The sequence below is a fragment of the Takifugu flavidus genome, chromosome 11, assembly GCF_003711565.1.
Source record: "Takifugu flavidus isolate HTHZ2018 chromosome 11, ASM371156v2, whole genome shotgun sequence".
Taxonomy (NCBI): Eukaryota; Metazoa; Chordata; class Actinopteri; order Tetraodontiformes; family Tetraodontidae; genus Takifugu; species Takifugu flavidus.
Genome location: NC_079530.1, coordinates 599,360 through 669,861, shown reverse-complemented (window position 1 = coordinate 669,861; position 70,502 = coordinate 599,360). Strand labels below are relative to the sequence as shown.

Sequence of the window (70,502 nt, the reverse complement as noted above, 5' to 3'; positions counted from 1 at the left end):
TGACATATTGTCCCTCCCCCCTATGATGCCTGACCTGTCTCCATGTGTTGCTGCTGTAGTAAAAGCTAATGTTAATTTTCGCTAATGCTAATGTTGACATATTGTCCCTCCCCTCTATGATGCCTGACCTGTCTCCATGTGTTGCTGCTGTAGTAAAAGCTAATGTTAATTTTCGCTAATGCTAATGTTGCCATATTGTCCCTCCCCTCTATGATGCCTGACCTGTCTCCATGTGTTGCTGCTGTAGTAAAAGCTGCCAGAGCCTTTGTGGAGCCTCTGGTTCAGGAGGAGACGCTAATGAGGGCTGCATCAGCGCTGTCATGTTCTCCTCACATGCTTGACTGGCCTTGTGTTGTCCTCTGTCAGGAGAAAGGTGACTAAGAAGCAGTAATGGGATTCAATTAGAGCATATGTGAGCGCCATCTCAAACAGGAAATCCTGCCTCGCTGCTGAGGGGCTCTGATTCCTGAAGGTTGACCCACAGCAGCAGAGCCGCAGGTACCAAACCTCCACCGACAGGAAATAGGAAACATGCTCCAAAGCAAGCTGAGTTAGGGGGCGTCAGAGTGGACGAGGAGGACAGATGCCTGAAGGTCTGTCAACTCAAGTGAGGGAGGCCGCGTCTCTGTAGCCGTCTCCACGGTAACGGCAGACACAAACATGCCTTCTGGTGCTCCGGAACATGGACCTTCTGAGCACCAGTGTGACAATAAACTGTTCAAAAAAAGGGAAGAATGACCGAGTCCTTCAGTATGTTCCCTCTCAAAGCAGCACACACACACACACACACACACACACACACACCACACACACACACACCACACACACACACACACACACACACACACAACCAGCAAAAAAACCAGCAAGCGATCTCACGGAAAAAGGTCAAACCTCGCTGGCTGGACCCTCCAGGCCTGCTGAAGACCATCCAGACCCAGCCATGAAGCTTCAGCACCACCTCCCAGAGCTCCCAGAGCTCCCAGTTACATCTGGGGTCGGGGGGGGGGGGGGCGCCTCAGACGCTCCGGTGGCGCCCCAGCTGACCGCTGAGCTCAGCGTCGACAGGAACCAACCGGGCTGAGCAGGTGCCATGTGGTCTTTGGTCTCCCTGTCAGAGACCCAGACTGTTCTGGGCCAGCGCCACAGCTGCAGCGGGTATTTTTAGCTTCTTTAGCTAACGTTGGCGTGCTGCACCACCTACAGTGGGCAGCTCCAGCTGTGTGGACACAGCCTGACTGGCAGCTGGGAGCGTTCATCACGTCTCTCCTCAACTCCTCATTATGTTCTCCCAGTCCAGCAGCTCCAGAGGGTCTATCAACCCTCTCCAAGCTGAGGCCAGCAGAGCTCCTGATCCCCCAACAAACAGGCTTCTATACGAACACACGTTCATAAAGGAGGACAGGTCCCCCCTCACGTCTTCATCTGTGTGTGTGTTCTTGTACATCATCAGATTCTACTAGCAAAGTGAGGACTTTCTGGCTGGCCCCCAGGGTTCAGACCTGGTCGAGGTTAGAACTGGGTTTAGGTCAGGGTTAGGGGTCAGGACATAGGTGGGATGGGTGGAGTTAGGAGCTGAGTAATGCATTACGTCTACGAAAGTCCTCACAAAGATACAAGTACGTATACAAGAAGAGCTGGAAGGTCCGTCTGTGGTTGGGTTTAGCATCTGATATTCCAGGAGTGTGTTGTGGACACAGGCAGCCCCCACTGCTGCAGAGCATCACAGCAGGGAAACAGGTGACCTGTCAACATGTCTTCCAGAAGGACATCTGCAAGGGGGAGCTTTAGGAGGAGGTGTGAGGAGGTGTGAGGAGGTGTGCAGGAGGTGTGAGGAGGTGTGCAGGAGGTGTGAGGAGGTGTGCAGGAGTGTGAGGAGGTGTGAGGAGGTGTGAGGAGATGTGAGGAGGTGTAAGGAGATGTGCAGGAGGTGTGAGGAGGTGTGCAGGAGGTGTGCAGGAGGTGTCAGGAGATGTGAGGAGGTGTGCAGGAGGTGTGAGGAGGTGTGCAGGAGGTGTGAGGAGGTGTGAGGAGGTGTGCAGGAGGTGTCAGAGATGTGAGGAGGTGTGCAGGAGGTGTGAGGAGGTGTGAGGAGGTGTGCAGGAGGTGTGAGGAGGTGTGAGGAGGTGTGCAAGAGGTGTGAGGAGGTGTGCAGGAGGTGTGAGGAGGTGTAAGGAGGTTTGCAAGAGGTGTGAGGAGGTGTGAGGAGGTGTGAGGAGATGTGCAGGAGGTGTGCAGGAGGTGTGAGGAGGTGTGAGGAGGTGTGCAAGAGGTCTCAGGAGGTTTGAGGAGGTGTGAGGAGGTGTGAGGAGGTGTGCAGGAGGTGTAGGAGGTGTGAGGAGGAGTGCAGGAGGTGTGCAAGAGGTGTGAGGAGGTGTGAGGAGGTGCGGGATGTGTGAGGAGGTGTGAGGAGGTGTGCAGGAGGTGTGAGGAGGTGTGAGGAGGTGTGCAGGAGGTGCAGGAGGTGTGAGGAGGTGCAGGAGGTGCAGGAGGTGTGAGGAGGTGTGCAGGAGGTGCAGGAGGTGTGAGGAGGTGTGCAAGAGGTATGCAGGAGGTGTGAGGAGGTGTGAGGAGGTGTGAGGAGGTGTACAGGAGGTGTGAGGAGGTGTGAGGAGGTGTGAGGAGGTGTGCAGGAGGTGTGCAGGAGGTGTGAGGAGGAGTGCAGGAGGTGTGCAAGAGGTGTGAGGAGCTGTGAGGAGCTGTGAGGAGGTGTGAGGAGCTGTGAGGAGGTGCAGTACCTGTTCGTGAGCGGCCCGATGAAGGGGTTGGTGATGAGCTGCACGGTGGCCTTGGAGGCAAACATCATCCCCACTTTAACGTTCTCGTTGGTCAGCATGCTGGTGGATTCCGGGCAGGTGGCGTTCCCAGGAAGCTCCGTCCCAGGGAGGCGTGCTGGGACCAGCTCCGTAGGCCTGCTGGTGGCGTTGGAGCCCACGGTCTTCACAGTGTGGTCGTATAAGGACACGATGGTTTGGAAGGCTCCAGATGAAGCCTCCTGGGACTCTGTGCTGTTCTTCAAGACCAAGACTTTGGATTGGTCCAGACTGTACAGGTAGCTTGGAATGATGGGAACTGCGGGTCGGAAAATCACATTACAAATATAAATATAGTGTTTGCATATATGTAGAGATATATAGATATATATGTTTAGGCTTCTACAGGGGCTTCTTCAGGTCAGGTCATTAGTGGGATTCACCAAGGAGCCAGTGAATGTTTATGATGGTGTTTGTTCCAGTGAACAAACCTGTTTGTTAAATATATTCAGGAATATGAAGGGGCTCATTAAGTGATCTCCATGGTTCCTCCTCTACCTCCTGCTAAACCTAATTAGGTGGAGACGTCTGGAGGTAGGAATGAACAGGAAGCAACGCTGACCGACAACATTGACCTGCGATCGAGTCCTGATCTAAAGCATAAACCACGTTCAGAGAAAACAACCTGAAGGTGCTGAATATGTTAAATAATATTAAAATAAAAACAGAAAACACTCAACGAGTGCCTCAAATCCATGACTAGATCAATATTCCAGGCCAGGAAGGCTCGTCTGCACGGTTGGAAGGTGTAGCTGCATGTGCACCAGGGCCACCAGAGACCAGGGCCACCAGAGACCAGGGCCACCAGAGACGGGCCACCAGAGACCAGGGCCACCAGAGACGGGGCCACCAGAGACCAGGGCCACCAGAGACCAGGGCCACCAGAGAGACGGCCAACCAGAGACCAGGGCCACCAGAGACGGGGCCACCAGAGACCAGGGCCACCAGAGACGGGGCCACCAGAGACGGGGCCACCAGAGACCAGGGCCACCAGAGACCAGGCCACCAGAGACCAGGGCCACCAGAGACGGGGCACCAGAGACGGGCCACCACCACCAGAACCAGGGCCACCAGAGACGGGGCCACCAGAGACCAGGGCCACCAGAGACCAGGCCACCAGAGATGGGGCCACCAGAGACCAGGCCACCAGAGACTAGGGCCACCAGAGAGCAGGCCACCAGAGAGCAGGGCCACCAGAGACCAGGGCCACCAGAGACGGGGCCACCAGAGACCAGGGCCACCAGAGACCAGGGCCACCAGAGACGGGGCCACCAGAGACCAGGGCCACCAGAGACGGGGCCACCAGAGACCAGGCCACCAGAGACGGGGCCACCAGAGACGGGGCCACCAGAGACCAGGGCCACCAGAGACCAGGGCCACCAGAGACCAGGGCCACCAGAGACGGGGCCACCAGAGACAGGGCCACCAGAGACCAGGGCCACCAGAGACGGGGCCACCAGAGACCAGGGCCACCAGAGACCAGGGCCACCAGAGATGGGGCCACCAGAGACCAGGGCCACCAGAGACTAGGGCCACCAGAGAGCAGGGCCACCAGAGAGCAGGGCCACCAGAGACCAGGGCCACCAGAGACGGGGCCACCAGAGACGGGGCCACCAGAGACCAGGGCCCCCAGAGACGGGGCCACCAGAGACCAGGGCCACCAGACCAGGGCCACCAGAGACGGGGCACCAGAGACCAGGCCACCAGAGACGGGGCCACCAGAGACCAGGGCCCCACTGAGGGCCCAGGAGATTAAAGTCGCCCAAACAGGTTATTGTCCAACAGGTGGACGACAACAGGTGGACAACCAGCAACACGGTTCCATGTGTTTGCTTCTACATGTCTGACTTACTACACTGCGCACACACACACACGGATGATGGAAGGACAGACAGACAGCAGACAGATAGACAGGCAGGCAGGCAGACAGACAGACAGACATACAGACAGACAGACTAAAAGTTGGCAGGCAGGCAGATAGACAGACAGGCAGGCAGGCAGGCAGGCAGGCAGGCAGCAGACAGACAGACAGACAGGCAGACAGGCAGATAGACAGACAGGCAGGCAGGCAGGCAGGCAGGCAGGCAGGCAGACAGACAGACAGACAGGCAGACGGCAGGCAGGCAGACAGACAGGCAGGCAGGCAGACAGGCAGGCAGATAGACAGGCAGGCAGATAGACAGACAGGCAGGCAGATAGACGACAGGCAGGCAGGCAGGCAGACAGACAGACAGGCAGACAGACATAAAAGTTGGCAGGCAGACCCAGCGTGGTCTACGCCAGCAGTGAACCGACGGTAGAGCGGAAGCGGCACCCACCGACCCACCCACCCACCGACCGGGCACCCCCGACCCACCGACCGGGCACCCACCGACCCACCGCCCACCGGCCAGGCACCCACCGACCCACCGACCGGGCACCCACCGACCCACCGACCCACCTACCGCCAGGCACCCACCGACCCACCGACCGGCACCCACCTCCCACCGACCGGGCACCCACCGACCCACCGGCCGGGCACCCACCGACCCACCGACCGTGTCACCCACCGACCCCCCAGACCGGGCACCCACCGACCCACCGACCGGGCACCCACCGACCCCACCACCGTGTCACCCACCGACAACAGTCAGCAACATGTTGTCCAGCAGCAGCGCCACGAAGACGATGAAGAGGATGAGTTTCCGCGACTGTCGCTCCTCGCGCAGCCACCTCAGCAGGCTCAGCTGCCACAGCGCGTCCAGCTTCCCCATCGAAACACGCAAGAGTGACCAGTGGACCTGCGGGGAGATGCGGGGAGAGGGTCCTCCTCCTGCAGCTGCCAAGTTGTCCAGAAAGTGCGGGGCTGTGACGGCGGCGGCGGCGGAGGAGAGGAGGAGCAGGAGGAGGAGGTGTAACCCCAGCAGAGCCTGTCCTCCTGAGGGGAGCCGCTGCTGACGTCTGATCGTCACACAAAACACATAAAACACCTCCTCGGGAAACACGTGTCACACGCACGACGCACGAGCGCGTGTTGGTGAACACACCTGAACCTGAGAACATTAAATTCCACCTGTGGCAGCAGCAGGAGCACACAGGAGCATCACGTCTCCATCGCGCTTCATGACATTATTCGACTTTTCCAGCGGGATTCCTCGGAAGATCCGCCCGGCGTGTCTGAGGCAGCAGCGCCGCCTGCTGGTCAAGATCGTGTGTGACTGATCGGTCCAACATATCGGATAGAAGATAAAGTTGAGATAAAATATCTGATTTGCAGCGTCAGGCCTGGTCGAGACCCGCCCTCTGGCTCTTACGTTCACGTTCAAGTCTGTGTTTGCGTTTGTTAATGTGCGTGTTCAACACGGTTTCTTCATCAAGCGCGCACGTGAGATAAGATAAGATAAAACTTTATTGATCCCGCATCGGGGAGATTCACGCATGTACGCGGGATGAAAACATCTCAACGTTTCCCAGTAAAATGTAGTAAATATTGTAAATATTGGTGTCAGGAAAACAGGGCAGCTGATGCCGAACCACGTGACCAGGCGTCAGGAGCGCCGCTTCAAACCCACTGACGCCCAGCAGGAGCATCAACCGACCGAACCTCCTGAGCAGCAGGTGGACTGTCAAGTTTGGGTCAGCACCCTTCTGGGGGGAGTGTGGGTCAGCACCCTCTGGGGGGAGTGTGGGTCGCACCCTTCCGGGGGGAGTTTGGGTCAGCACCCTTCTGGGGGGAGTGTGGGTCAGCACCCTTCCGGGGGGAGTTTGGGTCAGCACCCTTCTGAGGGGAGTTTGGGTCAGCACCCTTCCGGGGGGAGTTTGGGTCAGCACCCTTCCGGGGGGAGTGTGGTCAGCACCCTTCCGAGGGAGTTTGGGTCAGCACCCTTCCGGGGGAGTGTGGGTCAGCACCCTTCCGGGGGGAGTTTGGGTCAGCACCCTTCTGGGGGGAGTTGGGTCAGCACCCTTCTCCCCTGGATCAACGCATCCACCTCTCTGTTCTGACTGACACCCGCGTGGAAGAACGGAACACAAACTGGAACTGAAGAGACTATTGAGGAAGGAAAGGAAGGACAGGAAAGGAAAGGAAAGGAAGGAAAGGAAAGGAAAGGAAAAGAAAGGAAAGGAAAAAGAAAGGAAAGGAAAGAAAATGAAGGGAAGGAAGGGAAGGAAACCCGCTATTCTCTCCCCCCCCCCGAGCTGAGAGCGTTCTCGTTTGAGAGTCTTTCAACCCTTTGAGCTGGTTAAGCTGGTTTTCTTGGTATTAACTTGTTGGTATAGTTTAATTGTCACAGCCCCATTCCCCCAGTTCCCTCCTGTCCCGGTACTTTCACTGCCCTGCTCACACCGCACCCTCTGATCACACACCTGCCCTCAGTCACTGATCACACACCTGCCCTCAGTCACTGATCACACACCTGCCCTCACTCATCAATCAGCTCACCTACCAGTGTATATATTCTCCAGCCTCACACTCCCTCAGTGCCAGATTGTTCTTCTGCTTTCATGCGAGACTTTCCAGCGTTACCGACCCTGCCTGTCTTCGTTCTGCCTGCCTTGCCTGTTCCCTGGACAACCTACCTGCTTTCTGCCCCTGACTACGACTTCTGCCTCAGCGTCTCTGGTTCCTGTCTGCTCACCTGGTTTAGACTTCGCTGCTGCTCGCCCACTCCACTCCCCGAGCCTGCAACCCATAGACTTTGTGCAGGCCAGAGCCGGAGGAACGGACTATTTCCTGAGTTCCTGTTTGCCCGTGGGTTAATAAAAGGCATTACTACGGTCCAGCTGTCCAGAGTGCTGCATTTGGGTCCAAACTGCACCCGTAACACTCCCTGCCCCTGCTCCACGCTACCTGCCCCTGCTCCACTCTCCCTGCCCCTGCTCCACTCCACCTGCCCCTGCTCCACTCTCCTCCCTGCCCCTGCTCCACTCTCCCTGCCCCTGCTCCACTCTCCCTGCCCGTGCTCCACTCTCCTGCCCGTGCTCCACTCTCCCTGCCCGTGCTCCACTCTCCCTGCCCCTGCTCCACTCTCCCTGCCCGTGCTCCACTCTCCCTGCCCCTGCTCCACTCTCCCTGCCCGTGCTCCACTCTCCCTGCCCGTGCTCCACTCCACTCCACCTGCCCCTGCTCCACTCCCCCTGCCCTGCTCCACTCTCCTGCCCCTGCTCCCCTCCGCCTGCCCCTGCTCCACTCTCCCTGCCCTGCTCCACTCTCCCTGCCCCTGCTCCACTCTACCTGCCCCTGCTCCGCTCTACCTGCCCCTGCTCCGCTCTCCCTGCCCCTGCCCCTGCTCCACTCCACCTGCCCCGCTCCACTCCACCTGCCCCTGCCCCTGCTCCACTCCACCTGCCCCTGCCCCTGCCTCCACTCCACCTGCCTCTGCTCCACTCCACCTGCTGCTCCACTCCACCTGCCCCTGCTCCACTCCACCTGCCCCTGCTCACTCTCCACCTGCCCCTGCTCCACTCTACCTGCCCCTGCTCCACTCCACCTGCCCCTGCTCCACTCTCCCTGCTCTCTGCTCCACTCTCCCTGCCCCTGCTCCACTCCACCTGCCCCTGCTCCACTCCACCTGCCCCTGCTCCACTCCACCTGCCCCTGCTCCACTCCACCTGCCCCTGCTCCACTCTACCTGCCCCTGCTCCACTCCACCTGCCCCTGCTCCACTCTCCCTGCCCCTGCGCCACTCTCCCTGCCCCTGCTCCACTCTCCCTGCCCCTGCTCCACTCTCCCTGCCCTGCTCCACTCCACCTGCCCCTGCTCCACTCTCCCTGCCCTGCGCCACTCTCCCTGCCCCTGCTCCACTCTCCCTGCCCCTGCTCCACTCCACCTGCCCCTGCTCCACTCTCCCTGCCCCTGCGCCACTCTCCCTGCCCCTGCTCCACTCTCCCTGCCCCTGCTCCACTCCACCTGCCCCTGCTCCACTCTCCCTGCCCCTGCTCCACTCTCCCTGCCCCTGCTCCACTCCACCTCACCCCCCTGCTCCACTCTCCCTGCCCCTGCGCCACTCTCCCTGCCCCTGCGCCACTCTCCCTGGCCCTGCGCCACTCTCCCTGCCCCTGCTCCACTCTCCCTGCCCCTGCTCCACTCTCCCTGCCCCTGCTCCACTCCACCTGCCCCTGCTCCACTCTCCCTGCCCCTGCTCCACTCTCCCTGCCCCTGCGCCACTCTCCCTGCCCCTGCTCCGCTCCACCTGCCCCTGCTCCACTCCACCTGCCCCTGCTCCACTCTCCCTGCCCCTGCTCCACTCTCCCTGCCCCACTCCACCTGCCCCACTCCACCTGCCCCCTGCTCCACTCCACCTGCCCCTGCTCCACTCCCCCTGCCCCTGCTCCACTCCCTGCCCCTGCTCCACTCCACTCCACACCTGCCCCTGCTCCACTCCACCTGCCCCTGCTCCACTCTCCCTGCCCCTGCTCCACTCTCCCTGCCCCACTCCCCTACCTGCCCCACTCCACCTGCCCCTGCTCCACTCCCCCTGCCCCTGCTCCACTCCCCTGCCCCCCTGCTCCACTCCACTCCACTGCCCCTGCTCCACTCCACTCCACCTGCCCCTGCTCCACTCCACTCCACCTGCTCCACTCTCCCTGCCCCACTCTCCCTGCCCTGCTCCACTCCACCTGCCCCTGCTCCACTCCACTCCACCTGCCCCTGCTCCACTCTCCCTGCCCCTGCTCCACTCCACCTGCCCCTGCTCCACTCCACTCCACCTGCCCCTGCTCCACTCTCCCTGCCCCTGCTCCACTCTCCCTGCCCCTGCTCCACTCCCTCCCTGCCCCACTCTCCCTCCCCTGCTCCACTCTCCCTGCCCCTGCTCCACTCCAACTGCCCCTGCTCCACTCCACCTGCCCCTGCTCACTCTCCCTGCCCCACTCCACCTGCCCCTGCCACTCCACCTGCCCCTGCTCCCTCTCCCTGCCCTGCTCCACTCCACCTGCCCCTGCCCCACTCTCCCTGCCCCTGCTCCACTCTCCCTCCCTGCCCCTCCACCTGCCCCACTCCACCTGCCCCTGCTCCACTCCCCCTGCCCCTGCTACACTCCCCCTGCCCCTGCTACACTCCACTCCACCTGCCCCTGCTCCACTCCACTCCACCTGCCCCTGCTCCACTCCACCTGCCCCTGCTCCACTCCACCTGCCCCTGCTCCACTCTCCCTGCCCCACTCCACCTGCCCCACTCCACCTGCCCCTGCTCCACTCCCCCTGCCCCTGCTCCACTCCACCCCCCTGCCCCTGCTCCACTCCACTCCACCTGCCCCTGCTCCACTCCACTCCACCTGCCCCTGCTCCACTCCACTCCACCTGCCCCTGCTCCACTCTCCCTGCCCCTGCCCCGCTCCACTCTCCTGCCCCACTCTCCCTGCCCCTGCTCCACTCCACCTGCCCCTGCTCCACTCCACTCCACCTGCCCCTGCTCCACTCTCCCTGCCCCTGCTCCACTCTTCCCTGCCTGCTCCACTCCACCTGCCCCTGCTCCACTCCACTCCACCTGCCCCTGCTCCACTCTCCCTGCCCCTGCTCCACTCTCCCTGCCTCTGCTCCACTCTCCCTGCCCCACTCTCCCTGCCCCTGCTCCACTCTCCCTGCCCCTGCTCCACTCCACCTGCCCCTGCTCCACTCCACCTGCCCCTGCTCCACTCTCCCCGCCCCTGCTCCACTCTACCCGCCCCTGCTCCACTCTCCCTGCCCCTGCTCCACTCTCCCTGCCCCTGCTCCACCTACTACCCGCCCCTGCTCCACTGGCGTTAAGGTGGGGGCCAGGTCTCTGTCCACCGTGGGGAGGTGGCCCTGGCTGTGGGGGGGCGATCGGACATGGGTCCGTGATGAACGGGGCCGTGGTGTTGTTCGTGGAGAAGGTGGAGCAGGTGAACCGGCGGTGGCCGGTATCAGTGTGGTGGGAGGTTCGGGCGATGGCCTCGGTGGGGGGAGCACAGGTGAGGGTGAACAGGTGAGGGTGAACAGGTGGGGGAGAAAGGGGAAGTCAGTGTACAGGATGGTGAGACTGGTGGGAGAGACAGGTGGAGCATGTGTACGGGGGGGGGCAGATAGGTGAGACGGGTGGTGCCATTGAGCAGGGGGAAGCTGGGCTTCAGGTAGGTGAGGGAGGAGAAGAAGAGGAGCTGGGCTTCAGGCAGGTGAGGGAGGAGAAGAGGAGCTGGGCTTCAGGTAGGTGAGGGAGGAGAAGAAGAGGAGCTGGGCTTCAGGTAGGAGAGGGAGGAGAAGAAGAGGAGCTGGTCTTCAGGTAGGTGAGGGAGGAGGAGAAGAAAGGAGCTGGGCTTCAGGTAGGTGAGGAGAGGAGAAGAAGAGGAGCTGGGCTTCAGGTAGGTGAGGGGGGAGAAGAAGAGGAGCTGGGCTTCAGGTAGGTGAGGGAGGAGAGAGAAGAAGGAGCTGGGCTTCAGGTAGGTGAGGAGGAGAAGAAGAGGAGCTGGGCTTCAGGTAGGTGAGGTCAGTACTATACTGTACTGTACACCACAGGCTACTTCTGTAACACACAGGCCGTAGGTTATGACCAGGTCCAGGGCGCCCCCTGCTGTGGGTCGGCTGCGTGACATGTTGTTTAAAATCCAAACTGTGAAGGAGGTTTAAACATTCTCTGGACACTGGGTCCGAGGCGTTGTTGATGTGGGATTAAAATCACCAGTTATTAAAATCCTGTTGTATTTAGCATAAATGATTGATAAAAATTCCGAGAATTGGCTGATAAAAGAGGTGGAGTATTGGGGAGGTCTGTAAACTGTTATGCCTAAAATAGGAGGGCTGCTAAAAACAAAGGCATGATGCTCAAATGATGGAAACGTATTAAAAGAGACTCTCACGTGAAGACATTTGGGTCCTTGTTATTGAAGCGGTTCCACCTCCTTTCCTGCCCCCCCCCCCCCCCCCCCCCCCCCAGCCTCTGTGAGAACAGCATTGCATCAGTGCCATGTCTCAGTGAGGAGAATACCATCGAGGTTTCTGTCTAAAATTAAGTCGTTTACTATAACAGATGTGTTTAGAAGAGAGCGCACGTTCAGCACAGCATCTTTATGTCCGTGCTGAACGTGCGCTCATCCTGTCTTTTCATGGGAACAATAAAAGCACTGTTGCATCTGGGAACAGTCCTGGGATTCTGTCCGTATGAAATGATGGTGTCAATGGAGTGAATGACCTGAGATGTTGATGGCAGACATGGGAGTAGTGGTGGAGGGGCATGTATGGTGCAGCGTGGGGGGGTGAGCGTAGATGTGAGTGTGAGTGGGGGGCAGAGTGGTGGCGTGCATGTGCTTTAACCAATAGTCAGGAGGTGGATGTAGTGCAGGAACGGACAGTCAGGTCAGTGTTCACAGATAGAAGCCGGGACCCCTCATGGTTTGGGTGGAGGCCGTCCCGTTTAAAAAGATGGGGTCTATTTAAAAAGGCAGCAAACTTGTCAACGAAGGGGCTACTGTTGCCCAAGCAGCACCCCTTCAGCCACAGTGGGCGGCTGGTGATGACGTCACCGTAGCGAGGTGGGGAAGCGGGCCCGAGATAATGAGCGCTTCCCCGTGTCCAGCAGACGGTCCACCAGGGAGATGAAGTCCTGCTTCAGAACCTCCGACTGCTGGAATTTGAGGTCGTTGATGCCGGCCTCCAGACCACAGCGTGGAGGCCGAGGGGTGCTGTGCACTCAGCTGCAGGGCCGAGGATGGAACCTCCGCAACACGGGGGGCACCGGGGTGACAGAAGGTCCGGCCGTCGTGCACCGCCACGTGCCTGACCCCTACAGTGATGGCCGCCTATGTCTCAGAAAGGAGTTGACTAGAGGAGTGTGGGTCTCCTTTTGTCCTACAATATTGCACTGGTGCTGAGTGACAGGCAGCTGTAGAGTATTTTAGTTTCTCACACATACTGGAGGCCAGATGCACCGCAGGTGATCAAATACACACCATTACTAATGTGGGCCACCCCGTAGTTTCTCCCTCAAAAACCTTATTGACCTGGCTCCGTATCCACTCTGTCTGTAGAAATCCCTGCAGCTTCTGGGCCTTGCAGCACAGAGAGGCTTGACCAGCAGGTCTTGTAACATTTGATATTTTTCTGTAGGCCGCAATGATTCGACAGTCAGAGAAGCTGGAGTGGATGCTCAAGGCTTTTAGACCCTTTAATAATGTCGCTGGACGGAAGTATGTGGTCACCAGGGGAATCATGGAGGAGAAACAGATAGTCCCGGTCTCAAGGAGCTCCTTAAGGGCCTTTCTCCAGAAGGAGCATGAGTCTCCTCTAGTGGAGAGGGCCCAGAAAAATGTCCTGTGGTGGCCTCCATGAAGTCTCCCTGGTGAATGCAGATTCTGTGAAATCTTGATAACGGTGACTTCAGCAGACCTTTAAAAACATGTTGGGGGGGGGGGTTAGGGTTAGGGGAATGAGAGCTGTACTCCCAGTCTCTCACTACACAGACCACCGTCAGTGTAGCTTTGTATGAGAGATGAGGCGAGAGCACCAAGGCACCGGCCGACGCATGTTAGTCCCCAGTCCCCCTCCCACTTGCTAACATGATCCATATCAGAAAGGAGAGGAGGACAGGGTAGAAGGGCAGATAGGTAGGGGGGGAGGGGTAAGGGGTGGGGGGTGTGGGGGGGGGGGGGGGGGGGGGGGGGCTTCAGCACACAACGATTCCAGGTGTATGATGCAATGATGAGCTGCCAGTTCAGCGTAACGTTTCCTCCTGCATCTTCTCCCGTATCTTGGCCACCAGTCCACTCCTGTGTCACACATGGCAGCTGCTCCGTCTGTTGTCCAACCCACCAGTTTTTCCCGAGGCAGCTCCATCTCATTTCCACATCTTGACACCTCTTCATACAAATCCTGTCCTGTGGTTGTGCGTGCACAGGACGTAACGCCAGGAACTCCTCTGTCACGTTGAGGCTGGAGTCCCCTCTAATGTCGCTGCTCTCATCCACAGCCAGGGAAGATGCCATGAAATCTTTCCCCTTTTTCTCCAGCTGCTCTTTTAGATTGAGGGACAACAATGGTGTTTCTGCTCAGGCTCCCGTTTCAAAAGAGTTGCCTTTTGTCTGGGCAAACTTGCTCACAAACTTTAAGCATGCAGTGTTTGATGAAATCCCCCTCTGGAAATGGCCGGGCTGATTGAGCGATCTCTTCTGCCAGAATCAAACTGGCCTTGACAGCAGCCTCGCTTTGAGATTTGGCTTTTCTGAACAGAGCCTGTCCAGATTTGAGGCCTGGTTTTAATTCCTCAACCTTCTGTAGCTTTTGTTCCATGTCCATATTCTTGTCTTTGTCCGCGTGTTTAGCTTCATGATGCCGTCTCAGATGATATTCTTTCATTACCGCCACCCTTTCTCCCACTCAGAAGACACCCAGGTTTCCCAGCTGCCTCCGTGAACATGTGCTCCCACTCCCACCTTGTTTGAACCCCCGGTTCTCAGTGTCCACTTCCCTTTTGCCATTTTATGGGAATCTGAAAGTTAACTTTTGCTGTTATGCTAATGACTACTGATAAATAATGAAATGAAGCCACCTCCCGCTCAGACGGTCACCGTTGCATTGTGGGAAATGTAGTATTGGCCTGTGTAAAACATCTGCGGCCTGTGGGCCGTTCTAATAATAAATCAATATCATCCCGGGGCCATAGAAAACCCTCGACCTTGACTCTGACATATGAGCTTTAATGATTTCTTTTGACTCCCATTTATTTGTTGTTTGGATATCATCTTTGCTAGTGTGTGTGTGCGTGCACGCTCTATGGAACTGGCATAAAGGATGTTAAAATTAGTCTAAATTAGTCTAAATTAGATAAAAATTCATCCATTCATCATTCTGAACAGGCGGTGTTTGATTAGAAACTCTTTCTGAACTCTGGTGCTCTGAAACATCTCCGCTTCCATTTTCAGCTGTTTTTATTCTCAATAACATCAAATCATCCATCCATCCAAGTCGTGGTCCTGTTGGACCACCAAGGACAAACACTTTCCATTTAGCACGGACAAAAAAACCCAAATCCTGTTTAGCAATGAAGCTGTGGGGAGAGTTTGAGGAGCGTTTCTGAGGAACACGCTGCCATATTGGGTCCAAGCTGCTGGGGTTTTTGTTGTTTCCAGGTGAATCGGTGGGCAGCGGCGTTACCGCCTGTCTCTGCCCCCCCCCTCTCTCCCCGTGGTCGTGGTCACGCCGGGCATCTTTACTGGTCCCGTTTTAAACAGGTTCTGTTGGGAACAGGTGTTCTCCAGAACTGTATTCCAGCTGCTGTGCTGAAGGGCTGTTTTCAGTAGCAATAGAGCCAGAGTGTGCCTGCTCCATATGAACCCCCCCAGGCCGTGCTTTCCTCCTGGCTGAGCCATAATCAGCTCTGGATGGACTGGTTCACGCTTGGACTGAGTCAATTTGATAGCTTGACTGATTCTTACAGTTTTGGATCAAACCCCCATCTGCTGATTCCAGGAGATCTTTAAAGGATCTCAGAGCTTCAGATTTATGAAGCCTGCTCAGCCCGCCGCGCGCTGATGAAACCATTTCATTCCTTCAAAAAAGCAGAACATGAAGCTCCAGAAAAGGTTTTTGGATCAAGTTTCCAGCAGAACGAGGACAAGTGGGTAAAAGCGCCACTTTAAAGCCTCCAGGCCTCAGAAAACATCCACCTTTAGGATGCCTGACTTTAGAGGATCGTCGGTTCGCTCCGAGCACAAGAACAAACATGTTTAACCTCAGTCCAAGAACATCTGACCTGAAATGATCAAAAAGCTTCAGCGTAAAAAGATGGTGGAGAGAAAGCTGCTGGGAGGTTCTCAGAAGAGAAGTGGCATTAAAGCCAGCTGGAAGAGTCCAGCCTGCTTCCTGCTCCTCCAAACAGGCGTCTCCACACCAACACTGAGGAACACGGGCTTCTGTTCTTCCCTTCTTCTCTTCTGACTATTGTGTGTTTGATGAATGCAGCATCCACTCACTGCCCCCCCCCCCCCCCCCCCCCCCACTGCCCCCCCCCTCATTTACACTGCTCCTGGTTTCACAATGCTCCTCAGACAGATGCAACCAGAGACACTGATGCCGTCAGACAATAAACCGGAGTGTTTTTGTGTCCGGTTATTAACATGTTCCATGCTTTTCCTTCTGCAACTTTTTAGTATTTTTTAGATCCTCCTGTAATAAAGAACTAAAGGCTGACTGTTGTCACGTGACCCGTCTCCATCTGTGTCCGATGATGGAACCTGCCTGGAACATCTGTCCACAGAAAAAGCAAAACATCACAGAACTGGTCCAGTTTAGACGACCCAAAATGACAATAAATAATGAAAATGTGTGACGCAGTAGAAAAATGGACGAACTTTCTATTGGTCATTGACAGTTTCACTCATCGTCATCAGAATTCATCAAAAATATTCAAACCAACAAACTACACATCGAACCGCAAGTTTAGAGCTTAAAGGGAGCGACAGGTGAAGATTTAAAGCTCAACGCAGCTGAAGAAGTTCCAAAAGGAGAAATATCATGTGGTGCTTTACCGCCACCCGGTGGACAGGCGTGGAACTACAGACAATAGTTAAACGCGCTCCGACACATTCTGACCTCTGCTGCTCCTCCTGGACTCCAGGCTGCAGAAATGCTGCTGCTTTTACAAGTCTTTCAAATCTGTGAGGCATCATAAATCTTATTTATTTAGCTTGGTTGAATAATGGCGGAGAATGGTGTCCGAGAAGCGTCTTTATTTTAAAGTGAACAAGAACAGTTCGGTCCGCGTTCACAGAGGCGGAGAGACCTCGAGAGAGTCCAAAACAAGGAAAACTCTCAAAAGTAGTCAAGCCACAGAAGTCAGGGTTTGCGATGAGGACGAAAACACTCGGGAGTTCTGTCCTTAAATCTAACGGGAGATTGAAGAGAGACCGCAGGTGCGTGTGTCTGCGGGGCCACTGTGGCTGATGAGCGGCTCCTCCACGCCCCCTGCAGGTAGACACCAGCAACAACGGTCCCAGAAACTGGGAACCCAACAAACCAGTTTTTCAAAGTATTCCTTTCAGACTAAGCAGGAAGACTGAAGACCGACAAGGTGAGTGGAAACGAAGAGTATTGAATTGAAAAGAATTGACATTTTGTGTTTGGAGATAAAATCAAGATTTGATTCAACTAGACTTCATATTTAGTTTTATCACAAAACATCATTATACATTATAAATGAATGGGTCTTATTTAACTTTCTTATAGTCTGGCTTTAGTTATAGTTGAATAGTCTTTTTAAGTGAAGTTTAGTTTATATTTTCTGCTCTTTGCTACTGATCCTAAAAGAACTTTAAACCCTCCCAGAACGCTTTAATGGTAGTAATATATATACCATGAAGCTGTTGATTAGGTTTTAAAAGTTAAAGTGAAAGTATTCTGTTCAGACGAAGCAGGAAGAGCGACAAGGTGAGTGTAAGGTGAGTATTATGCTGTTAACCTTGTAGAGAGTCTTAACAGGTATTAACAACATTTTAAAAACTTTTTTGTGACAGGTGAAAAGCTCTTAGAGTTATTAGAGCTGTTCAACAGTCCAGGTCACAGCTGGATATTTTGGTATTACCTGTCAAACAACATCTAATCGTTGGCAAGTAGCATCTCTCAGCCGGACCAATTTAAGACAATAAACTAAATCACTAAATCCACACAGGATCACAGGACACCAACAGGATTTTGGGTTCTGTTGCACGTTTTCTCACAGTGGTTTATTGTTCTATGTTGTGGAACCACTGTGAAATAATTGAAGAGGGGAACAAAGGAGGGAAGTTAAAAAGTCCTGACTAGTATGTTTATGTAGCACCAGATAATTTAGTGGCTGAGCTGAAGACAGTCCTTTCACCATGTTGGCCTGTGGAAAACCAGTGTTGTCGGCCCGATGGACCAGCGTCCCCGTCGTTGCCGGACCACCGTTGGCCACCAGTTGGGTTTTGGGATCAAAGTGGGGGCGTTTCCTGTATCCGGTTCTCCTCACGGATCCATGACTACAACATGTTGCTGCAAGTGCAGAGACGTTTGCTCTGGAAAGAACTTTAGAGCACATTCAGTGCTGCAGGATGAGGGGCTGGAAAAGGTGCCAGTTCTTTTCTCACTGCAGGGAACAGTTAAAAAAAGCAGCTTAAACTCTGAAAACATGAAAATGATACAGAGACATCATTGATTTATTGATTCAGTTGTTATCCAGAATGGATTAGAAATGTTCCTGTTTGATAAAAATGCAGTGAATTGGGATTATTGAACTACAACCTCTACAGATTATTTACCTTCATCACAGTCTCATCACTATTTCTGATGTTTCCTCAGGATGGACGAGGACAGAGCAGAGTCCACAGTGCCCAGCTGGGTGTCCCTGAAGAGTGACCAGTCCAAAGGTGTTATAGTAACCTTCAGAAGTTCAGAGGAAATGTAAGAAAACTAAAGCGTGATGATGTGTTTGTGTGGCAGCTGTTAGTCACATTAACAGCAGCAGGTTGTGAGTTTATTATTGGAGATGTTTAACACTTAAACCTCAGACAGTCATATAGTTACAGACTTAATGTGAATATTGTTGATTAGAAACAAGAATCATGTTTAAACTGAAAGATGAATTCAGACATAAATGCTGGAACAATATTGAGTCTTGATCAGGTTCTTTCATCCTATAAATCAAAGGACTAATAGAGATGTGTTTCATAGTGAGAGGGGGGAGCACATCCTATCAAACTGGGACCAGGCAGCTCCACCAGGAGAGTCCTCTTGTTCACAATCTGGAAGCAGATCTGGAGATGCTGAAATGAAGCCCAAACAAAGTAAAACTGTTCAATATGAGATTTAATTTGTGATGTCATGAATTTGTAGTTGTGTTGATGATTTATTATAGATGGAAATCATTGGTTTACTTATGTTCAGGAAGTGATCTGCAGGAGGTGATAGAAGGTCATAAGATGAGTCTGAAGAGAAGATGTGAACATGTGACTGAAGGAACTCATGAAGCAGGAAGTGGAACCCTGCTGAACAAGATCTACACTGAGCTCTACATCACTGAGGGACAAAGTGAGGAGGTGGACACACAACATGAGGTGAGACAGCTTGAGAGAACCTCCAAGAAGAACATCCAGGACACTCCAATCAAGTGCCAGGACATCTTCAAAGTCTTATCTGAGCAACAGAGACACATCAGAGTGGTTCTGACCAACGGTGTCGCCGGCGTTGGAAAAACCTTCTCAGTGCAGAAGTTCAGTCTGGACTGGGCAGAAGGTTTGGAGAACCAAGACATCAGTCTGGTGCTTCCGCTCTCATGCAGGGAGCTGAACTTGATCAGAGATGAGCAGCACAGTCTTCTCTCACTGCTTCATGTTTTCCATCCAACATTACAGAAGATCAGAGCAGAAGATCTGACTGTCTGGAAACTTCTGTTCATCTTTGATGGCCTGGATGAAAGCAGATTTTCACTGGGTTTCAACAAGCATCAGGTCATCTCTGATGTCACACAAGTATCGTCCGTTGGCGTGCTCCTGGTGAACCTCATCCAGGGGAACCTGCTTCCCTCAGCTCTCATCTGGATCACCTCCAGACCTGCAGCAGCCCATCAGATTCCTCCCTCGTGTGTTGACAGGATCACAGAAGTACGAGGCTTCACTGACTCCCAGAAGGAGGAGTACTTCAGGAGGAGGTTCAGTGATGAAGATCTGTCCAAGAGAATCATCTCACACATCAAGGCCTCCAGGAGCCTCCACATCATGTGTCTGATCCCAGTTTTCTGCTGGATCACTGCTATAGTTCTGGAGGACATGATGACCAGAGACCAGAGAGGAGAGCTGCCCAAAACCCTGACTGACCTCTACTCACACTTCCTGAGGGTTCAGATGAAGAGGAAGAAGCAGAAGTATGGAGGAAAGCAGAGACCAGAGGAACTGACTGAGGCTGATAAAGAACTCCTTCTGAAGTTGGGTCGGCTGGCGTTTGAACATCTGGAGAAAGGAAACATCATGTTCTACTCAGAAGACCTGGAGCAATGTGGACTGGACGTCTCCGAGGTGTCGGTGTACTCAGGAGTTTGTACAGAGATCTTCAAGAGAGAGAGTGTGATCTTCCAGAAATCAGTCTACTGCTTTGTTCATCTGAGCGTTCAGGAGTTTCTGGCTGCCGTCTACATGTTCCACCGTTACACCAGGAAAGACAGAGCGGTTATAAATCAGTTCCTAAAATATTCTGAACCAGTCACATCTCTTGATGACTTCCTCAGGAGAGCACTAATGAAATCTCTCAAAAGTGAAAATGGCCACCTGGACTTGTTTGTTCGCTTCCTTCATGGTCTCTCTCTGGAGTCCAATCAGAGGATCTTGGGTGGACTGTTGGATCAGAGGAACAGCCACCCAGAAACCATCCAGAAGGTCCTCAACAACCTGAAGGAGATGAACAGTTATAAAGTCTCCCCAGACAGAAGCATCAACATCTTCCACTGTCTGATGGAGATGAAGGATCAGTCAGTCCATCAGGAGATCCAAGAGTTCCTGAAGTCAGAGAAGAAATCAAAGAGGAGACTGTCAGAGATCCACTGTTCAGCTCTGGCCTACCTGCTGCAGATGTCAGAGGAGGTTCTGGATGAGCTGAACCTGCGGCAGTACAACACCTCAAGGAGGGACGACGTCGCCTGATTCCAGCTGTGAGGAACTGCAGGAAGGCCGAGTAAGTAAAGATTTTTGGGGCCGGACATCGGCGTTTAAATCAAGCGAGTGGATCATGTCAGGTAGCAATACCCCCTCCAGTGGTCATTCCTTCAATTCTTTATCTCCATTGCAGCGTCCATAAATTAAAAACAACAACAATTCATCCAGAAATGTTCAACACTGGCTGGATATAAGTTCAAAGGTCAATCCAGACAAACCAACATACGGCAGGAATAATAGGAGCCACAAGTTAACTGACTATCATGAAATTACTGTCATGTCATTAAATAACTTTTGTTTGTTTGTATACATCGTATTCAAACGACAGAAAAACACATTTTAACTAATGACACGTGACTATTTTGCTTCACTTGTTCAACGTAAAAACAGCCGCCTCGTTGGTTTAAATGGGTGTTTTAGGTCTTTGTGGCGGTTCCGTTTGGAGCCTTTATGTGACCCACAAAGTTGTTTGAGCCTTTCCACACCCGTTAGGTGGCAACTTCATCACTAGCAACAAAAGGTGCAGTGAAAATGATTTGAAGGGAAACAGGCAGATATAACAGAAGCTGAGGGCAATCGATGCAACCAGAGACTCTGATGTCATCGATCGGATCGCTGAATTAAGACTTGACGCACCATCGTACAAATTGGATGAAATGCAAAATATCCAAAGAGCCGATAGACAGATAAAAAGATGCACGTTTCTTTAAACCATTTGCTACAATCATTTTAAATATTGAGTAATTATGAGCTGTTCTAAAATAAGACAAATGTTAAGGATAATTCAGTTGCATTTCAGATCTGATGGTCGTTCAAACTGTTGCTCTACGGTGTTGAATTTAGCTTTTCCAGGAAATGAGCTACATTTGTGTTGAGGTAGATTCTCAGATAAGTTGATGAGAAATCCCAAAGTTTGACTCACTATTTTTGTTTCATGCACAACAGACTGCCTGGTCGTTTTCTTTCAACGAGTCATTGGGAAGTTGTGGCCTCAGCAATGACGTCAAACCCTTCTCATCTACGGGAGCTGAGCTTAAGCTGGAACAAAAGCCTGACAGATGCTGGAGTAAAGTTACTGTCTTCTGCAATGATGCATCCAAACTGCAGACTGGAGACGCTCAGGTCAGGAGGCCTCTGTTGGTCTTTTCTAAATTTCTTTACATTTTCTGCTTTTCTCTTCATTTTCAGATTTAGAAATGTGTTTTTATTTGCCCCATTTATTCCTTTTCCAGGCTGTGGTGCTGCAGTTTATCAGAGATCAGCTGTGGCTCTCTGGCCTCGGCGCTGAGGTCCAATCCCTCCCATCTGAGGGTTCTGGACCTGAGTCAGAACCAGCTGGAGGATTCAGCAGTGAAGCTGCTCTGTGGTGCTCTCCAGGATCCTCTCTGTGAGCTGGAGACTCTCAGGTCAGTCAGAGATGATCCAGTACTTTCCCAGGTGTAACTAGTTAGACAATAACTGTTTACATGTTTGATCTTTGTTATAAACGTAGTGTTACAGTTCTCAGAAAAAAGACCACACAGGACAGATTTGCAGTATTAAATTGGTTGTGGAAATCTGTCCCATGTGAGGATGGTCATCAATGACTAGAAAGGAAGTATCAGTTGTAGATTTGTCTTGTTTTATTTTAGGCTGGCCACAAAACCGCCCAAACATTCAGACCAATCAAAAATGGTTCTTCCTGTCTTTTAAAGATCAGAAGGAAAACTAGCAAACCCCAAAAAGAAAGCTGCTGCAGTGTGCCATGCCCCTTCTCTCCTGAGAAAAGCCATCCCAAAAAAGAGAAAAGCCCAAGTGTGAAGTGAGCACCCTGTTAAACCTTGGTGCCGAAAGCCTGCAGTCATTCTCATCTTAGGTGGCTTCATTCCAGCCAGAAGCCCAAACCTGCCTCCCTCTTAAAGGGGCAGCAGGTCAGTCCAACCACAGAAACCTTCATGAAGATCTGAAGCTTTCAGCATCCACAATTGTTGCACCTCACTTCCATTGGAGTCCAAATCAGAAGTCAACAAGTTGATTCTGCACCGATTCTACACAATGCAACCATTTTAAAAAGGTTTCCATCCATAAGTTTTCACACATTTTTATATAAATCTGTTTGTTCATCGCCTCCTTCTGTTGTAATGGTCATTAAAGAAAATGACCTTATTGGAGTTTTTCTCCTCACAAATATGACTTTCTATGAACGATGCAATAAATGCAGCTTGCAATCTAAGACAATATGGAAGTATGTGTATATAATAGTAGTGGAAGGAGCTCATAAAATAATACATTTGCTCTTCTCATCGAATCTCTCTATGTTATTAAAGAAAAACCTGCTCTTAGTCAACAACATCTAAGACATCAACCAAAAATCCTAATTTTCTACAATCTAATATAAAACAGTAGAGAAGACTCTTTCTGCAGAGACACTGGTGGCAGGAATGCAGAAGTATCACCTGCTCAACTTGGAAGGTGGAGCAGAAACCACCAGCTGAGAAGGTCCTCAGCGAGAGGAAGTGGTGGAGAACCATGAAACTTGCTAAGCGCCACCTCAGCTCCAGAGACGGGCTGAGCTGGAGCTGTGGCACCAGGTATCGCCCAGAAGAGCCTCCAACAAACAAGCTCTTCTCTTGGGAGGAGAGGGCTTTGAATCTCAGCTCAGTGTGCTTGTCTCTAGTAGGTGGCAGCTGCACCTTTTCCTGAGGTCCTTGTTGATGCCCTGAGGGGAATTGATGCTCCTGCAATGTTTTCTGGCAGCACTGAGCTTGCAGTGGGGCAATCAAACACACTGTGGGGGGGCTCTCTTTCCTTCTCTCATCTGGAGAACAAGTGACACCAGCTGCCAATCATTGTTGGAGAAATGTGCAGTCAGGGGAACGATGCGTCCAGACTATAGCCACCCTTCCAGCATCCAGCAGTGTCTAAAACCTTTGATTTGGTTTCACCAGAGAGTGTAGGGATTGCAGGGTCGCTGCAGCATCGCCCACAAGCTGTCAGGAGTGGGTCGCTTTGTCCCAACTCCTGACAAGAGTTGAGTGCTATTGAGAAATGTGGTCTCACAAACTTGGAAGGTATTTTGACCCACACACACTTTACATACGCTGTAGATCTGGTCCAACAGCACTGTATATGAAAAAGATTTGGGTTGGGACTCGGAGCGCAGTTGACGGGACGGACACTCCCGACGCTCGAGATTTGTGTTTTTGTGTGGGTTGGAAAAGTGCCAGAGTGAACGTGAATTAAAAGGCTCTTTGTCCTTGGGAATTAACCCCCAGAGTGGAACCGGATCAAAGACGTTTGATCTAGAAGCTTGTTTCACTGAGGCATTGAGTTGACCGTTGGAGTCATTCACATTCAATCTCACTTGGGAGCATAGTTAAAGATGGAACTGGAGTGTGGTAAAGTGTGTTGGGATCAGGGAGAATGTTCTCCCTATCCTCGGTCTGTGGAAGAACAGTGGAAGTGGACTCTTGATCAGGTGGTGAGTGGCATGAAAGAACAGGACAGGGAAAGAGAATTGGATGCAATAAAAAAGTTGTGGAAGGAAGCTCAGAAGCAGAAGATACTTCCCTCTCCAGAGGTGAAGGTTAATTTAGCTGAAGCATTGTGTAAGTGGGAGTCAGAAATTCACACCATATTACAGGATCATCTTGATAATCCAAAATTAGGGTTTATAGCAGGAAAATCATGGCAAAAACAGGGTAAGGAGTTAGAAGATAAGCGTCGAAGGATACATGTTGTGGCTGTGACATGTGCAGCGGTGCACTATTGCAGATCTAGGGGGTTCACACGAGTGCCTAATGTAGAGAAGCCTCCATTAGAAGATCCAAACCAGACACTGACACTTAACACCACTTTTTACCCATCATTACCTACTACCTCTTCCCCACCCCCATATCAATTGCCAGTTTTGACTATTAACAGTGGTTAGTTAGATGTGGACAAGGATGAAGAACTGCAGGAGTTACGTGAGACAGTGGGTGAACTTTGGAGACAGGTTAGAGTTAGGTTCAAACGACCTGAAACACGAGAAAAACAAATTAGGCGAAGACAACAGTTTTGAATTTTACTTGCAAGGAGAACGGAGAGATGTGCTCAGTTCCAGATCTCCAACACGTTCTGAGGCACACCTCCCCCCATCCTTCTTTTATTGGAATTAGGAGGTTCCTAGTTACAGAAGTCAAATGTGTCTAAGGGAGGGGAAAACACAAGATAGCAGGTCCCAAACAAAGCAAAAGACTGTGAGTCATAATGGTGAGATTATACGTAGGTCTCCACTGATTTGATTAGCTTAGCTCGCACACAGCACATTCTTCCATATCAGACAGATTAAAGAACACCTCCTGGGTCAGGCCCTGACCCTAACCCAGCTCCTGGGTCATTGTCAGGCCCTAACCCAGCTCCTGGGTCATTGTCAGGCCCTGACCCTAACCCAGCTCCTGGGTCATTGTCAGGCCCTGACCCTAACCCACCTCCTGGGTCAGGCCCTGACCCTAACCCAGCTCCTGGGTCATTGTCAGGCCCTGCAGCTCTATCTCCAGTCAATGTCACTTCTCCACAGCAGCTGCATTTCTGTCGCCCTTGACCAGAGAAGTTCCAGCTGACATATCAAGCATCATGAACATTAAGCATTAGCAAATAATAAGAAACATTAAGTAATGAGAGACAATATAACAAGAATAAGGAATATAACAAGGTAAAAGCAAGTAAGAGATAACTTTAATATAATGGATCTAACACACTTCCTTTCCAGTCTTGGCACTTTCTGCTTGAGGGTCCTGATGTGTGAATTCTACCAGGGGCCACACCTCCTCTGATTTACTATTTTCTTTTTCACAGAAAAATTGTGATCAATGATTACTTAAAAAAAATTATGGCAACAAAGTGACACGTAATATAATTGAGTAGATTTTAATAACTGCAACTTTTAGTAAAAAGTATTGAATAAATTATCTACATTTAAACTAAAACAAGTGCAGGTTAATGAATGCAATAGTTAAAATGTGTTGGATTTATTAATAGTAGCCAAAAAGATGAGTTATATACCCAGGAAATATTAAGCAAATACAAATCACTTTCAAAAGGAAAATTGATTTATGTTTACTAATTATCTGAATAAAAGTAATTAAGATTTACTAAATATTTGGGGAAAGATGATTAACTGATTATTTAGCTGAAACTGATTTATATTCATCAGTTATCTCAGCAAAAATTGAAAGAAAAGTATTAAATATCTTGACAGAAATAATTGAGATCCACTCAATAAAATAAATTATATCTACTTATATTTCAGCAAATTGTTCCTAAACTCAACACATTTGCACCGTTATTGTTATACATCTATAACTAAATAAATTGTTTAAATTCAACTTAGAGTTGCAATCACAGGACTTCAAATCCATTCAATAATACTGAATGTCACTTTGTTGCCATATTTTCTTTACGTATTATCCACTCAGTATCGTGCAGTCTTGCTACTACAGAGTAACCCAGTTGGTTAACAGATCACCAAGCATAAAAGAACAGCAGGTAAACATTTATTTCAGAACTGTGTCTATAACCATTTTTTACATCTTCACTGCTTGCTAAAATTAAAGTCACATGAGCGATCCCATTATTCATTTGTGCAATTATAAATTCCTCAGTGAAAAACCTGGAACATTGGACAGTGTAATCACATGGTACAAGAACAGCTGCCTGTAACAATATAAAGTCCTTATATATAAAGTATATAAGCTCCACCTGCAGCACTGAAACTTACGTATTTAACAATGCCTATAAAGCAACCATGTGACTGTTTATTCTTATTGTTTATTCTTTTTGTCGGAGACGGGTTTGTGCCAATGCCAGAGGGACTTCAGGGTCTCAGCTTTGGACTTGGCTCCACACCTGGAACCACCGCCACTGAGATCAAGTGCGCCACTAACTCAGAAATTGACAAAGGTCACACTTTGTATAAAACATGAAGGGTTTTATGTCTTCTCAGAGTGCTCCCCTCCCTGATCTTGCCAACAGTCGACCCCCCCCCCCCACGGTGGTCCCTGTGCTGAAACCACTATTTTTTTCCCCCCAATATGGATGAGTCACGCTGTCAAATTTGAATTTAGTCTCTTTTACGTCTTTTCAGAGTCATCCAGCTGCCACACCTATGGAGCTGACAGACTTTTACATATTTACTTGGATGAGTGCTAATTCTGTTCTGTGATTGTCTTCTCAGACCCCCCTAACCCCTCTAACCCTAACCCCCCGTCCCCCACCGCTATTGCTCATGTACAAAAGGTCAACCGCAACAATCCACACACCGTCCTCTGGCCTTGGGCTACTCTATTACGTTGAAGCCTATTTGAGAAACACCCAAAACACGAGGACATGTTTTATCTTTTAAAACTAAAATCCTTGTTTAAAAAAACCAACACACTTTTCTCCTTTTCCAGATTTATGCTCGTCTTGCCATTCCAGACAAGCGGTCCAGGACGGCGGCTCTTCACACGCCCATTCCATGAATGTTAAGAATCCATTTCATCATAAACAGACTCCTGTCACCCCCCCCATGTGGCCGAGTGATGACCCGTTTTCCCCAACACTCTCTCCTCCATCCAAGGTGACATACGTATTCTGCTCCAACTCCATTAAAATTTTGGATTCTTGTTTCCTACAACTTTGACAGTTCTCTATTCTGTCTGATTCAGAAAGTACAGACGCCTCCACAGCCTCAAATTCCTGCCCAACCCTCCTGCTCCCACCATCCAAAAATCTAATTGTAACATGTATTTGTTACATGTTTTGATGCATTTTTATGATTTCTAAAACATATTATGTCCGAATTTTGGGGGGCTTGGAACGGATTAGGGCAGGCATGGGCAAACTAAGGCCCGGGGGCCACACGCGGCCCGTTAAACGTTTTAATCCGGCCCGCCAAACTTGAAAAATTAAATGAATAAACCTTGTTAATGTTAAATTTTCACTGCAATTCTGGTGTTTTCCCACTAGAAAAAAGACAGTCAGGAGGAGAGTGATGGTGATATCCTGAAGGATAACAGAACTTTCAGTGCTTTAAAATAGAAATGGTTATTAATTTTTTTTAAAAAGGCACATTTTATTCATTTGATTTTAAATGTTTTAAGACTCATTCCAAAGTCAGATATTTTGTTGTAATGCTTCTCTTCATTTTCATTTGAAATTAAAGCACATGTTTTCTCCATATCCCAAGATGTGTATTTTTTCTCCAATGAGGTGAGGTTACCAAAGCACTCCATCCATCCATCTGCTCCTGGTCCGGCCCCTTTGTCAAATGTTAGAACCCATTGTGGCCCACGAATCAAAATGTTTGCCCACCCCTGCATTAGCTCCTCCCGCTGCTGCCTCCAACGTCTCACCATACATTCATTAACGCTAAGCTTGCGTGCAGCAGCGCGGTTTCCTTCCTGGCTAGCTAGATCAATGGCCTTCAACTTAAAACCTGCATCATACGAACTTCTTCGTGTGGGTTCCATGATGAAGGGGCGAGGATTTGAAAACAATTAACAGTTGGTAATTTGTCGTCCGTGTTCTATCTGCTAAAGAAAAAGTAGCGTTTTCTTCTTTGCGTTGATTTTTCTTAGTTTTGATTCTAGTTCCGATTAGAGCGCCCCTAGCGGTGGAAGAAAAATCCATAAATAAGCCGCACCATAGAATAAGCCGCAGTGTTTAAAGTTTAGGAAAAAAGTAGCGGCTTATAGTCCGGAAAATACGGTAACTTGGAGTCGGTGTGCAACTACGCTAAAACAATGTGGGACTCCGGAGCATTCTCTGGTCCCCTCCCCAATCTGGCCAGCGAGGAGATGTTTAGCCGCATGTCGTCGCTCCGTCGCTGGCTGTCACGGTGGTGCCCCGAAAACCAGGTGGCCTTTGTAGACAGTTGGAGCACTTTTTGGGGAAAACCTGGTCTGATTAGGAGAGACGGTGTCCATCCCACTATCATAGAGGGCCATAAAACAGCTATTCTGCAAGCTCCGAAACCAGACTACAAAGCAAATGATGTCCTTTTTAGGACTAATTATTGTTGCACCTGGGGGCCAAATTATGCTGAAATTACAGCACCGTTGCAAAGACTGATGTATGATAACTTAAAAATGACTTCTCCACTAAATTGGACTGAAAATGCAGAAACGGCCTTCTGTGACATGAAGCAAGCCTTGGTGTGGAGCACAGCTTTAGCTTTGCCAGATTACAGCAAACCTTTGGTTCAGATGGTTGATGGCACAGGACATTTGATGACCTCAGTCTGAGCTCAACAGTGGAGCTCAAATGAAGCCAATAGCATATTTCTCCTCTAAACTTGACTCTGTAGCACAGGGGTCACCAACCTTTCTGAGACGGAGAGCTACTTCCTGGGTCCTGAATCATGTGAAGGGCTACCAGTTTGATACACACTTCTGAAATAGCCAATTTGCTCAATTTACCTTTAACTAAATGTCATTATTAATAGTTAATGATATTCATCTCTGCAAAGACACTGATCATGTTAATGATTTCTCACAATCAATATCAACAATGATTTAACAAGATCGGGAACAGATGAATATCAATATGCAACACTTTATTTCTATATTTTGTCTTAGTGCAAGTGTTTTTCAAATTGAAATAAATGTTCAAACCATTTTAAAATGATCACTTCTCCAACAGTCCTAGGAAATCACAATGTCCCATTTTTACCAGCCACTGACATTTTTTAACAAATCATGAATTACTTTGCACCACGTTTGTACAAATAATAAATCACGTAAAATACAAAAATAAACTTTCAGATTTTAAAATAAATCTGAATACGTTTTGAACTTCAGATTTTTTCACATGAACATTTTAACCTAAACAATTGTTCCATTTTACAGACACATTTAACAAATTCTGAAGGAGACACCAAATCTGGTGTCCGTTTCTTTGTCCGTTGGGGGGAAGCCTGGCGTTGCTGCGGTTACCAGTGTGTTGTCCTCTGGTGGGGAACTTGACAGTGCAGCTCTGAGTGAGTCTGGCAGATGTGCATCAGGGAGGCGTCTTCTGTGTTGGTTCTTGATGAAGTTCCTGTCAGAAAAGGCTGATTCACAAAGAGAGGTCGAACCCAAAAGGCTTGCAACCTCCATAGCTGCTGTACATACACCACTGTACTTTTCTGTGTCAACAAGGCACCAACAGTTTGGTGCAGCCTGAGAGGCTTTGAGCTGCAGCTCATTTCACAATGTTACAATTTCAATTTGCATCTGTGCAGCATCCAGGCTGAAGGTTGCACTGAACTGCTGAGCAATGCAGGATATGTCCACGTTCATGAAAGGGTTAGAAATGAAGGACACACATGGCTCAAGCTGATCCAGGTCCCAAAACCTGTTCTCAAACTCTTGCCCAAGTCTTTTTATGAGCTGAGAGCACTTTTCTGCGCTTTAGTCCAAAGCCTCACATGCAGAAGCGTTGTCTCTCAGCACCATCTGCACAGAGGGGAAGTGCAGCACCTTTTGTCTTTAGATGCACAGAGAAAATGTTCATCTTGGCTTTAGATGCATTTACAGCACTGATCCTCTCAGCAACAGTCTCACCTTTGCCTTGCAGCTCCCAGTTCAAACTGTTCCGTTTCCCAGTAATGTCCGTTAAAAATGCAAGGTCCAGTGTCCAGCCAGTGTCCTCCAGCAGCGCGGCGTCTTCCCCTCTGGACTGCATGAACTCTTTTATTTCACTCAAAAGGGACAAAAAAGGAAGCAAAATCCGTCCCCTGCTGAGCCATCGGATTTCTGTGTGTAGCAGCAGGTCACCATATTCAGTTGGCAGCTCCACTGGGGAACAATTTGAAAATATCCTGTTGAAATTATTCTAAATTATTCTGATTAAAAATAAAATTGGCACGCTGATTCCAAAATTACAGTCATTTCCCCCCCAGCCCGTCAAGTTTTGAAAGCTTCTCCTCCAGATCAGCTAATTTCCCCTAATGAGCTGGAGTCAGACTGGCCAGCTGATGACAACTGGATCAGCTCCGTTGGTGCCGTCACCATTAAGAGGTGTGTGCAGCCCCCAAAAGGTCAGTACTGTCAATATCCTATAGGGACACTTTGAACCAGAGGGGATCCTATATGTGGCGGGGTGGGGAGAGGTGGAACGTTAACGACAACGCCACCTGGGGAGTTTCACCCCAGGAATTAACCGGAGAACAGGCACGCGCAGATAAGGTTCTGTTCCAGAGGCAGAGACGGGATTGAGGGTTATGCACTACAATTTTATTAAATCCAACTCAACAAAAAATAACTCGGCTGTACAAAGTCAAACAAAAGGGGTGGACAGGGCTGGGGCCCCACCGGCAGGTAAAACTCAATCAGGGGAGATAAACAAACTAACAACACCCGTGGAGGGGGGTGATGAAAACGCCCTCCACCAGGGGTTGGGTCCCCGCCGTGGCCCGCAGCACCTGTCCAAAGAAAAGAGAACAATTACATTTACAATGATAAACAATCAGACGCGACGAGCGCACACGCACACACACACACACCTCACACACACCTCACACACACCTCACACGCACCTCACACACACACACCTCACACACACAGGCAAATAAATGGTGACCAGGTCGTCTAAAAGAACACAACGTCAACCAAGAAACGAAAAGAAACAAACCCTAAAAAAGTAAATATAAATTGATACAATTTACACTGTTAAGAGTCTAAAATTTAGGCAAAAGCTCCGTGGTCGCCTCGGCGGCACCACCACGTCTCAGCGCCGTTTCTCCGAGCCCAGGGGGGCGAGGGGAGAGGGAGAGAGAACAGGAGAGAATCCCGAACCAAAGGACCGAGCCAAAGCAGCAGTGGGTCCAGTAAGCGAGATAGTCCGTGCCGACTGTGTTTGGTGGCGCCCCCACTCCGTGAAGGGTTCCCGCTGGGGCAACGCGACCCACTGACGCCAGGCGGCAGCAAACTGCAGCAAGAACAGCCCCATTAACATTTATCAACCGAGTGGGGGAGTCAGTGACGCGCATCGCTGCGCCTTACCTGCCCAGTGCAACTAGCGCGCGCGCCCTCACGGCAAAGCGTTCTGGACGGAAGGATGGCGGGAGGAAGCACCGACCTTCTTGGCGCTGCCAGACAGCACGCTCGCGCTGTGAAACAGTTTGTTGGTCGAACCGCCCAGTTCAGCCGCAACCCCGCCGTACCGTCGAAGGGGGGAAACAACTAAAGCCAGCTGGAGGCAGTGCCTTATATAAACCTGTTCTCCCCACCCACCAATTAAGGCACTACCCCCATAGGACACCTGTTCGGAGGGCAGGCCACGCCCTGCCACATATAGATCAAAAAGTTGACCCAGTTTGATTCCGCACCCAAAAACGAACATCTGTCAGCCGAACTCCAGTTGTTTCCCAGTATTTCAGTTCAAACGTGGACCAAATTGTTCTGAAGAGAGGCGCTTGTGCTGGATATGACGCGATCCAACCACGAACACGTGACGTGTAGAGGAAGAAGAAGCGAAAGTGAAAGTTCTCAACTTCGGGCTCCATCCTGAGTGACCGAGCCCTGATGGAAAACCTCTAATATTCAGGTAGCATTTGGTTCTTTCACTGCTGTCGTCTCGAATCAATGTTCCGCTGCGAGATGCGGCTTAATAAGCTGCGTGTGCGCAATGAGCGTGCGCGTGTTTCGGACGCACATTGCGGCTGGTCGACGGGAATGTTGTGACGGATGATCAAACTTTGTAGCGTGTTTCCTCTAACTGCGTTTTCCGCTAACCCTGAGCCAACATTTTAGAGGTTGAGGAAGCACATTTTAATACTCACAATAAGTCGACGATATTATTTGCAGTTAGTGGAAAAATCCACGGAAAGAGGGACACAAACGCGACAGTTGTAGCCTCCTCTCTTTGTCCCTCCACCAGGGGACAATCAATCCTTTATTTAAAAAAGGAGAGTATGGAAAGAGGGAGAGATCAAGGCATTCCATTTTATTGTTTTAACAACTGGTTCTTTGTGGAATATGAATTTGTTATTATGGATTTATGAAATGTGTTCTGTTTTGAATGAAGCAGTCAAGAAAACGAAAGGAAACCTAAACCCATGGTGTTTTGATATTTTTGGTCCTGTACATGTGGTCAGATCAGATTAGTCTGAGCAGAATTGGGTGTTTTTTGCCCTTTGCTGTGTGTCATCTATTCTATTCAGCATGTTGGGTTGCTTGACTTCTGTTGGGTCGTGTCAACTTGATCATCACTTCTGAGATATTGACACACCTTTTTCCTGAGGCTGGCTCCAATGCTGCCAACACACCTGGCCATGGATATGGTGGGACTTCTGTGATGAGTGGGGTCAGAGGTGGTGGACAAGCTCTGCTCCAAAACAAGCTTGCTAGATATGTTTGGGATCTCCTCCGCCACAACCACCAGCTGCAACTAGTAGCTGTGCACGCCATGCAGAGTTTTGACCTCTAGGTCAGGCTACAAATGTTTTTTCCAGCACCATCATGTGTTGGTGAGAAACATGATGCGCCTGATCAAAAAAGCTGCTTGTAATCTGACAGACGAGCCATGATGAGATGTCAAGGTGCGTTGTTGAAAATGAAGATCCTCCTCTTGGAATCCTGTCTGAGATGACAGAAGATGATCCTGCCTTTGACCCACTTTGATGATGTGATGACGTATTTCTGTTTAGTTTTGAATGCATTCTCATCTTATTTGTTGAATTTAATGTTGAGAACTGACATCTTGAAAGAATTTAGGTTTTCTCGTAAACCATAACCAGATAAAAAATGATTTAATTTGTATTTGTGTGCGTCCGTCTAATGCCACCGCACCTTCTGAAACACCCAGGAGAAACATTTTTTCCACAACTATTTTATGTTTAACATGGTGTAAACTTTTAAGATGTCCCAAAACTTTTTTCCAATATATATGTGGCCTGTATGATGTACAGGCTGACATCATATAATAGATTTGGATGTGAATGAGCCGACAATACGTCATTGGACAGACCTCTGCTTGTCTTCATGCTGAGAATCATGTTCTTTAATCTTCTTTTCTGTGTCAGCAGACTGTTCCTGCTTAACCGTTTAGACTCACATTTAAAAATGAGCGAATGTGTGATGGAAGAGGAAGAGAGAGCAGAGTCCACAGTGTCCAGCTGTGTGTCCCTGAAGAGCGACTGGTCCAAAGACAACCTTTGAGGAACTTCAGTATTGGACCTCGAGGCTCACCTTTAAAGTAAGGTTTTCTGAACCACATAACTCTGCCTTAGAACATTTCTCAACCATACAAAATATCATTTTGTAGGTATTAGCCCCACTATCGTGAAAAATGAAATTAATGAAACGGTGCACCAACATGTCAGGCGTTCGCTCCCATTAACTCCCATGTTAATTTTAGTGTGGTAAATCTTTTAAAACTGAAAATTGCTTGTGTTTTTAACTGGTCATTTCTCCTACATGGGTTAACATCATCTCACAAAAATTCCTAGGCATATATTTTAAAGTTTCCCAACAATATCCACCATTGCAGAGTGCTCCTCCATCTCTCCATTTAGATACGGCTGGGTAAGACATGGCAGGTCTGTGCAGCTTGTTCTGCCACACTGTTACACCACATGTCGTGAAAATTCATTAAAAAGTCTATTTATAAGGCTCCTGGTTCTAATAAACCCATAGACAACAATATCAGTAATTTCTAAATGGTTGAAATAAGCTTTTGAATACGCGTGACCTCTGTGCTATTTAATGATCAGTTTCAGAGACCAGACGACTGTATTTGGAGCATAAATGGAGAACTTTTGTTCTATTCTATGAGTTTATGTTCCTGATTTGGCACTTTTATTTTTAACATAAATTCACAATGAGGAAAAGCCACTAAACACTTAAATCAAATACACTTTTCTCCAACTAAATGAGCTTGTTAGAACGTAAATAACTTTATATTTTTTGCTCAGTGTTCATTCAATCTTCAACTGTCAGAGCAAACTGAAAGTAGAAGTGAACGCAGCCTTTCTTAGGCGTTGCTAACGCCCAGTAGACATGTATAACCACTATTCCCATTTTTGACAGGTGTCAGAAACGGTCTGCTTCCATTGGAGATTCCTCCTGTCCCGAGGGTGAAAAGAAACGGAGAACTGAACTGCAGACCGCCGACCTGAACAACAGCGTCTCACGTAAGCTCGTACATTTGTATTTATAAGATACTTTTGGGTCGGAATAAAGGAACAACTTGTGTATTTACAATGTGCAAGAGAAGATCCAGAGAGCTCTTGTTTGGTTCCACTGGAACCCCTGGACCCTCTGAAGACCTTCCTAAATGCTTAGACAGTATTTAGCAACATTTAGTCATTTAGTTCTGGAAAGTGTTAAAGAGCTGAAGGCAGGTGACCTTTACAGGACAATGGGTCTGCTGAGTATGATGTGTTTGGAGAAGGTTTGATGTGTTTTTCTAAATATCATCCAGCTTTTACCAGCTGTTTAGTCCAAGCAAACTCTTGGAAGACATGGAAATGGTTGTTATAGACTAAATTACATTGAAACCCAATGAAATAAAAGAATAGGTGTACATAAGAAGACATAACATTTCAAACTGACAGTGAGATGGGTCATTACCCGACTGTTGCTTCTATCATTCAAACATGACAGAATATTTTCCAGTTGAGGACATCTGTGTTACTGCTGTAGATGACAATTGTAAAAGGATTAAAAGATTGTTTGTTTTAGAGGGTGGTGAACTGCAGGAGGTGATAGAAGGTCATAAGATCAGTCTGAAGAGAAGATGTGAACATGTGACTGAAGGAACTCATGAAGCAGGAAGTGGAACCCTGCTGAACACGATCTACACTGAGCTCTACATCACTGAGGGACAAAGTGAGGAGGTGGACACACAACATGAGGTGAGACAGCTTGAGAGAACCTCCAAAAAGAACATCCAGGACACTCCAATCAAGTGCCAGGACATCTTCAAAGTCTTATCTGAGCAACAGAGACACATCAGAGTGGTTCTGACCAACGGTGTCGCCGGCGTTGGAAAAACCTTCTCAGTGCAGAAGTTCAGTCTGGACTGGGCAGAAGGTTTGGAGAACCAAGACATCAGTCTGGTGCTTCCGCTCTCATGCAGGGAGCTGAACTTGATCAGAGATGAGCAGCACAGTCTTCTCTCACTGCTTCATGTTTTCCATCCAACATTACAGAAGATCAGAGCAGAAGATCTGACTGTCTGGAAACTTCTGTTCATCTTTGATGGCCTGGATGAAAGCAGATTTTCACTGGGTTTCAACAACCATCAGGTCATCTCTGATGTCACACAAGTATCGTCAGTTGAGGTGCTCCTGGTGAACCTCATCCAGGGGAACCTGCTTCCCTCAGCTCTCATCTGGATCACCTCCAGACCTGCAGCAGCCATCAGATTCCTCCCTCGTGTGTTGACAGGATCACAGAAGTACGAGGCTTCACTGACTCCCAGAAGGAGGAGTACTTCAGGAGGAGGTTCAGTGATGAAGATCTGTCCAAGAGAATCATCTCACACATCAAGGCCTCCAGGAGCCTCCACATCATGTGTCTGATCCCAGTTTTCTGCTGGATCACTGCTATAGTTCTGGAGGACATGATGACCAGAGACCAGAGAGGAGAGCTGCCCAAAACCCTGACTGACCTCTACTCACACTTCCTGAGGGTTCAGATGAAGAGGAAGAAGCAGAAGTATGGAGGAAAGCAGAGACCAGAGGAACTGACTGAGGCTGACAAAGAACTCCTTCTGAAGTTGGGTCGGCTGGCGTTTGAACATCTGGAGAAAGGAAACATCATGTTCTACTCAGAAGACCTGGAGCAATGTGGACTGGACGTCTCCGAGGTGTCGGTGTACTCAGGAGTTTGTACAGAGATCTTCAAGAGAGAGAGTGTGATCTTCCAGAAATCAGTCTACTGCTTTGTTCATCTGAGTGTTCAGGAGTTTCTGGCTGCCGTCTACATGTTCCACCACCGTTACACCAGGAAAGACACAGCGGTTATAAGTCAGTTCCTAGAATATTCTGAACCAGTCACATCTCTTGATGACTTCCTCAGGAGAGCACTAATGAAATCTCTCAAAAGTGAAAATGGCCACCTGGACTTGTTTGTTCGCTTCCTTCATGGTCTCTCTCTGGAGTCCAATCAGAGGATCTTGGGTGGACTGTTGGATCAGAGGAACAGCCACCCAGAAACCATCCAGAAGGTCCTCAACAACCTGAAGGAGAGGAACAGTAATAAAGTTCCCCCAGACAGAAGCATCAACATCTTCCACTGTCTGATGGAGATGAAGGATCAGTCAGTCCTACAGGAGATCCAAGAGTTCCTGAATTCAGAGAAGAAATCAAAGAGGAGACTGTCAGAGATCCACTGTTCAGCTCTGGCCTACCTGCTGCAGATGTCAGAGGAGGTTCTGGATGAGCTGAACCTGCGGCAGTACAACACCTCAAAGGAGGGACGACGTCGCCTGATTCCAGCTGTGAGGAACTGCAGGAAGGCCGAGTAAGTAAAGATTTTTGGGGCCGGACATCGGCGTTTAAATCAACGAGTGGATCATGTCAGGTAGCAATACCCCCTCCAGTGGTCATTCCTTCAATTCTTTATGTCGTCAAAAGAAACAACGTCAACCAAGAAACGAAAAGCAACAAACACTAAAAAGGTAAAATAAATTGATACAATTTACACACTGTTAGAGTCTAAAATGTAGGCAAAAGCTCCGTGGTCGCCTCGGCGGCACCACCACGTCTCAGCGCCGTTTCTCCGAGCCCAGGGGAGCGAGGGGAGAGGGAGAGAGGAGAGAGAACAGGAGAGAATCCCGAACCAAAGGACCGAGCCAAAGCAGCAGTGGGTCCAGTACGCGAGGTAGTCCGTGCCGACTGTGTTTGGTGGCGCCACCACTCCGTGAAGGGTTCCCGCTGGGGCAACGCGACCCACCGACGCCAGGCGGCAGCAAACTGCAGCAAGAACAGCCCCATTAACATTTATCAACCGAGTGGGGGAGTCAGTGACGCGCATCGCTGCGCCTTACCTGCCCAGTGCAACTAGCGCGCGCGCCCTCACGGCAAAGCGCTCTAGGCGGAAGGATGGCGGGAGGAAGCACCGACCTTCTTGGCGCTGCCAGACAGCACGCTCGCGCTGTGAAACAGTTTGTTGGTCGAACCGCCCAGATAAGCCGCAACCCCGCCGTACCGTCGAAGGGGGGAAGGGGGAAACAACTAAAGCCAGCTGGAGGCAGTGCCTTATATAAACCTGTTCTCCCCACCCACCAATTAAGGCACTACCGCCATAAGGCACCTGTCCGGAGGGCAGGCCACGCCCTGCCACATATAGATCAAAAAGTTGACCCAGTTTGATTCCGCACCCAAAAACGAACATCTGTCAGCCGAACTCCAGTTGTTTCCCAGTATTTCAGTTAAAACGTGGACCAAATTGTTCTGAAGAGAGGCGCTTGTGCTGGATATGACGCGATCCAACCACGAACACGTGACGTGTAGAGGAAGAAGAAGCGAAAGTGAAAGTTCTCAACTTCGGGCTCCATCTTGAGTGACCGAGCCCTGATGGAAAACCTCTAATATTCAGGTAGCATTTGGTTCTTTCACTGCTGTCGTCTCGAATCAATGTTCCGCTGCGAGATGCGGCTTAATAAGCTGCGTGTGCGCAATGAGCGTCCGCGTGTTTCGGACGCACATTGCGGCTGGTCGACGGGAATGTTGTGACGGATGATCAAACTTTGTACCGTGTTTCCTCTAACTGCGTTTTCCGCTAACCTGAGCCAACATTTTAGAGGTTGAGGAAGCACATTTTAACTCACAATAAGTAACAATATTATTTGCAGTTAGTGGAAGAATCCACGGAAAGAGGGACACAAACGCGACAGTTTTAGCCTCCTCTCTTTGTCCCTCCACCAGGGGACAATCAATCCTTTATTTAAAAAAGGAGAGTATGGAAAGAGGGAGAGATCAAGGCATTCCATTTTATTGTTTTAACAACTGGGTCTTTGTGGAATATGAATTTGTTATTATGGATTTATGAAATGTGTTCTGTTTTGAATGAAGCAGTCAAGAAAACAAAAGGAAACCTAAACCCATGGTGTTTTGATATTTTTGGTCCTGTACATGTGGTCAGATCAGATTAGTCTGAGCAGAATTGGGTGTTTTTTGCCCTTTGCTGTGTGTCATCTATTCTATTCAGCATGTTGGGTTGCTTGACTTCTGTTGGGTCGTGGCAACTTGATCATCACTTCTGAGATATTGACACACCTTTTCCTGAGGCTGGCTCCAATGCTGCCAACACACCTGGCCATGGATATGGTGGGACTTCTGTGATGAGTGGGGTCAGAGGTGGTGGACAAGCTCTGCTCCAAAACAAGCTTGCTAGATATGTTTGGGATCTCCTCCGCCACAACCACCAGCTGCAACTAGTAGCTGTGCACGCCATGCAGAGTTTTGACCTCTAGGTCAGGCTACAGATGTTTTTTCCAGCACCATCATGTGTTGGTGAGAAACATGATGCACCTGATCAAAAAAGCTGCTTGTAATCTGACAGACGAGCCATGATGAGATGTCAAGGTGCGTTGTTGAAAATGAAGATCCTCTTCTTGGAATCCTGTCTGAGATGACAGAGAGATGATGCTGCATTTGACCCACTTTGATGATGTGATGACGTATTTCTGTTTAGTTTTGAATGCATTCTCATCTTATTTGTTGAATTTAATGTTGAGAACTGACATCTTGAAAGAATTTAGGTTTTCTTGTAAACCATAACCAGATAAAAAATGATTTCATTTGTATTTGTGTGCGTCCGTCTGATGCCACCGCACCTTCTGAAACACCCAGGAGAAACATTTTTTCCACAACTATTTTATGTTTAACATGGTGTAAACTTTTAAGATGTCCCAAAACTTTTTTCCAATATATATGTGGCCTGTATGATGTACAGGGTGACATCATATAATAGATTTTGATGTGAATGAGCCGACAATACGTCATTGGACAGACCTCTGCTTGTCTTCATACTGAGAATCATGTTCTTTAATCTTCTTTTCTGTGTCAGCAGACTGTTCCTGCTTAACCGTTTAGACTCACATTTAAAAATGAGCGGATGTGTGATGGAAGAGGAAGAGAGAGCAGAGTCCACAGTGCCCAGCTGTGTGTCCCTGAAGAGCGACTGGTCCAAAGAGGAACCTGAGAGGAACTTCGGTATTGGACCTCAAGGCTCACCTTTAAAGTAAGGTTTTCTGAACCACAACTCTGCCTTAGAACATTTCACAACCACACAAAACATCATTTTGTGGGTATTAGCCTCTACTATCGTGAAAAATGAAATTCATCAGCTCTTTAAAATGAAACGGTGCACAGTCCTTTCACCATGTTGGCCTGTGGAAAACCAGTGTTGTCGGGCCGATGGACCAGCGTCCCCGTCATTGCCGGACCACCGTTGGCCACCAGTTGGGTTTTGGGATCAAAGTGGGGGCGTTTCCTGTATCCGGTTCTCCTCACGGATCCATGACTACAACATGTTGCTGCAAGTGCAGAGACGTTTGCTCTGGAAATAACTTTAGAGCACAATCAGTGCTGCAGGATGAGGGGCTGCAAAAGGTGCCAGTTCTTTTCTCACTGCAGGGAACAGTTAAAAAAAGCAGCTTAAACTCTGAAAACATGAAAATGATACAGAGACATCACTGATTTATTGATTCAGTTGTTATCCAGAATGGATTAGAAATGTTCCTGTTTGATAAAAATGCAGTGAATTGGGATTATTTAACTACAACCTCTACAGATTATTTACCTTCATCACAGTCTCATGATATTTCTGATGTTTCCTCAGGATGGACGAGGACAGAGCAGAGTCCACAGTGCCCAGCGGGGTGTCCCTGAAGAGTGACAAGTCCAAAGGGTTTAGTAACCTTCAGAAGTTCAGAGGAAATGTAAGAAAACTAAAGCGTGATGATGTGTTTGTGTGGCACCCTTTAAACTTTGGTATCGGACCTCAAGGCTCACCTTTAAAGTAAGGTTTTCTGAACCACATAACTCTGCCTTAGAACATTTCACAACCATACAAAACATCATTTTGTAGGTATTAGCCTCTACTATCGTGAAAAATTAAATTAATGAAACGGTGCACCAACATGTCAGGCGTTTGCTCCCATTAACTCCCATGTTAATTTTAGTGTGGTAAATCTTTTAAAACTGAAAATTGCTTCTGTTTTTAACTGGTCATTTCTCCTACATGGGTTAACATCATCTCACTAAAATTCCTAGGCATATATTTTAAAGTTTCCCAACAATATCCACCATTGCAGAGTGCTCCAGCTCTCCATTTAGATACGGATGGGTAAGACATGGCAGGTCTGTGCAGCTTGTTCTGCCACACTGTTCCACCACATGTCATGAAAATTCATTAAAAAGTCTATTTATAAGGCTCCTGGTTCTAATAAACCCATAGACAACAATATCAGTCATTTCTAAATGGTTGAAATAAGCTTTTGAATACGCGTGACCTCTGTGCTATTTAATGATCAGTTTCAGAGACCAGACGACTGTATTTGGAGCATAAATGGAGAACTTTTGTTCTATTCTATGAGTTTATATTCCTGATTTGGCACTTTTATTTTTAACATAAATTCACAATGAGGAAAAGCCACTAAACACTTAGATCAAATACACTTTTCTCCAACTAAACGAGCTTGTTAGAACGTAAATAACTTTATATTTTGCTCAGTGTTCATTCAATCTTCAACTGTCAGAGCAAACTGAAAGTAGAAGTGAACGCAGCCTTTCTTAGGCGTTGCTAACGCCCAGTAGACATGTATAACCACTATTCCCATTTTTGACAGCTATCAGAAACGGTCTGCTTCCATTGGAGATTCCTCCTGTCCCGAGGGTGAAAAGAAACGGAGAACTGAACTGCAGACCGCCGACCTGAACAACAGCGTCTCACGTAAGCTCGTACATTTGTATTTATAAGATACTTTTGGGTCGGAATAAAGGAACAACTTGTGTATTTACAATGTGCAAGAGAAGATCCAGAGAGCTCTTGTTTGGTTCCACTGGAACCCCTGGACCCTCTTCAGACCTTCCTAAATGCTTAGACAGTATTTAGCAACATTTAGTCATTTAGTTCTGGAAAGTGTTAAAGAGTTGAAGGCAGGTGACCTTTACAGGACAATGGGTCTGCTGAGTATGATGTGTTTGGAGAAGGTTTGATGTGTTTTTCTAAATATCATCCAGCTTTTACCAGCTGTTTAGTCCAAGCAAACTCTTGGAAGACATGGAAATGGTTGTTATAGACTAAATACATTGAAACCCAATGAAATAAAAGAATAGGTGGACATAAGAAGACATAACATTTAAAACTGACAGTAAGATGGGTCATCACCCGACTGTTGCTTCTATCATTCAAACATGACAGAATATTTTCCAGTTGAGGACATCTGTGTTACTGCTGTAGATGACAATTGTAAAAGGATTTAAAAGATTGTTTGTTTCAGAGGGTGGTGAACTGCAGGAGGTGATAGAAGGCCATAAGATCAGTCTGAAGAGAAGATGTGAACATGTGACTGAAGGAACTCATGAAGCAGGAAGTGGAACCCTGCTGAACAAGATCTACACTGAGCTCTACATCACTGAGGGACAAAGTGAGGAGGTGGACACACAACATGAGGTGAGACAGCTTGAGAGAACCTCCCAGAAGAACATCCAGGACACTCCAATCAAGTGCCAGGACATCTTCAAAGTCTTATCTGAGCAACAGAGACACATCAGAGTGGTTCTGACCAACGGTGTCGCCGGCGTTGGAAAAACCTTCTCAGTGCAGAAGTTCAGTCTGGACTGGGCAGAAGGTTTGGAGAACCAAGACATCAGTCTGGTGCTTCCGCTCTCATGGAGGGAGCTGAACTTGATCAGAGATGAGCAGCACAGTCTTCTCTCACTGCTTCATGTTTTCCATCCAACATTACAGAAGATCAGAGCAGAAGATCTGACTGTCTGGAAACTTCTGTTCATCTTGATGGCCTGGATGAAAGCAGATTTTCACTGGGTTTCAACAACCATCAGCTCATCTCTGATGTCACACAAGTATCGTCAGTTGACGTGCTCCTGGTGAACCTCATCCAGGGGAACCTGCTTCCCTCAGCTCTCGTCTGGATCACCTCCAGACCTGCAGCAGCCTATCAGATTCCTCCCTCGTGTGTTGACAGGATCACAGAAGTACGAGGCTTCACTGACTCCCAGAAGGAGGAGTACTTCAGAAGGAGGTTCAGTGATGAAGATCTGTCCAAGAGAATCATCTCACACATCAAGGCCTCCAGGAGCCTCCACATCATGTGTCTGATCCCAGTTTTCTGCTGGATCACTGCTATAGTTCTGGAGGACATGATGACCAGAGACCAGAGAGGAGAGCTGCCCCAAACCCTGACTGACCTCTACTCACACTTCCTGAGGGTTCAGATGAAGAGGAAGAAGCAGAAGTAGTGGAGGAAAGCAGAGACCAGAGGAAACTGACTAAGGGAGAAAGAACTCCTTCTGAAGTTGGGTCGGCTGGCGTTTGAACATCTGGAGAAAGGAAACATCATGTTCTACTCAGAAGACCTGGAGCAATGTGGACTGGACGTCTCCGAGGTGTCGGTGTACTCAGGAGTTTGTACAGAGATCTTCAAGAGAGAGAGTGTGATCTTCCAGAAATCAGTCTACTGCTTTGTTCATCTGAGCGTTCAGGAGTTTCTGGCTGCCGTCTACATGTTCCACCGTTACACCAGGAAAGACACAGCGGTTATAAGTCAGTTCCTAGAATATTCTGAACCAGTCACATCTCTTGATGACTTCCTCAGGAGAGCACTAATGAAATCTCTTGAAAGTGAAAATGGCCACCTGGACTTGTTTGTTCGCTTCCTTCATGGTCTCTCTCTGGAGTCCAATCAGAGGATCTTGGGTGGACTGTTGGATCAGAGGAACAGCCACCCAAAACCATCCAGAAGGTCCTCAACCACCTGAAGGAGGAGAACAGTTATGGAATCTCCCCAGACAGAAGCATCAACATCTTCCACTGTCTGATGGAGATGAAGGATCAGTCAGTCCATCAGGAGATCCAAGAGTTCCTGAAGTCAGGGAGAAATCAGAGAGGAGACTGTCAGAGATCCACTGTTCAGCTCTGGCCTACCTGCTGCAGATGTCAGAGGAGGTTCTGGATGAGCTGAACCTACAGCTACATCACCTCAGAGGAGGGACGACGTCGCCTGATTCCAGCTGTGAGGAACTGCAGGAAGGCCGTGTAAGTAAAGATTTTTGGGGCCGGACATCAGCGTTTAAATCAAGCGAGTGGATCATGTCAGGTAGCAATACCCCCTCCAGTGGTCATTCCTTCAATTCTTTATCTCCATTGCAGCGTCCATAAATTAAAAACAACAACAATTCATTCAGAAATGTTCAACACTGGCTGGATATAAGTTCAAAGGTCAATCCAGACAAACCAACATAAGGCAGGAATAATAGGAGCCACAAGTTAACTGACTATCATGAAATTACTGTCATGTCATTAAATCACTTTTGTTTGTTTGTATACATCGTATTCTAACAACAGAAAAAACACATTTTAACTAATGACACGTGACTATTTTGCTTCATTTGTTCAACGTAAAAACAGCGGCCTCGTTGGTTTAAATGGGTGTTTTAGGTCTTTGTGGCGGTTCCGTTTGGAGCCTTTATGTGACCCACAAAGTTGTTTGAGCCTTTCCACACCCGTTAGGTGGCAACTTCATCACTAGCAACAAAAGGTGCAGTGAAATGATTGATTTGAAGGGAAACAGGCAGAGAACAGAAGCTGAGGGCAATCGATGCAACCAGAGACTCTGATGTCATCGATCGGATCGCTGAATTAAGACTTGACGCACCATCGTACAAATTGGATGAAATGCAAAATATCCAAAGAGCCGATAGACAGATAAAAAGATGCACGTTTCTTTAAACCATTTGCTACAATCATTTTAAATATTGAGTAATTATGAGCTGTTCTAAAATAAGACAAATGTTGAGAATAATTCAGTTGCATTTCAGATCTGATGGTCGTTCAAACTGTTGCTCTACGGTGTTGAATTTAGCTTTTCCAGGAAATGAGCTACATTTGTGTTGAGGTAGATTCTCAGATAAGTTGATGAGAAATCCCAAAGTTTGACTCACTATTTTTGTTTCATACACAACAGACTGCCTGGTAGTTTTCTTTCAAAGAGTGATTGGGAAGTTGTGGCCTCAGCAATGACGTCAAACCCTTCTCATCTACGGGAGCTGGACTTAAGCTGGAACAAAAGCCTGACAGATGCCGACGTAAAGTTACTGTCTTCAGCAATGATGCATCCAAACTGCAGACTGGAGACGCGGGTCAGGAGGCCTCTGCTGGTCTTTTCTAAATTTCTTTACATTTTCTGCTTTTCTCTTCATTTTCAGATTTAGAAATGTGTTTTTATTTGCCCCATTTATTCCTTTTCCAGGCTGAGACGCTGCAGTTTATCAGAGATCAGCTGTGACTCTCTGGCCTCGGCGCTGAGGTCCAATCCCTCCCATCTGAGGGTTCTGGACCTGAGTTTTAACCAGCTGCAGGATCCAGGAGTGAAGCTGCTCTGTGGTTTTCTCCAGGATCCTCTCTGTGAGCTGGAGACTCTCAGGTCAGTCACAGATGATCCAGTACTTTCCCAGGTGTAACTAGTTAGACAATAACTGTTTCCATGTTTGATCTTTGTTATAAACGTAGTGTTACAGTTCTCAGAAAAAAGACCACACAGGACAGATTTGCAGTATTAAATTGGTTGTGGAAATCTGTCCCATGTGAGGATGGTCATCAATGACTAGAAAGGAAGTATCAGTTGTAGATTTGTCTTGTTTTATTTTAGGCTGGCCACAAAACCGCCCAAACATTCAGACCAATCAAAAATGGTTCTTCCTGTCTTTTAAAGATCAGAAGGAAAACTAGAAACCCCAAAAAGAAAGCTGCTGCAGTGTGCCATGCCCCTTCTCTCCTGAGAAAAGCCATCCCAAAAAAGAGAAAAGCCCAAGTGTGAAGTGAGCACCCTGTTAAACCTTGGTACCGAAAGCCTGCAGTCATTCTCATCTTAGGTGGCTTCATTCCAGCCAGAAGCCCAAACCTGCCTCCCTCTTAAAGGGGCAGCAGGTCAGTCCAACCACAGAAACCTTCATGAAGATCTGAAGCTTTCAGCATCCACAATTGTTGCACCTCACTTCCATTGGAGTCCAAATCAGAAGTCAACAAGTTGATTCTACACCGATTCTACACAATGCAACCATTTTAAAAAGGTTTCCATCCATAAGTTTTCACACATTTTTATATAAATCTGTTTGTTCATCGCCTCCTTCTGTTGTAATGGTCATTAAAGAAAATGACCTTATTTGAGTTTTTCTCCTCACAAATATGACTTTCTATGAACGATGCAATAAATGCAGCTTGCAATCTAAGACAATATGGAAGTATGTGTCTATAATAGTAGTGGAAGTAGCTCATAAAATAATACATTTGCTCTTCTCATCGAATCTCTCTATGTTATTAAAGAAAAACCTGCTCTTAGTCAACAACATCTAAGACATCAACCAAAAATCCTAATTTTCTACAATATAATATAAAACAGGAGAGAAGAGTCTTTCTGCAGAGACACTGGTGGCAGGAATGCAGAAGTATCACCTGCTCAACTTGGAAGGTGGAGCAGAAACCACCAGCTGAGAAGGTCCTCAGCGAGAGGAAGTGGTGGAGAACCATGAAACTTGCTAAGCTCCACCTCAGCTCCAGAGACGGGCTGAGCTGGAGCTGTGGCACCAGGTATCGCCCAGAAGAGCCTCCAACAAACAAGCTCTTCTCTTGGGAGGAGAGGGCTTTGAATCTCAGCTCAGTGTGCTTGTCTCTAGTAGGTGGCAGGTGCACCTTTTCCTGAGCTCCTTGTTGATGCCCTGAGGGGAATTGATGCTCCTGCAATGTTCTCTGGCAGCATTGAGCTTGCAGTGGGGCAATCAAACACACTGTGGGGGGGCTCTCTTTCCTTCTCTCATCTGGAGAACAAGTGACACCAGCTGCCAATCATTGTTGGAGAAATGTGCAGTCAGGGGAACGATGCGTCCAGACTATAGCCACCCTTCCAGCATCCAGCAGTGTCTAAAACCTTTGATTTGGTTTCACCAGAGAGTGTAGGGATTGCAGGGTCGCTGCAGCATCGCCCACAAGCTGTCAGGAGTGGGTCGCTTTGTCCCAACTCCTGACAAGAGTTGAGTGCTATTGAGAAATGTGCTCTCACAAACTTGGAAGGTATTTTGACCTACACACACTTTACATACGCTGTAGATCTTGTCCAACCGCCCTGAAAGAACCCAAAATAGGAACATACGGCAGATAAGCCGGTGCAGGACCAGAGGTTTGTTGCTTGTAAGCTGTGTTTTGCTCTGGTACATGTTGATTTTTATTTGTCTTCTCTCAAAATAATTGTTATTTTAGACTAAGAGGCTGCAGTTTACCAGAGACCAGCTGTGATTCTGTGGCCTCAGCTCTGAAGTCCAACCACTCCCATCTGAGGGTTCTGGACCTGAGTGAGAACAAGTTGCAGGATTCAGGAGTGAAGCGGCTCTGTTCTGGACTGGAGAGTCCAAACTGTAAACTGGAGAGGCTCAGGTCAGTCTTCATTTTTCTACCTATATACCAGCTGCTAAGATGGTGAAGTGAGGCTGTTCTCAACACTGCTGTGATGCACCACATTAAAAAAATTCCTTGGAATATCGTGAATTCAGGTCTGACCCAACTAAGAACTAACGTAGGTTCAGTACTGACGCAGATAACATGCAGACCTGCACCGTATAACCTCATCCTGCATTTTTCAGATTGATTGACTGCAGGTTATCAGAGATCAGCTGTGGCTCTCTGGCCTCGGCGCTGAGGTCCAATCCCTCCCATCTCAGAGAACTGGACCTAAGTTACAACCAGCTGCAGGATTCAGGAGTGAAGCTGCTCTGTGGTTTTCTCCACTTTCCAAACTGCCGACTGGAAACCCTGGGTAAACACCATTCTCAAAAATGTCCATTATTCCATCCGAGGGTCCTCACACTTTCTGAGTGTGTGTGTTGTGCCCAGTTCCTTCAGGAGGGAGGGCCACACGGGGACCACTTATTCATGATAAATTGATTTAAGGACAATGAAAAAGCCCACAGATGGTAACCAAAATTAGACAAAACTAGGTGAGGGTGCCTGGTAGACACCAGCCAACGAGGAGGGAGATGGTGAGGGAGACAGGAAGTCATCTAAGACAGGTTGTGCCTTTAAAGATGAGCCACAGGTGAGATGGATCTCCATGATGAGATGGGAGGGAAAGAGGTGGGAGAACCTGGGAAGAGTGAGGGCCAGAACAATATATATTCTCCTTTGGAACAGTGCAAACCTGAGAGGTTGGAATTGTGGTAATTACATATTACTATCATTTTTTAACCTGGAACTAAATTAAATATTTACAGATCATGCCTTTGATTAACCTTTCAGATTAATACTGGTTTCACTTATAACCTTATAAAAGTTTCCCTTCTTTATTTAGATTATGGAACTGCAGCTTATCAGAGATCAGCTGTGACTCTCTGGCCTCGGCGCTGAGGTCCAATCCCTCCCATCTCAGAGAACTGGACCTGAGTAAGAACCAGCTGCAGGGTTCAAGAGTGAAGCTGCTGTCTGATCTCGTAGAGAATCCACACTATGGGCTGGAGACATTGAGACGGTAGCTGGTTGAAGCCAGTCAACTCCCGCTCATCTGCTGCATCACTCACTGACCACTGGTGAAGAGCATCTGTGGAAACATCTGCCGTCTACTCCCTCCATCGATGAAGAATTCAGTTTTTAAAAAGCGCTGGTGGACTTTCAGGAGATCAGTCGATGGTCGACAAAGCAGAAGCAGCTTCCCCTTGAAGTTAAATTAGTTCCTGGTATCACACAATGCTTCTTTATAAAGTTCTAAATGGCTCCTCGGCCACTCTTAGAAGCATGGAAACATTCTCTTAATTGTCTCTTCAAATGTCTGTATTATACGTTACTATTTTACATCATGCCTTCAGAATCTTTAGGGTTTAGTATTTACTGTCTCTGTGACATGGAGCATTGGAATATTTCAGCTGCAGCCAGCAAAAACCCATCAGAATGACGGCTATCGGTGGGAACCGCAGCTCATTTGACTTTAGTCAGTCTGTTCAATGTTATAGGATTTATTGCAATCTAATAAAAACTATGAATAAATGTGGGAAATAGGAAATAAAAAGAAGCAAAATGACCAAATAAATCTCCCATGAATAGTGTAAATTTAAATATGTCAAGAATGGAATATCAGCTTAAATGGAATCAAACATAAAGTGTAAAGGCCTCCTTTAAGTTTACTGCAAAAATAAACACTAAATCAAGAGCGACACGCGCCAAAAACGTCTCATTCTCTCTTCTGTCTCCACTCATTCTTTTATATTCTCTTAAGATAATGGGGACGGGGTCGTGTGATAACAAAACAAGCTAATTGGGGACTATATTTTTGTTGCAAGAACTTTGGCTCTTCAGAAGTTTCTATGTTGGCTTCCACAGATTGTGCATCCACTAGAAACTCAGTGTTTTTGAGGAACTACCAGGAGTGGCTGGAGTGGAGCCCAATGACGCTATAGCTACATATAGCTACATATAGATCACCGTTATCCTCAACCCAAAAGACCACCAGTTGGCGCAGCAATACTAAAGATAGGAGGTTGTGGTCGTTGCGCAGACGCGGAGTGATATCACGCACAAACGTGCCCTATGTTCTATATACCGTATGTTCGCGACCAAAGGGCGCACCGTATTAAAAGGTGCCGCCTCAGTTACGGGTGCTATTTCTGTATTTAACACATACATCAGGCGCTCCGGATTATAGGGCGCAGGCATGGTAAAACATACCGCTACGATAGCTTAAAACATGCATGCTAGCATGTATTTAGCAATTTAGCGAAAGCCGGCAAGTCGAACAACCGACAACAATGTTTCCAAAATTAAAATTTTGGTATTTTTCGTATTTTGTTATTAAGCCCCGGAGGGCTGAAGCAGGACCGCTGTTAAAAATGTATCAGTCCGCGCTTCCAGTTCTGTGCAACGTCCAGTTCTAAATGTATGAATCCGCGTATTGACGTTTCAACGTCCCATCAGTAAACGGAGAGATTTGGATATAGTCCCCCTGAGGTGGTGTTTTTAGAGCAGTTCTTAACAACTTTCTCTTTGCCTGATAAGAGGTCCAAACATTATTTCACTTCCCTATAAAATACTCTAAAATTTGCCATTCAAGATCAGATACCACCAGGTATAATTCATCCTCTAAATTTTCACAATTTCTTATTCTGTCAGGCTGTTTTTAAACCTTTGGCAACATCAAATAAAGCACTCAACTGGTATTATGTCAGGCTGGTTTACATCCCATTAAAGAAGCCAGCAGAAATAAAGCACAACAGTTACACAGACTACGCACAATAATATAGAGGATATAAAAAACAGTGTTGAGATGGGTTTGTGTCACTTTAGTAAAATCAAAGCATTTTTCTTTATGTACCAGCAATGAACACAATCTAAGAAGTCTTTGACACTAAACATATGGAGCTCCTATAGAACAAACTAAAGATTTGTTGTTATTAAGATAAAGAAATGCAACATTTCCCCCAGAGAAACGATGGCGATGGAAAAAGCCCTGGCTGTGTGTGTGCATCACAGCAGGCGTGGGTTCTCCTCTCTGGAGTCATGCGGGGCTCCTTTGAAGGGCAGATGAGGAGGTTGGTTACAGATTCCCCTCAGAAAGATGATTACGGTGCCAAAGGTCATCACCGGGGTAACCAGGAAGAGGCAGAGTCGGTCTACTGTACGAGCGATGCCGCTCCAGTTATCCTTCTCCTGTCAGGACCAGACATTTACGCCACTTTTGATCTTTTTAAATCAGACTTTGGGTTGAGGACTCTGTTTGAACCCTCTGAGCTCATTGTAGTCGTTCTTGTTGCGCATGTGTTTAATGATGTAGTGGCTCCATCCACAGCCGGCTTGATCTCTGCGTACAGCTGATGGCTCCTCCCTCTTCTTGTGGTTTCACAGCTCCACACAGACACCAAAGCTCAGAACTCAAATGAAGCTACTGATGCTTCTATATCTCATGTGTTTAAATGTTTCTGGAAACGTCCTGGCAGCGTGTGTGACTCGGGTCACCAGTCCGTGTCTCCCAGACTGTTTCTCAAACATCAGCTCACTGCGGGACTTCACACTGTCGTACTCCTCAGCCGAGGCAATGGAGCCCACTGAGCTGGATCGCCGCGGTAACGCTCCATCCCAGTACGGCTCTGCCTCAGCAGGGCGGGACATGGGCAAGATGAGGGGTAATCGCTGGAGGAAGAGCTGGCAGAAAAAGAAAACAGGATTTGGAACACTGATACTGATGTGTGTGTGTGTGTGTGTTATAGTGGGAAAACCACATGTTCATGTATCCTCCTTCATATGTTATTAAGTCACATGTTCATATATCCTCTTTCATATGTTATTGAGTCACATGTTCATATATCCTCCTTCATATGTTATTAAGTCACATGTTCATATATCTTCTTTCATATGTTATTAAGTCATATGTTCATATATCCTCTTTCATATGTTATTAAGTCACATGTTCATATATCTTCTTTCATATGTTATTAAGTCATATGTTCATATATCCTCTTTCATATGTTATTAAGTCACATGTTCATATATCCTCTTTCATATTTTATTAAGTCACATGTTCATATATCTTCTTTCATATGTTATTAAGTCATATGTTCATATATCCTCTTTCATATGTTATTAAGTCACATGTTCATATATCCTCTTTCATATGTTATTAAGTCACATGTTCATATATCCTCTTTCATATGTTATTAAGTCACATGTTCATATATCCTCCTTCATATGTTATTAAGTCACATGTTCATATATCCTCTTTCATACGTTATTAAGTCACATGTTCATATATCCTCTTTCATATGTTATTAAGTCACATGTTCATATATCTTCTTTCATATGTTATTAAGTCATATGTTCATATATCCTCTTTCATATGTTATTAAGTCACATGTTCATATATCCTCTTTCATATGTTATTAAGTCACATGTTCATATATCTTCTTTCATATGTTATTAAGTCATATGTTCATATATCCTCTTTCATATGTTATTAAGTCACATGTTCATATATCCTCTTTCATATGTTATTAAGTCACATGTTCATATATCTTCTTTCATATGTTATTAAGTCATATGTTCATATATCCTCTTTCATATGTTATTAAGTCACATGTTCATATATCCTCTTTCATATGTTATTAAGTCACATGTTCATATATCCTCTTTCATATGTTATTAAGTCATATGTTCATATATCCTCTTTCATATGTTATTAAGTCATGTTCATATATCTTCTTTCATATGTTATTAAGTCATATGTTCATATATCCTCCTTCATATGTTATTAAGTCACATGTTCATATATCCTCTTTCATATGTTATTAAGTCACATGTTCATATATCTTCTTTCATATGTTATTAAGTCATATGTTCATATATCCTCTTTCATATGTTATTAAGTCACATGTTCATATATCCTCTTTCATATGTTATTAAGTCACATGTTCATATATCCTCTTTCATATGTTATTAAGTCATATGTTCATATATCCTCTTTCATATGTTATTAAGTCATAGGTTCATATATCCTCTTTCATATGTTATTAAGTCACATGTTCATATGTCCTCTTTCATATGTTATTAAGTCATATGTTCATATATCCTCTTTCATATGTTATTAAGTCACATGTTCATATATCCTCTTTCATATGTTATTAAGTCATAGGTTCATATATCCTCTTTGATATGTTATTGACTCACATGTACATATATCCTCTTCATATGTTATTAAGTCACATGTTCATATATCCTCTTTCATATGTTATTAAGTCACATGTTCATATATCCTCTTTCATATGTTATTAAGTCACATGTTCATATATCCTCTTTCATATGTTATTAAGTCACATGTTCATATATCCTCTTTCATATGTTATTGAGTCATATGTTCATATATCCTCTTTAATATGTTATTAAGTCACATGTTCATATATCCTCTTTCATATGTTATTAAGTCATATGTTCATATATCCTCTTTCATATGTTATTGAGTCACATGTTTATATATCCTCTTTCATATGTTATTAAGTCACATGTTCATATATCCTCTTTCATATGTTATCAAATCATATGTTCATATATCCTCTTTCACTTCCTGTCTTCTCAATCGTTCCTTGGTTGCATTGTGCACGGTGTGTTGTATTCACTTAATATTGAACACTTGGTGTGTTGTATTCACTTTACTTAAAATTTTGAACACTTGGGACATTCTAGTCACCTGATAACAACAGTGAGAAACAACCCATATTAAACAAATACAGGGCTCCACCGATTATCAGCGTTAGCATGGCCTCACCGTCTGTTACCCGGTGTCTTTGTCTGTTCAGCGTGTGAAATGTTTAGTTACTGCTCTGCCTCCTTTAGTGAAGGGAATAGGTGCAGAAAGTGTAGTTTATTTACGGCTATGGAGGCGAGAGACTTAGCGAGCTTGAGACGCGATTCCTCAGTTAGCTGGAGTTGCGTCAGGTAGCCAGGAGAAGCTAGCTGCTGCGGAGCCGCCTAGCGTAGCTTCAGCTAGTGGTCCCCCGGCAGCAGCCGGCTAGCCAGGGCGGCTGGGTGACGGTTCGTAGGAAGCGTAGCCCAAACAAAGGCCCACGGTGCCCCACCACCCGCTTCCCGTGGCTAACCGCTTTTCCCCACTCGGCGACACACCCACTGAGAAACCGACCCTGGTAATTGGCGACTCTGTTTTGCGCTCCGTGAAGCCGACTCCAGCGACCATAGTTAAGAGCATTCCGGGGCCAGAGCGGGCGACATAGAAGCAAATTTATGGCTGCTGGCGAGACGTAAACGTAAATTTGGTGAAGTTATTATTCACGTCGGAGCCAACGACACCCGGCTTCATCAGTCGGAGGTCACCAAAATTAACATAGAGTCGGTGTGTAACTACGCTAAAACGATGTGGGACTCCGTAGCATTCTCTGGTCCCCTCCCCAATCTGGCCAGTGAGGAGATGTTTAGCCGCATGTCGTCGCTCCGTCGCTGGCTGTCACGGTGGTGCCCCGAAAACCAGGTGGCCTTTATAGACAATTAGAGCACCTTTTGGGGAAAACCTGGTCTGATTAGGAGAGACGGTGTCCATCCCACACGGGATGGTGCCTCTCTCATTTCTAGTAATTTGGCTAATTTTATTAGACCCAAAGTAACCTGACAATCCAGGGTCCAGACCAGGATGCAGAGGTGTAGTCTTACACACCTCTCTGCTGCTTCCATAGAACCCTCATCCACCAACAATAACATATTTAACACTATAGAGGTAGTCTCTGTTCCACGGTTAAAAGTTCACCAAGCACAGAGCAGGGGAGCGGTCAATCACCATAATCTTATTAAAATTAATACCAAAGCACAAGTTGGAGAAACTAATATCACAATTAAGTGTGGACTGTTAAATATTAGATCTCTTTTGTGTAAATCCCTGTTAGTGCACGACCTGATAGCGGATCATCACATTGATTTGTTCTGTCTTACTGAGACCTGGCTTCAGGAGGAGGAGTATGTTAGCTTAAATGACCAGGAAGTGTTAGCAGGAAGTGTTACAGTTGAGCTCCGCACACATTGAAACAGGAAGCACCAAAATTAAATCCAGCTGAGTTGGACTGATTCATCAACTCTGAGCCACATAGAATTTAAGTACACAGCAGCTCGATGTTGTTGAAAAACCTTGTAGGAACATGTCTGATCAACAGGTTCAACCCCGGTCAAGAAACAGACACAGCTCAAACCTCTTCAATGCCGGTGTAATCCACCTCAAAATCACAAGTGTAGTTGAAACTCATAGCATTCCTCAAACCAAATGACTATTAACTCCTAGTTCTTAGCACAACTAAGTAAAACCCTCATCCCTCCTGCACGCGTCTGTGGATTTTCGTAAATGAACTTTATCGCTCTAGATCTATTCGACGACAGCAAAAGTGGCTTCTCTAAGTTGTATTAGCTCAAAAATATATAATTTCTCACTTACAGCAGATCTTTCTTCACAAACTGTTGGCAGTGAAAGTACGCCAACAACTGTTTGAACCTGTTGAAGGGAAGATGGAAGTGCTGCTGTCTCAAGTACTGCACTGCCCTCTAATGATCGCTAAATTCATATATCTGTGTGTGTGTGTGTGTGTGTGTGGTGGGAGATGCTTGCCATCCAACACTCCTGGAACCAGAATCATAATGCTTCTGATCATCAAAACTAAAATGAAAGAGTGAACACAAAACGCTGTTCACCTCTGGGTTCACATCGTGTCTTCTGGTCACCTGCCATAGTCAGGGTTAGGGTTAGGGTTAGGGTTAGGGTTAGGGTTAGGGTTAGGCTTAGTGGTTAGGGTTAGAGTTAGGTTAGGGTTAGGGTTAGGGTTAGGGTTAGGGTTAGGGTTGGGTTAGGGTTAGGGTTAGGGGTTAGGGTTAGGGTTAGGGTTAGGGTTAGGGTTAGTGGTTAGGGTGAGGGTTAGGGTGAGGGTGAGGGTGAGGGTGAGGGTTAGGGTTAGGGTTAGGGTTAGGGGTTAGGGTTAGGGTTCGGGTTGGGGTTAGGGTGGGGTGAGGGTGAGGTTAGTGGTTGGGTTAGGGTTCGGGTTCGGGTTCGGTTAGGTCGGGTTAGCATTAGGGTTAGGGTTAGGGTTAGGGTTAGTGGTTAGGGTTAGGGTTAGGGTAGGGTTAGTGGTTAGGGTTAGGGTTAGTGGTTAGGGTTAGTGTTTAGGGTCAGGTTAGGGTTAGGGGTTAGGGTTAGGGTTAGGGTTGGGTTAGGGTAGGGGTAGGGTTAGGGTTGGGTTAGGGTTAGGGTTAGGGTTTATTGGTTAGGGTTAGAGTTAGGTTAGGGTTAGGGTTAGTGTTTAGGGTTAGGTTAGGGTGCGGGTTAGGGTTCGCGTTCGGGCTCGGGTTAGGTTAGGGTTTCGGGTTGGGTTAGGGTCGGGTTGCGTTAGGTTCGGGTTCGGGTTCGTGGTTCGGGTGCGGGTTCGGGTTCGCGTTCGGCTTCGGGTTCGGGTTCGTTTTTTCGGGTTCGGGTTCGGGTTAGAGGTTAAGGTTCGGGTTAGGGTGAGGGTTAGGGTTAGAGGTTAGGGTTAGGGTTAGAATTAGGGTTAGGGTGAGGGAGTGAGCACTCTTTTCTGTTAGGGTGATGAGCATGTGTAGCAGAGAGCTTGCTATGAACATGATAAAACCCTTTTGTGAGCACCTACAGAAAGAAACAACTCATTAAATCCACAAGTGTATTGGACAGTCGAAACCGAAATAAGAAACGGTTGGATCAAATTGATGAGTGTGGTTTTAGTGTCTTGGCTGATTGGTAAAAGGTTAGTTGCTTAGTTAATCATCCCTTAGTTAGTTGCTTTGATGGCGTGGCGTTCCAACCTGGGGCCTGTGAGTGCTCCAGATACTTCAACTCACTGTATGTTTCAGTGGAGGACACCCCATACTCTCGGAGGACTGTGGAATCATGTGCAACTTTATTAGCAGCGTCCCCGTGACATGGCACCAACAACAGAGCAACATCCTTTCTGCCCCAACACAATGCAACACACTCTGGTCGCTATGGTAACGTTTAAACATACCTTCAAAATAGACACAACACAAAAGCAAAGTGCATGAAAATGCTTGCTGTTCACAGCAGCACTGAATCAGTGGGAGCCCTGAGACGGTCCCATCTTGGGCTCATGGGGGACAATGAAACCCGAAGTGTGCTACTTGGGTCCAGTCTGCTCCGTAACTTGGTTTTGGGTGCCGTCACTGCAGAAAACCCTGCTTCCCACAGATACCATGTGGGCAATGGCACCAGGGTTTTCAGTGCTGTTGTGGCGATCTCGGGGTTTCTGCCATGACTTTAATCCAGAACAACGGCAGAGTTGATGTCTCCAACAGACGTTTAAGGCCCCCGTCATCTCCAGCAGATGATCTTCTTCACACATCGACACGCTGGATTCACCCGGTTTGGTGACGAATGGGTCGCGGATCCATTCCTTGGCAGTTCATGGATCTTTTGTGGTTGGGAAGTAGCGCTCGAACCCTTCTGACAGGATCCATGTTGTGAGGTGGTGATCCACCCCAGCTACCTGCAGCTTGTCCCCCAGCAGCCTGGGCTGGATGGTGTTGAACGCACTGGAGAAATCAAAAAACATGATCCTCACAGTGCTTCCAGCCTTCTCCAGGTGAGTGAGGGAGGTGTGGAGGAGGTAGATGACGGCGTCGTCCACCCCGATGCTCGGCTGGTAGGCGAACTGCAACGGGTCCATGAAGGAGCTCACCAGTGGGCGCAGGTGATCGAGGATGAGTCTCTCCAGCGTCTTCATCAGGTGAGACGTCAGAGCCACCGGCCTGTAGCTGTTGAGCTCCTTGGGGTGCGGTGTCTTCGGCACTGGGACGATGCAGGACGTCTTCCACAGCTGTGGCACTCTCCCCAGATTAGCCAATTATTAGCATTAGCCATTTGGAGCCACAGGCAGATCTTAATGCTGACAATGGTTTAGGTTACTATGCCTCCGCACTTGACAACTTAACCAGCACAGGGGCTCCCTCCACCTCCTTCCTCCGGCCCACGGAGTCGCAGGGTTTCATCGCCGGGGACGGAGCAGGAGCCCTAGTGAGCTCAACCCCGCTCAAACCAAGGGAACCCTGGTCGGTGGTGGCCAGGGGCGCTGGGGCTCGTCCATCTCCCCCTCCTCTGCCCCCGTATCTGCCACTGGATAACAGGTACGATATCCTAAGCCTGCAGGACTTCCTCCCGTGGGCGCTTGTTCCAGCTCGCCTCCTTCCTGTCCTGTCCGTCCAGCTGGCTCTCACCAGACGAGGAACCGGGGTCAGCTCGCTCGACCTGGCCCCCCGCTACCATCCTGGTCAGGAGCAACCACGACCCGGCGCCACCATCCCCAGGCTCCTCGCCGCCACCCGCCCGCACCTCCAGACGGTCAGAGGCGGCCACTCAGGTGCAGCGCACCCCCGCGGTGCTGGTGGTCGGGACCTCAGTGGTCAGGCACGTGGCGGTGCACGACGACAGCCGGACCTTCTGTCACCCCGGTGCCCCCCGTGTTGCGGAGGTTACATCCTCGGCCCTGCAGCTGAGTGCACAGCACCCCTCGGCCTCCACGCTGGTCCTGGAGGCCGGCATCAACGACCTCAAATTCCAGCAGTCGGAGGTTCTGAAGCAGGACTTCATCTCCCTGGTGGACCGTCTGCTGGACACGGGGAAGCGGCTAATTATCTCGGGCCCGCTTCCCCCACCTCGCTACGGTGACGTCATCACCAGCTGCACCTGTGGCTGAAGGGGTGCTGCTTGGGCAACAGTAGCCCCTTCGTTGACAAGTTTGCTGCCTTTTTAAATAGACCCCATCTTTTTAAACGGGACGGCCTCCACCCAAACCATGAGGGGTCCCGGCTTCTATCTGTGAACACTGACCTGACTGTCCGTTCCTGCACTACATCCACCTCCTGACTATTGGTTAAAGCACATGCACGCCACCACTCTGCCTCCCACTCACACTCACATCTACGCTCACCCCCCCCACGCTGCACCATACATGCCTCTCCACCACTACTCCCATGTCTGCCATCAACATCTCAGGTCATTCACTCCATTGACACCATCATTTCATACGGACAGAAACCCAGGACTGCTCCCAGATGCAACAGTGCTTTTATTGTTCCCATAAAAAGACAGGATGAGCATGTCATGTTCTGTCATGTTCTCCTCACATGCTTGACTGGCCTTGTGTTGTCCTCTGTCAGGAGAAAGGTGACTAAGAAGCAGTAATGGGATTCAATTAGAGCATATGTGAGCGCCATCTCAAACAGGAAATCCTGCCTCGCTGCTGAGGGGCTCTGATTCCAGAAGGTTGACCCACAGCAGCAGAGCCGCAGGTACCAAACCTCCACCGACAGGAAATAGGAAACATGCTCCAAAGCAGGCTGAGTTAGGGGGCGTCAGAGTGGACGAGGAGGACAGATGCCTGAAGGTCTGTCAACTCAAGTGAGGGAGGCCGCGTCTCTGTAGCCGTCTCCACGGTAACGGCAGACACAAACATGCCTTCTGGTGCTCCGGAACATGGACCTTCTGAGCACCAGTGTGACAATAAACTGTTCAAAAAAAGGGAAGAATGACCGAGTCCTTCAGTATGTTCCCTCTCAAAGCAGCACACACACACAACACACACCACCACACACACACAACACACACCACAGCAAAAAAAACAGCAAGCGATCTCAGGGAAAAAGGTCAAACCTCGCTGGCTGGACCCTCCAGGCCTGCTGAAGACCACCCAGACCCAGCCATGAAGCTTCAGCACCACCTCCCACAGCTCCCAGAGCTCCCAGTTACATCTGGGGTCGGGGGGGGGGCGCCTCAGACACTCTGGCGGCGCCCCAGCTGACCGCTGAGCTCAGCGTCTACAGGAACCAACCGGGCTGAGCAGCACTGGGACCATCAACAGCTGCCACAGCTGGAAGGTTTGGCTGAAATGTGCAGTGAAGTTCAGCAGGTGCCATGTGGTCTTTGGTCTCCCTGTCAGAGACCCAGACTGTTCTGGGCCAGCGCCACAGCTGCAGCGGGTATTTTTAGCTTCTTTAGCTAACGTTGGCGTGCTGCACCACCTACAGTGGGCAGCTCCAGCTGTGTGGACACAGCCTGACTGGCAGCTGGGAGCGTTCATCACGTCTCTCCTCAACTCCTCATTATGTTCTCCCAGTCCAGCAGCTCCAGAGGGTCTATCAACCCTCTCCAAGCTGAGGCCAGCAGAGCTCCTGATCCCCCAACAAACAGGCTTCTATACGAACACACGTTCATGAAGGAGGACACGTCCCCCCTCACGTCTTCATCTGTGTGTGTGTTCTTGTACATCAGCAGATTCTACTAGCAAAGTGAGGACATTCTGGCTGGCCCCCAGGGTTCAGACCTGGTCGAGGTTAGAACTGGGTTTAGGTCAGGGTTAGGGGTCAGGACGTAGGTGGGATGGGTGGAGTTGAATAATGCATTACGTCTACGAAAGTCCTCACAAAGATACAAGTACGTATACAAGAAGAGCTGGAAGGTCCGTCTGTGGTTGGGTTTAGCATCTGATATTCCAGGAGTGTGTTGTGGACACAGGCAGCCCCCACTGCTGCAGAGCATCACAGCAGGGAAACAGGTGACCTGTCAACATGTCTTCCAGAAGGACATCTGCAAGAGGAGCTTTAGGAGGAGGTGTGAGGAGGTGTGAGGAGGTGTGAGGAGGTGTGAGGAGGTGTGAGGAGGTGTGAGGAGGTGTGCAGGAGGTGTGAGGAGATGTGCAGGAGGTGTGAGGAGGTGTGCAGGAGGTGTGAGGAGGTGTGCAGGAGGTGTGAGGAGGTGTGAGGAGGTGTGAGGAGGTGTACAGGAGGTGTGAGGAGGTGTGAGGAGATGTGCAGGAGGTGTGAGGAGGTGTGAGGAGGTGTAAGGAGATGTGCAGGAGGTGTGCAGGAGGTGTGAGGAGGTGTGAGGAGATGTGCAGGAGGTGTGAGGAGGTGTAAGGAGATGTGCAGGAGGTGTGAGGAGGTGTGCAGGAGGTGTGAGAGGGTGTGAGGAGGTGTGCAGGAGCTGTGAGGAAGTGTGAGGAGATGTGCAGGAGGTGTGCAGGAGGTGTGAGGAGGTGTGAGGAGATGTGCAGGAGGTGTGAGGAGGTGTGAGGAGGTGTAAGGAGCTGTGAGGAGGTGTGACGAGGTGTGACGAGGTGTGCAGGAGGTGTGTAGGAGGTGTGAGGAGGTGAGGAGGTGTGAGGAGCTGTGAGGAGCTGTGAGGAGGTGTGACGAGGTGTGACGAGGTGTGCAGGAGGTGTGCAGGAGGTGTGAGGAGGTGTAAGGAGCTGTGAGGAGCTGTGAGGAGGTGTGACGAGGTGTGCAGGAGGTGTGCAGGAGGTGTGAGGAGGTGTATGGAGATGTGCAGGAGATGTGCAGGAGGTGTGAGGAGGTGTAAGGAGATGTGCAGGAGGTGTGAGGAGGTGTGCAGGAGGTGTGCAGGAGGTGTGAGGAGGTGTGAGGAGATGTGCAGAAGATGTGCAGGAGGTGTGAGGAGGTGTGCAGGAGGTGTGAGGAGGTGTGCAGGAGGTGTGAGGAGGTGTGAGGAGATGTGCAGGAGGTGTGAGGAGGTGTGAGGAGGTGTAAGGAGCTGTGAGGCGATGTGAGGAGGTGTGCAGGAGGTGTGCAGGAGGTGTGAGGAGATGTGAGGAGGTGTGCAGGAGGTGTGAGGAGGTGTGAGGAGGTGTGAGGAGATGTGAGGAGATGTGAGGAGCTGTGAGGAGCTGTGCAGGAGGTGTGAGGAGGTGTGCAGGAGGTGTGAGGAGGTGTGAGGAGGTGCAGGAAGTGTGAGGAGGTGCAGGAGGTGTGAGGAGGTGCGAGGAGGTGTGCAGGAGGTGCAGGAGGTGTGAGGAGGTGCAGGAGGTGTGAGGAGGTGCGAGGAGGTGTGAGGTGGTGCAGGAGGTGTGAGGAGCTGTGAGGAGCTGTGATGAGGTGTGCAGGAGGTGTGTAGGAGGTGTGAGGAGGTGTGAGGAGCTGTGAGGAGCTGTGAGGAGGTGTGACGAGGTGTGCAGGAGGTGTGCAGGAGGTGTATGGAGATGTGCAGGAGATGTGCAGGAGGTGTGAGGAGATGTGCAGGAGGTGTGAGGAGGTGTGCAGGAGGTTTGAGGAGGTGTGAGGAGGTGTGGAGGTGTGAGGAGGTGTGCAGGAGCTGTGAGGAGGTGTGAGGAGATGTGCAGGAGGTGTGCAGGAGGTGTGAGTAGGTGTGAGGAGATGTGCAGGAGATGTGCAGGAGGTGTGAGGAGGTGTGCAGGAGGTGTGCAGGAGGTGTGAGGAGGTGTGAGGAGATGTGCAGGAGGTGTGAGGAGGTGTGAGGAGATGTGCAGGAGGTGTGAGAGATGTGCAGGAGGTGTGAGGAGGTGTGAGGAGGTGTGAGGAGGTGTGAGGAGGTGTGAGGAGATGTGCAGGAGGTGTGAGGAGGTGTGACGAGGTGTGACGAGGTGTGCAGGAGGTGTGTAGGAGGTGTGAGGAGCTGTGAGGAGGTGTGACGAGGTGTGCAGGAGGTGTGCAGGAGGTGTGAGGAGGTGGGTGCCGGGCACCCACCGACCCACCGACCGTGTCACCCACCGACCCACCGACCGTGTCACCCACCGACAACAGTCAGCAACATGTTGTCCAGCAGCAGCGCCACGAAGACGATGAAGAGGATGAGTTTCCGCGACTGTCGCTCCTCGCGCAGCCACCTCAGCAGGCTCAGCTGCCACAGCGCGTCCAGCTTCCCCATCGAAACGCAAGAGAGTGACCAGTGGACCTGCGGGGAGATGCGGGGAGAGGGTCCTCCTCCTGCAGCTGCCAAGTTGTCCAGAAAGTGCGGGGCTGTGACGGCGGCGGCGGCGGCGGAGGAGGAGGAGGAGGAGGAGGAGGAGGAGGAGAGGAGGGGAGGAGGAGGAGGAGGAGCAGGAGGAGGAGGTGTAACCCCAGCAGAGCCTGTCCTCCTGAGGGGAGCCGCTGCTGACGTCTGATCGTCACACAAAACACATAAAACACCTCCTCGGGAAACACGTGTCACACGCACGACGCACGGGCGCGTGTTGGTGAACACACCTGAACCTGAGAACATTAAATTCCACCTGTGGCAGCAGCAGGAGCACACAGGAGCATCACGTCTCCATCGCGCTTCATGACATTATTCGACTTTTCCAGCGGGATTCCTCGGAAGATCCGCCCGGCGTGTCTGAGGCAGCAGCGCCGCCTGCTGGTCAAGATCGTGTGTGACTGATCGGCCCAACATATCGGATAGAAGATAAAGTTGAGATAAAATATCTGATTTGCAGCGTCAGGCCTGGTCGAGACCCGCCCTCTGGCTCTTACGTTCACGTTCAAGTCTGTGTTTGCGTTTGTTAATGTGCGTGTTCAACACGGTTTCTTCATCAAGCGCGCACGTGAGATAAGATAAGATAAGATAAAACTTTATTGATCCCGCATCGGGGAGATTCACGCATGTACGCGGGATGAAAACATCTCAACGTTTCCCAGTAAAATGTAGTAAATATTGTAAATATTGGTGTCAGGAAAACAGGGCAGCTGATGCCGAACCACGTGACCAGGCGTCAGGAGCGCCGCTTCAAACCCACTGACGCCCAGCAGGAGCATCAACCGACCGAACCTCCTGAGCAGCAGGTGGACTGTCAAGTTTGGGTCAGCACCCTTCTGGGGGGAGTGTGGGTCAGCACCCTTCCGGGGGAGTTTGGGTCAGCATCCTTCTGGGGGGAGTGTGGGTCAGCACCCTTCTGGGGGAGTGTGGGTCAGCACCCTTCTGGGGGGAGTGTGGTCAGCACCTTCCGGGGGGATTTGGGTCAGCACCCTTCTGGGGGGAGTTTGGGTCAGCACCCTTCCGGGGGGAGTGTGGGTCAGCACCCTTCTCCCCTGGACAGGTGAGATCAACGCATCCACCTCTCTGTTCTGACTGACACCCGCGTGGAAGAACGGAACACAAACCGGAACTGAAGAGACTATTGAAGGAAAGGAAAGGAAAGGAAATTAAATGAAGGAAAGGAAGGAAGGAAAATGAAGGGAAGGAAAATGAAGGGAAGGGAAGGAAAGGGAACCCGCTATTCTCCCCCTCCTCCCTCCACCCCAGTTTCAGATACAGCTCAGCTGCAGACTGCCAGTCCTCTGCCTTCTGTAACTGATTGCTCTGCATGGCCAAGTCCAGGTACTCCTGCATGTTTGCATCCCCACATGGAGCTCTTGTCAGGGGAGCCTCAGGAAAAGCATCCAGTTGAGTCTGTTCGATTTGAAATCCACAGTCTCTGGAGTCAACCTATGTTACACAGAAGATATTATTACATTTATTTGAAAAACAAATTTACTGCAGATAATCTACCATCAAATATTACCGGTGTGGTAAGTAGTAGAGCTCATTGGGCACTCCTCCTGGACATGATGCTGTTCTGGAGGGCCGGATCCTGTGGCTGTTCCACAATCCAACACACTCATCCAAGTCCTGAATGACATCACCAAAGCAGTATCTCAGTAGACACTGATGCTCATGACTCCCGTTGAAGTATCCGGCGTCTCTAAGGTCTGCAAATAGCTCCATCCAGAACTGACTCCTATGGAAATTGGTAAAATAAATGATAATTTTAAGCATATACATATGTATAAGTGAATGAGTGAAATAAAAGGCAAATTACTTGATGAAGGCCATTTACCTCCCCTTTCTGAATATGGACCACCAGGACTCAATCCTCTGGTTTTAGTCGCTTTTCAGAGTGGCAGAGAACTGGGGTCAGCAAAGAAGGGTGTTGCTGTAGTGCTGTCAGAAACTGAAGGGCTGAAAGGCCATCTTTGAATCTACAAAGTGAACACAAACACTTTCACTGCTGTGTAGTGCCAACAGCAACAACCAATTAAACTATCTAAATTGTATTATCTTAAGTTTATATATTTTATAAGTTTATAAGGTTATATTTGTTTGTGATATTGAGTATTTATAGATTAGCATAAGGCAGAGAATGGAGAGACAGACATCATATAGGCAAGCAGTTGTAACACCATAGATATACATGCCATGAGACATTTCAAGCAAATTTCATTTTTTGGGTCAGCACCGTATAAAATGGAGCTTTAAGCAGGCGGAAGTCTGCGTCCGAGTTCTTCCGCGACCTGTGTTTCAATGTGTCTTATAGACAGGTGCGGCAATTAGATTATGCGGCTTTTAATCAGGTTGCTCTATAGTCCGGAAATTATGGTACTTTAAATAAGCCACCATATATTGCTCATGTTGTATTTGAGGATTAGCCTCACTGACTGAGGTGGCAGACTAAAGACCATGATTCTGGTTAGAAGATAAGAGTACCTTGGATAGAGAAATCGGAGTTTTCTTCCTTTAATAGAGTGCCAAACATAAAAGCAGCTAATTTCCCCACATATCATGACCTACAGCCGTAGCGTAGCATACATAGGCAGTAGTAATGCAATATTTATATATATATTATGCACAATATAGTAGGTTGCTTTATGATCCAAATTTCTTGCCCTCCCCCATGATCTTTGAAGATCAAAGGCCAAAGTCCCTCCAGAATCCAGAACATCAGCAAAAGTGAATGACATCTGTTGCCCATTATCAAAATTTCCTAAAAATTCCATTGAAATCCCTTCATAATTTATTATAAATATCATATAACCACCTTGGCAGAGGTCACTATGTTTGTTTCCAGACAAGGGAAGTGACATCTGTCGCTACTTCTCCCTATATGTTAAAAAGACCTATGGAGGTACATGTGGAAATGTTTTTGTTTTTTTTAAAAAAAATACTGATTGACTAACTCAAAATCTAAAAAAATCAAACGTCAACTATAAGCAAACAGCTCAGATGTGCATTTCAATAGATAATTGGAAACTTTGCCAATCACTGTCATAAACAGGTCAATAAATACAGTACGTAAACACTGACTTGTCTTGAATTCCTCAGATATCATAGAAGGTGCAGCAATGTTAGAAATGCAGTTTGAATCAGGCTTTAGTGTGGTTAGGAATTGTTTTGGGAAGTAGGGTAATTGGGTCTGAATCCTGGTGTGTTCATTTTGAAAGAATAGTTTTCTGTGTTAAGGTTACAGCTAGGGCTTGATAATATTACTATTATGTATACTAGTGTGGGGTTTGGAGGTTTGGTTTCTAGTTGCTTCCTGGAGAATATTGGAATCTGCTGTCTCGTGGTTGGGTTAGGGTTGGGAACCAGGGAACAGGAGTCCAGGTGTGTTGATGAAAATAATTTTTAAAAAAAAACTTTCTAAGTGTTAGGGTTAGGGTTAGGAGGGTTAGGGTTAGGGTTAGAGGGTTAGGGTTAGGGTTAGAGGGTTAGGGTTAAGGTTAGAGGGTTAGGGTTAGGGTTAGGGTTAGGGTTAGGGTTCTCCATGCCTGTCATCAGCAGTTGGATTAGGTTAGGGTTAGGGTTAGGGTTAGAGGGTTAGGGTTAGGAGGGTTAGGGTTAGAGGGTTAGGGTTAGCATTCTCCATACCTGTCATCAGCAGTTAGATTAGGTTAGGGTTAGAGGGTTAGGAGGGTTAGGGTTAGGAGGGTTAGGGTTAGGGTTAGGAGGGTTAGGGTTAGAGGGTTAGGGTTAGGGTTAGAGGTTTAGGGTTAAGGTTAGAGGGTTAGGGTTAGGGTTCTCCATGCCTGTCATCAGCAGTTGGATTAGGTTAGGGTTAGGGTTAGGGTTAGAGGGTTAGGGTTAGGGTTCTCCATGCCTGTCATCAGCAGTTGGATTAGGTTAGGGTTAGGGTTAGGGTTAGAGGGTTAGGGTTAGGAGGGTTAGGTTAGAGGGTTAGGGTTAGCATTCTCCATACCTGTCATCAGCAGTTGGATTAGGTTAGGGTTAGGGTTAGGGTTAGAGGGTTAGGGTTAGGAGGGTTAGGGTTAGAGGGTTAGGGTTAGCATTCTCCATACCTGTCATCAGCAGTTAGATTAGGTTAGGGTTAGAGGGTTAGGAGGGTTAGGGTTAGGGTTAGCATTCTCCATGCCTGTCATCAGCAGTTGAATTAGGTTAGGGTGAGGGTTAGGGTTAGGGTTAGGGTTAGGGTTAGGGTTAGGGTTAGGGTTAGGGTTAGGGTTAGGGTTAGGGTTAGGGTTAGGGTTAGCATTCTCCATACCTGTCATCAGCAGTTGGATTAGGTTTGGGGTTTGGTTCAGAACTTTATTGCACTCATCTGTGACGGAGATCAATAAACGAATGTCAAAAGGTTTAAATAGTTATTTCAAAAGATTTTTCTTGCCTTTTTAGAAAAAGAATTAAAATAAATTAATTGATAAATGAAAATAATGAACCGATAAGAAATAATAAAAGAATAATGTGGAGGCTGAGATTATGGATTTTAAGGACTCATAAGAAGAGAAATTAAGAATAAGAAAAGGAGGTTAAAGTTAGGGTTTATAGGAATTCTGTGCTGCAAATCGGCCTCAGGATGACCAATTCAATTCAATTCAATCTTTATTTATATGGCACTTTTCATACACTAGGTAGCACAAAGTGCCTCACAAAGGATAAAAACAGCAAAGAGAACAAGAGAATCAAGAAAAGGACACACACACACATGCATACAACACACTTACACACACACCCACACACACAAACAAGCTGAGACAAGCTGAGACATGGCTGGGCACCGAGACCTGAGGCGAAGGAGACGCCACCTTTGGAGGCCCACCAGGCCGAGGGAGGTCACGGTCCGTGGCCACAGGTGGTACCGCCACAAAGACCACCCCGACAGACCGGAGGCTCCACACCAAGGCACAGAGCCCCCTAACCACCCAGGCCACCTGGACAGCACCCCCAGCGGTAGACCGGAAACATCTCCCAGCCTGGCAGGCCCCCATGAGGAAACACCATGAGGAAACACTGGAGCTAAAATCTGAAGGACTGAAACAGTAAATGGGATAAAAGGTATAAAAGCTAAAAACTGAGAATAAGAACTGAGGGAGTAAAACAGTAAAAGTATCAAGTAAAATAAGGATAAGACATAAAAAAGCATGAGAACATAAAAGAAATTAAAAATAATCAGAAAATCAGTTAAAGGCCTGATTAAAAAGGTGTGTCTTGAGCCTCTTTTTAAAAATCTCAACAGTCTCTGCGGCCCTGAGGTTCTCCGGGAGGCTGTTCCACAGTCGGGGACCAGAATAACTGAAGGCCGCTTCCCCGTGCGTTTTAGAGCTTACATGTGGAAGTGCCGGAGGACCTCAGAGTCCGCGAGGGTTGATAGAATAGAAGCAGGTCAGATAAATAAGGGCCAAGACCATTAAGACATTTAAAAACTAATAAAAGAACCTTAAAATCGATCCTGAAACGCACGGGTAGCCAATGCAGCGATTCTAAAACCGGTGTGATGTGCTCCCGCCCTCTGGTCCTCGTCAGCACTCGTGCAGCTGAGTTTTGTAATAATTGTAGGTTAGAGATGCTCTTTTTGGGAAGACCAGAGAGCAGGGCATTACAATAATCTAGACCACAAGAGATAAAAGCGTGCATCAGCACCTCCGTGCTGGCCTGAGAGAAACGGGCGGACTCTGGCTATATTCTTCAGGTGGTAAAAACCTACCTTTGTTATGTTTTTGATGTGTGGAATAAAACTAAGCTCAGAGTCAAAGATCACACCCAGATTTCTTACAGATTGAGATGGTTTAAAATCCTTTCATTTTGGTAAAAGTTTCTCTCTCTGACCTTCAGGACCAGTGACTAAGGCTTCTGTTTTGTCCTGGTTGAGCTGTAGGAAGTGTTCTGCCACCCATGACTGGATATCTAGAATACAGTTAAAAAGGGCATCAACTGGCCCTGTGTCACCAGGAGCCACGGCGATGTACAGCTGCGTATCGTCAGCATAGCTGTGGAAGCTGATGCCGTGGCTCCTGGTGACGTCCCCAAGAGGAAGCATGTAAAGATTAAAAAGGGTTGGACCTAAGATTGACCCTTGGGGAACCCCACACTTTGTCTCATGGATTCTCGAGGAGCATGTATCCATACTTACAAAGCAGCTTCGATCAGTAAGGTAGGAGGTGAACCAGTTAAGAACAGTACCAGAGAGGCCGACCAGGTTCTTCAGTCTACTTAATAAAATATGGTGGTCTACTGTATCAAAGGCGGCGGTCAGATCCAGCAGAACCAACACCGTGAGCTTTTTGTTGTCTAAGTTACACCTGATGTCGTTTAAAATCTTTAAAAGGGCTGTCTCTGTACTGTGGTTCATCCTAAAACCAGACTGATGCCTCTCTAAAATGTCTTTTGAGTCTAAAAAATCATTCACTTGGTGTGAGGATGAAGTTTTGATCACCCGCGCTGTTCGTTCACTAGACTCAGAGTAACCACGCAAACAACAAGAGTCCCTTGCAAGGGAGAGCCGAGCAGCAGTTCAAGCTTCCTCTGTCAACTCCGTTCATCTGCTGCTCGCTCACCTCTTTTATTGGTGCAAACAGAATGGGTGTCTAAACAGGATCTCGTAACTCATTGTCTTCTGACATCTTTACAAACTTCTCTAATCCTGACCAACAGGATACATCTGGTTGCTGAGCTTGATTGTAAGCAGCTTCAGCACTTTCACGACACTCTCATGTTCTTCTTTTCCTATCAACATTCCTCAAACACTCAAAGTCTACATACAATAGCATTTAAAGATAATACTAATAACAACAATAACAATAATTCTTCTCACATTTCCCTCCTGTTTATCGTTAAATGCGTCTAGATTCTCATCATCAGTATTACATCTTTACATTTTCATGAAATTTCAATGCATTACGTCATTTTCCTAGAAACACATTTCTTACACTCAGAATTCAACATGTGTACAGCTTAAGACATCTTGAACAGTTCTTTTACATCTTGTATTACATTGATCCATTCTTCTTCTGATTCCTCTTCATCGTTGTCCAGTAGAGATCGTTCTTCCACCACAATTAGGAAGAACAACTTCATTTCCTTTTTAACTCTTCTTCTCAGGTTCCGACGGGGTTCAGCCGTTGCTGGACCTATACAGGCCGTCAGCCGTTTACGGAGAGTCCGCCACTGCTCCCTCGCCTTCACCTGGAAGAATTTTCTGTTTCTTACAATGGGAAAGGTGTATCCACGACAGTTTCCCGTCCACTCGAACTGCAGTCTTTGTGGTCAGCTGTACTTGATGAGGACCTTCCCATCTAGGCGTGTTCCACCTCTTCCGTACAAACGTCTTCACCCACACGTAGTCGCCCGGTTGAATGGGTTCCTGAGGAGTGGAATCTGTGGAAGACACAGGACTAGGCAGAACATTTACAGTATTCACACATCGGTTGAGTAACACCTTTTTCAGATAATCTGCTATTGTTTCCTCAACATGTTTTAGCTCATTTGTTGTTGCAAAGTATGGTAGGCAATAAGGCCGCCCATATAATGCTTCAAAGGGTGTGATGCCTGTTTTCTTGTGTGGTGTTATGTGCATCCATAATTTCACCAGGTCGAGACAAAACATCCAGTTCTTTCCTGTCTCGTCCATACATTTCTTTAGTCTGTTCTTAATAGTACCGTTGACTCTTTCAACCAACCCTGCACTTTGAGGGTGGCATGCACAGTGATTCTTCAAATCAATGTCCAAAGTTACTCCTACAGTTTTCACTATCTCATTTACAAAATGGCTTCCATTGTCGCTCCAGATGACCTTCGGGATGCCAAACCTGGGAATGATCTCTCTACATAGGACTTTTGCTACTGTCAGTGCATCTGCTTTTGCTGTAGGGAAAATTTCTACCCACCTAGTAAATCCATCTAACACTACTAGACAATATTGTTTACCTTCACATGGTGTTAGCTGAATAAAATCTAGAAAAACTGTGTGAAATGGATGATTTGGTAATGGTGTAGTGCCTGCAGGGGCCTTAAGGGCTCCCTGTGGGCTGTGTTTTACACAAATAACACATTGTGAACAAAATTTTTTTAAGTATGTATGAAGTCCTATAGTGTAATAATGTTCATTAACCATCTGTACCATCCCTCCTGTTGAGACATGGCATGGCCCATGGCTCACTAATGCTGCCCATTTATGCATATTCCGGGGAAGGATTGGTTTGTTTCCTATGGTTAATAGTCCTTTATCATCCAGTTTGGCTCCTCGCTTCTTCCACGTGGCCTTTTCCTTTTCTGGAGCACTTTGTTGCATTTCTTTCAGAATATCATTATCTGCAGGTTCTAAGGTAAATGATTCCTCATTATCAAGAAGTGTGTTGTTATTTGCTGCAGCCTTTGCGGCTCTGTCAGCAAAGGCATTGCCTTGTGAGACTGCGTCTGTGTTGTTAGTGTGTGCAGTGCATTTACATACAGCTATTTTACGTGGCTGCTGTACTGCAGCTAATAACTTTTTTAACAGTTCTGCATGCATGACCGGTTTGCCGGTCGACGTTTTCATCCCTCTCAAATTCCACTGTTGAGCAAACACAAACAACGTGGAAAATGCATATTGACTATCTGTGTAAATGGT

The 70,502-nt window shown here is 48.0% G+C and overlaps 2 protein-coding genes, 3 long non-coding RNA genes and 1 pseudogene across 13 annotated transcripts in view; 3 read left to right on the top strand and 3 right to left on the bottom strand.

Moving 5' to 3' along the window:
* Positions 1-5,744, bottom strand: part of slc18a2 (solute carrier family 18 member 2) — a 22,550-nt gene extending 16,806 nt beyond the window's left edge. The window contains exons 1-2 of the mRNA XM_057047611.1: positions 5,434-5,744; positions 2,739-3,072 (exon numbers count right to left, since the gene is read on the bottom strand). Coding sequence (XP_056903591.1) covers positions 2,739-3,072; positions 5,434-5,566 — 467 coding nt within the window. The 5' untranslated portion in view covers positions 5,567-5,744. The remainder of the gene's footprint in view (positions 1-2,738; positions 3,073-5,433) is intronic.
* An 11,013-nt stretch (positions 5,745-16,757) lies between these two features.
* On the top strand, positions 16,758-48,786 carry LOC130533401 (NACHT, LRR and PYD domains-containing protein 14-like; annotated as a pseudogene).
* Positions 17,531-18,126, bottom strand: LOC130533418 (uncharacterized). Its single transcript, XR_008952578.1, has 2 exons — positions 18,017-18,126; positions 17,531-17,844 (listed from the first exon to the last, which is right to left on the bottom strand). It is a non-coding gene; the product is annotated as an uncharacterized LOC130533418 (long non-coding RNA).
* LOC130533413 (uncharacterized) lies at positions 28,938-31,532 on the bottom strand. Of its 4 annotated transcripts, none has more exons than XR_008952571.1 (4): positions 31,387-31,532; positions 30,930-31,312; positions 29,947-30,898; positions 28,938-29,869 (listed from the first exon to the last, which is right to left on the bottom strand). It is a non-coding gene; the product is annotated as an uncharacterized LOC130533413 (long non-coding RNA). The 4 variants fall into 4 exon arrangements; XR_008952570.1 differs by having other exon boundaries at positions 29,947-30,887; positions 30,945-31,312; XR_008952569.1 differs by having other exon boundaries at positions 29,947-30,806; positions 31,052-31,312.
* On the top strand, positions 31,790-42,838 carry LOC130533411 (NLR family CARD domain-containing protein 3-like). Of its 6 annotated transcripts, none has more exons than XR_008952567.1 (5): positions 31,790-31,930; positions 33,411-33,580; positions 40,177-40,276; positions 41,186-41,289; positions 41,840-41,966. XR_008952567.1 is itself a non-coding variant. In XM_057046786.1 (5 exons), the coding sequence occupies exons 2-5, from the start codon at positions 33,456-33,458 to the stop codon at positions 42,451-42,453; spliced, it is 1,023 nt and encodes a 340-aa protein (XP_056902766.1). In that variant the 5' UTR covers positions 31,790-31,930; positions 33,411-33,455; the 3' UTR covers positions 42,454-42,808. The 6 variants fall into 6 exon arrangements, 5 of the variants coding, with proteins under 5 accessions (XP_056902766.1, XP_056902764.1, XP_056902765.1 ...); XM_057046786.1 differs by having other exon boundaries at positions 40,177-40,356; positions 41,840-42,808; XM_057046785.1 differs by lacking the exons at positions 31,790-31,930; positions 33,411-33,580 and adding exons at positions 37,777-37,929; positions 39,406-39,576 and having other exon boundaries at positions 40,177-40,356; positions 41,840-42,799.
* Positions 48,787-55,169: 6,383 nt separating the features above from the next.
* On the top strand, positions 55,170-55,810 carry LOC130533417 (uncharacterized). Its single transcript, XR_008952577.1, has 2 exons — positions 55,170-55,206; positions 55,615-55,810. It is a non-coding gene; the product is annotated as an uncharacterized LOC130533417 (long non-coding RNA).
* The last annotated feature ends 14,692 nt before the right edge of the window (positions 55,811-70,502 follow it).

Bases quoted from the DNA above. Each gene is read 5' to 3' on its own strand.
- LOC130533411 (XM_057046783.1), top strand. The intron at 39,577-40,176 runs GTAAGGTTTTCT...ATGTTTCCTCAG, and splicing joins CCTCAAGGCTCACCTTTAAA to GATGGACGAGGACAGAGCAG. The intron at 40,357-41,185 runs GTAAGGTTTTCT...CATTTTTGACAG, and splicing joins CCTCAAGGCTCACCTTTAAA to CTATCAGAAACGGTCTGCTT.